Below are 55596 nucleotides of genomic sequence, written 5' to 3'. Positions count from 1 at the left end.
ATTTTTTTTGAATAACAAGCCAAAATAATCTGCAAATAAATTGACTTACATTTGCAGATAAAAATATAGTATGTTACATAATTCTAAAAACCATATCCTAATACTGTATATATTAAGAAATAAAGACACATTGAGCAAAATATTTCAGCATCAAGCCTTCGTTGTAAAATTTAAAAACTTTAAAAATTGTAAAATTTAAACCCTCTACTTCTATTTTATGCATAAACAGTATTGGCTCGCAAGTTTTACTATACTATACAATATAATTTTCAACATTTATAATTTTTATCAACGTCTCCACAGATTTACATACTATGTAATTCAATTCTCCTTTTATTATCTGCCTTCTTTGTTTCTTGTTTGCCTTATATGCATTGCTTCTGCCCATGAAATAAGGTGTCGTTTCTTTTCGCTTGCTGTTGTTATTTTTAAGTTTTTCACGAAGCAACTTTTCCATTTTGCTAGCAGGATAATTCTTTGTTGAGATCCACTCTAGATCTTTTTCATGAAGCAAGAAGATATATTCAGATGATAGAATATATCTTACCTACTTTAATCATAGAAACTTTGCAAGATTGAATTGAATTGAATAAGAATTTCGAAAAGTGAAATTAAATTTCATGAGATAAATTTTTGCCATGGCACCATTGTGTGATTGTTTCATGAAAAGTACATACACATTTTCAATGTGTTTATTGAAATTTCAACACGTTCTTTTTCAATTATTCCTTTTGAAATTTACTATATTGACCAGGAAGGAACCATTTGTACTTTGAAATATACTTGTTCTGCACTTCACTCACAAGTTACCTAGTGTACCTAGTGTAGATATACAACCACCTTCAATCGACATTCGCTCAGCGTTCATTTTTTTAAATAATGGAACAATATTCAGCAACCTTTCTCAACAAACTATCTCATGTTGATTACTTATGTCTCAAATGATCTTCCATTATAGAACACTTCATAGAATGTTATTAAACAATTCATATTTTATACTCTTAGCCTTTTACTTTGTACAATTTTAGTACTACACTGTGAGTTCCTGTGTTATGGTAGTTATCCTTTTTAGGCAATTTAGCAATTTAATTTTGCGGTTGTCTATACCATGGCAAACAACTGTTTGTGAGTGACCACGGTAAAATACACAGTATGGATTGGTGGCCCGCTAACTCACCGCTGGAGGAAAGAAAGAAGGTAAGATAACTCTTGTGCGCGCCTAACTGGCTGGCCATCTCCAAAACGCATCCCCACCCCTTCCTCTCCTAGCTAATGACGGCAGTTTATTATTTTCTACTTTCATATTAGAATCTTGATTACGTGTAAATAAACATTAGCTACTTCCCCTAAACGACTATCGTGCAGATAAACGCACAGTTCTGTGAAAAAACGAGTCTGTCTAGTTATAAATTTAGCCAGGAGACCCAGCGTTGTCCCTTCAAACCGCCTTTATGATTAATTCTTTCTTTCTCTATCAAAGAAAGCTTAAATAACTAGGCTAGCCATAAAGTATGATATGAAATATTATGGAAGGTTGAGCTGGGTATCCTGGCTACAGCCTCAGCCTAGTGTAAGTGGTGGCTTCTTAAGCTTGTAGATACCTGATAATGACGTAAATAAATTTCATTGTCTGAAAACAGGGAAGAGGGTGGGGAACAAGTATGTAGTAGTCCGTAAACCGCGGAATGCCCTGCAGTGCAGCGGATAGACGCAGCAACGATGCGCTCCGTCCTGACACGTTCACCAGGTCTCTATATTATATGGATTCTCGGATCTCCTGAAAAAATCATTATTATATCCATTTTTCATACATATGGTCAATATATTAGTTTTTAGAAGCCCGTTCATTCCAGTGCATATGGACATAATATCTATTCTATATTATCGATATATTGTCCGTTTTTTATAGTGAGTATGTTGTAAAACAAAGCCCTTAGAAGTCAAAAAAGTCATAAGGAGAACATTTTAAACCTTGTCAAAACCCAACAACTTTACTATTCAAATCTGACTGCTCAAACCTTCGTTGTCGAACCATTAAACAGCAATGTAAAGAGCCTTAACTTTTGATTAATCACGGTAGAAAAATTCGAAAGAGCTTAAATTTCTGATTTGTTTCCATTCTCAAAAAGCAGCAAAAGATAAATAAGAATCTCCTCCGTATCGTTACTTATCGGTACTGGCTTGGATAGAACTTGATGATGTGGTTAGAAAAGACTGGGTAACAAAGCGTACGGCGGCTCTTATTATCAATGGCAATTAAAAATAATTAAAATACCGCGGATATCGAATTGAATCTTCTATTTTTTTGTACATTTTGGGCGAGATTATTCTAATATACCGCAATTTTGCACACAAAAAGACAGAATAAGGGTATTACTGTATGAATTATAAATTTCGAATTGATTTGGATTATTGTTTGTTGCAGTATGAAACTAATTACTGCACACCATGTTGTTCTTCAATTTGAACTACCACCTTTCAAAGATAAATTGAATTCGAACCAATAACTTTCATTTTACAACAATAGACATAATTTACGTGGAATTCACAAACTTCAATGTCACTTCAAATAAAAACACATCATAAAGCTTGTTGTTACAAAATTAAATGTGAGTTAAAAACCCTAGCTAAGTATTATAGGTTTATTGAAACTGTTGTCTCCTTGAATTAACAAACTTTAGACTTTCGCCAAAGTTTTTATTAAAGTAAAGGGTGTAGCCACCTATTTGAAAACTTTGTTGCAGCCAAACTGGCTGTGTCTCTTTTATTACTTGCAGAGTAATGAATTACCCAATGGGTTATGGCATATGCTTGTCATTCATAAAACAACGCATTCATCCATACCGTACGCATTTAAATTTTTGCGACGTAAAATTCATCCTTCTGGTTAAATACCGAGAATTAAAACGCAAAGGCCTACTAAATATCTCGATTAACATTTGAGGTCTTTTTTTGATCACATGAAACGTGTACAACTGTTCTAAATTTTAACGAGATTGTTCGGAAATGCATGCTGTACAAAAAAGCAAGGGGAAACTTTATTCTAGTCAGTACACAAGCAAGCGAATTGAATTAAGTAATTGGGAAAGATGTCCTATTAGGGTAAATATTTAGGCAAGTAGCCAGGCCCATACATACCTACACATACAATACTGAAAACAAAATTTAAGAAACCATTCCCGCAATAAATACAATATTAAATGTCTTGAGAAGCTAAAAAAGGCAAAGCTTATTCTGATTAAAAAACAATTAGACAAGTAGCGAAACCTGTCAATTCATCATTAACAAAGTATTTTGGGGAATAACCTTACGCAATATAAAAAAAAGATCAGATCATCACTTTTTTCTACTCAAAAATCGAAAGGGCGAGTAGCACACGCGTGCGTATATCATTACATGTGCATACATCAAAGATTTTGGTAAAGCTCTCGCACCTTGTAGGAAGAAGCTCGCACCAAATGAAATGTTCAATGTTCTAGCAAGCGAATAAAAAAACCTTTCTTCTACTTTGTAAACAGGCAAGGGAGCAAAAGATCCTGACATACAACCTAAAAGATATCTGATAAAAACGCTATCGCGAAAGGTGAAGTATTAAATCTCTTGGTCGGCCAATTCGAGAAAAGACTTTATTCTACTCAGAAAACAGGCACGAGAGTGTGAGACCCATCCATACATCATTTGAAATGAGAATTTTGAAAGTTGCCTTTCACGCTGAATAAAATGTTAGATATCCATCCATACACTACTAAAAAGAAGATTTAGCTAGTAAGCGAATCAAAAGCGAAACTTTATTCTACACCACAAAGAAGCAATCAAGAAAAAGACCCTACCAAATATGTCTAAAAACACTTCATTCCACTCAGATAACAAGCACCGCGATAATATAAGATGTCCTAGCATGTGAATTCACGGGAAGACTCTATTCCACTCAGTAAGAAGCAGGAACAACGGAGACCGATCCATACCACCATACAATATTAAAAGGATGTTTTGCGAAATACCTTCAGGCGGAAAAACATACAGCATGTCCTAGCAGACCTGTGTCTACAAAATTAGTTCTACTCAGTAAACAACCAAGCAAATGAGAGATCCATCCATACCTTACAAAAAAGAGATTTTATCAATATACATGCATCATTTGAAAAACGCATTTTTTGAACTTACCCTTCGCGCGAATTAAAATATTTAGCACGCCAACCTTAGATGTTCTAACAGCTCAATTCACAGAATACTTTTTTCAACGCAGTAAGAATGAAGGAATATGGGACACCTATCCATGTATCTATGAAAAGAGATATATTGAAACAAGCAGTAGATTTGAATAACTATCCATACACAAATAAAACGATATTTTAGAAAAATACTTATGTGTGTCATATGTTTTTTTTTGCTGTTTATAGGAAGCACTGTAATGTTATTTGGAACTTTCAATTTTAAAACTAAAACCTCATGACAAAAATGATAAAAATGTATATGGAATTTTTTGTTCGTAGGTGTTAGAAAAACTATTCGAAGAAACATAGTTATTAATATAGTGTAACTAGCTAAATAAAATTGAGTTATGACTGCATCTTTCACGTTTTACCGACAATGTTACTTGTCTAATTTGTAGCGACGGTATGGTTGCTACGAAGTTAAGGTATATTGTGCTGTACAAGGCCCGTTCTTAAGGCTCTCTAGCCATTGAACGCTACGACTTTCTCATAATAGCCGGTTGAAAATAGCTATTAGTTAATAATAGTATGAATAGAATTTGATTTAGCTAATATTGGGTGTATTTCGACTCCTAAAAAAAATAGTACTCTAGCATTTTTTGCAAAACAGTAAAATTTGTTGAGTTATTTCTAAAGCGTATTGCTCGGAATAGACCCGTCATCATGCTCCATCCATACTACACGAAGGTAGCATAGAAGCACACAGTATGTTACAAAAAAAAATTATGGTCATTTCCTTTTTTGAACATTATATTTAATTAAAGCGTATATACAGCTGCCTCTCTCTAATCCGAATCTCTATTATCCGAATCTTTTTATAATCCGAACAATTAAAAGTCACCGTCAATTTTCCTTAAGAAACCCTCATAATTTACTTTCTACTATCCGAATCTCTGTAATCCGAAAAAAAATTATCCCCCTTGAGATTCGGATTAGAGAGAGTCAACTGTACATACATTGCAATAAAATAATTTGTTGGTCTGTTTCTATACCGAAATATCGCCGATGATGTTGACATAAGTATGATATATAAAGGTAGAAGAACTAGGATAGGATCCACTGACAAAGATGCGACAAGGTTAGATGAAAAGACTGAACAACTACCTCGAACACATATGCATAAAGACTTAATAAGCGCAAAACAAATGTTACGTCTTATCCATGCTGAAATTTTTGAAAAATGATGTTTACGCTTTTCAGAAATCATTTCGGAAAGCCGAGTATAGAACTTTCGACACACGCAACCCATTCCGCCACACACGGATATCGCTAGTGGAGTTAAAGTTTCATGCTCTACTTGCAAATTAAGTTTATTGTAATTTTTCTTTTTTTTCCTTTCTATTTACATCATATGCTTTTGGTAGCACACTTTAGCATCTAAAAATGCCATTTGACCAGTGTTCCAAAAACCTCTTGTGCATACATAACTCTCGATTCCTGAGAAACATTCGCTGTCCACTCGTTGAATGGCTCACCAGGTAACTGTTGTAGACACGGTTCAATGCGTACATCATGACAAACCTCTTTTAGTTACATCCCCGTGACATTACGGATTTCATTGTCTAAGCGAAACAAAGCCACATTTTTTGCATGACAAAGCATGATCAATTGTGAACTTGAAATTCGAATCAAAGCCCAGAAGCATAGCTTTTTAATTGTGTATCCCTCGTTCCTTGAAGGTAGTCAGTCAACTAGATACACTGCTTCCTGGCTGATATCGTTCAGTCTGATTTCCTGCTTACACATTTCACTTCTGGCATGATCAAGAATGACACTAATCTTAGCAATTTATTTTGTTTGATTGGTTTTTCTTTTGTTTCAGTTCTGGATCTTCTTCACATTGTCGAGTCTGTTGTTTTATTTGTTTACCAAGATATTCAGTTATTTGTGATAAGTTTTAGAATATTGGTATCTCAAGACCACCAAGTTTAATCGGGAGTGACAGCAGTTGTCTCTTGTTTTTGTTTACTTTAATACCTCCTGTCAGTGCTAGTATTAATTCGAATTCAATAACTACGAGTGTGGTATGTTCGCATACAGTACGTTAATTTATGCTTGGAGCCAGCCACTGATAAAACAACTTTATTCCCCTTGCGACTCTGTTTTAGCAATTTTACTCAGCATCTTTAATTCATTAATCCAATCTTCTACCTTATCCAAAACATATCCACCTTTGAAGCTTCTAGAACCAATTACATTATTACATTATTACCAATTACATGTTACAAACTGCGGTGTGATAAATTAGTTTCCTCAAAAAATTATTTTTTAACTAAATTTTCCTTATTGGATTTGATTTTCACATGGCAACTAGTTACTATAGCTCAGCAAAACCTGAATAACTGAACGTATATCCCGAGTAAATTAAAAAAATTCCTCTTTTCTTTTCTTTTCTTGTAGTTACCTCTTTTCTTGAAACTTTTGTTTGTAAAATTTTTTGAATTAATTTGCATTATTGTTTGTTGCAGTATGAAACTAATTACTGCACACCATGTTGTTCTTCCATTTGAACTACCACCTTTTAAAGATGGATGAAATTTGAATCATTAACTTTCATGGTTTTAAAACAATGGAAATATTTTTTAAATAACATAACATAGAAATACAAAAGGTCACACATAGTATCAGCATTTACACAAAACTAATTTTGTTACCAGAAAACTTCCTTATCCCACTCTTCCAAGAATCATTATCACCAAGTTATTTTGGGTTTACAAAAAAAGGTAAAGAAGCAAAAATACAAAACACAGTGCCATTACCACCAGATTGATTAACATAAAAAGCAAAGTATAAATTAGAACAGAAAAATCCAAAAAAGAGTTGTGAACAAAAAAACATTGTGCATCATCAATAAATTAAAACAACAGAAATTTATCTAGTTTTTACAATCATTACACTGTAAAACTAATTCCACCACTCCACATTTTGTTTTAATATGAGAGATGGTAGTAAATTGAAACAGGGCGTAAAATTTTCAGAAATTGGGTGTTGCTTGTTCAATTTTTCAGCATAAGTCGCAATAAAGCCATGAGGTAGGAAATTAGCTGACTGAAGAGACACTTCAACTTAGGGGTATTCGAACTGGCAATATTACCTGTACATATATTATGTCCCTCCTGAAAGTCAATATTCGGAATAAGAATTTGACTACTTATTTGAATAATTATGGTATCAAGTTAGCAGTATCCCACCACTGTCTCAATTTAACAAGGATTGTCCAGATTTCAGACATGTCTAGCCTAGTTAACTAAGTTTTTTTTGAGATATTAAAATTGAGTTTTTTATATAATACTTTTTCAGTGCAAACCAGCATGGCCACATCTAACATTAATGAAGAAAAGATTTCCCAATAATGATCACGTGAGCAAAGAACAATAGAATTTCTTGCCTTAAAGTATTCACAAATTTCTTTCAAACAAGACAAAAAATATCTTCTGATTTTATTTAATAAAGCATGTTAACATAGATGTCAAAGATAAATGTATCATAAAAGTAAAAAATAACTTTTTAAGACAAAGTATTCTTACTAATAAAGTGAGCACGCAGCACTATTCGTCTTGCTTTAAAAAATAAGCTTACTTAAAATAATTAGTTAACAATATTCAATCTAGCTCAGGCTACAGAAAGTTAATTATATGCTTAACTCAGATATCTTTGAATAGATGACGTACACTGTCTCTTTTTTTCAAAAATAAATACAAATGTGCCAGCTCTTTCAGAACATGTATTCAGTATGGAATTAGCTACATTTCATGTTGGTGGAAGTTATATTTAAAAAAATATTCTCTTTATATAAAAAATCAACCCTGGCCTACTTTTCCACCACATCACATTTTAAAAACTAACGTTTTCCTCAAAAAATGTTTTTTTAATTTTTTTATAAAATTGTTATTCAGCAGATAACTGAAAAAAACATCAATTTATACTTTTTAATAGCAAATTTCCACAGTTAATGTATACTATTAATAGCATGGCTTTCCAATGCATGGCTGTATTAAGTATTATGACGTTCAACAGTGTAAGTTATTGTTGCCAGAAATTGTATCCTGGAAGGAATCAATTTTTATATGTAAATTATACCTATTATCATCATTTTCCTCAAAAAGTTATTTTTTGGTCTTATAACAGCAGATCACTGAGAATTTACAGAACTAAAAATCTTGTGGTAACATTTTTAAAATTAAAAATCTTGATTTTGTAAACATTATATGCACAAATCCTAACAAATTATAAAAATTTTTAAAATAAATTGGAATGATCATCTGTTTTAAAACATCAATGCACATACATCTTGCCCAGGAAAAAAAGAATTGTATGGAGCAAAAGATCGAAGTGGAACTGAAGTTTATAAAAATGTTTTTTAGTAAAAAACACAATCGTTACGAGAAAATATAACCTGCCGTGAAAAGATAGTCTGCGGCCATGTTGAGGGGCGGATTGACACGACAAACAAAATAGTAGATGATTGCAGTGAATACAACATGGTACGACATAGCCCTCTCTTTGTCATGTATTTCTGCAGTATATATTTGCTATAGGTTACTTCTAACGACAAAGCAATGTTTTGTTAATATATTTAACACTTTTACTCCATATTTAACACTTTTACTCCATAAGTGAATACAAAAAATTAAAAAAATTGCACGCGTTGTAGACAGCAAAAAAAAACATATTGATTGGCAAACTAAGTTACAAAGTCTGGTATGTAATCATTTCCTGGCAAAGATGCAGAAAAAAGACTACACACATCTTTGGTAACTGCTCAATGCTAAGGACCAGGACTTAATCCTTCATGTCTGACTTATTTGTGGTCATTTTTATAAGGGAGACAGACATCGGGACTACTGCCACTGTTTCTACATTCAGGTCATGCTCACCAATATAATCCATCGAAATAGACGAGTCTAAGAGAGCATTAAGCATGGGAGGAGAAGAAGCAGGTCAAAGTTAACATACTCGCACTTCTTAATTATTTCCACGTCCCTTTTGGGCACAGGAGGGGTAGGCGCAATAAAAGAAAAAATAAGTGCGCAAAGCATCAACATTGCCATTATAGCAAGACACAGGAGGAAAATGGTTGCAGAAGTTGTGTGTCAGTAAAGGTTAAGGGCTCTTTTTGTGTTCTTGTGGTCGAAATACAACCAGAGTTTCCGAATTGAGCCCTAATTTTGTCTTTAAGGAATTGCACTGGATTGCTTTTAAATCCAACTGCATCGAAATTTAAGGTTACAGACTTAGCTTTGCTTTTTCTTGTACCCAAAGTTTAGTTTTAAACAAACGTTTTTTAAACTTTTTTGTTGTAGGTGTCGAGGGAATTTTCTCCTCCTGGAGGTCACCGTTATTGCACATGCTCCAACCAAAAACCAGATTGTCCACTGAGTTATTAAAGTTTTCTATTCCTAGATGATGTTGGACGACTGCAGAAACAGGCTGTTGAACAGCAAAATCAGGCTTATTAGCAATGCCATTTCCTTAATGTGTGGCTGAAGCTAAAGCTCTAGCAATATAATTTGTTGATCTACACTTACCGTATTTTCCGGTATATAACCGGCGGGTTATAAGTTGATTTTTACGACTTCCATCGTTGGTGCGGGTTATATTGTGGTGCGGGTTATGTGATAAGTTGTATATTTTCTGTTATTTATTGTGAAAGTTAAAGTTTATACATTCAATGAAGCAAATAGTACCAACGAGATAAAATGCGTACATTAATATAACTGCATGCGCAATCCTATATCTACGTAATCTTACTTCAACTACGTGATTTAATTTTTTTTACACGGTGAAATTGCTTTCTTTAACTTTCTATCGCTTGCCATTGTTAATATTACGAGCTGTCTCTGAAACACAATTCTGGAGATCATTTTTTTGTGTGTTGAATGTAATTCTAATCTATTTATATCTTTGCAATCACATTGAGCACATTGAAATGATTTGCTTCTGGTAATAGAGCAATATAGCACGTATCATTTTTAGGTTAAATTGACACGTAAATCACAACCTAGTGCCCAGGACTTAATTATTAATTCCTGTTAAAAATTTTGAAAAATGTTAAAATTAAAGTATAGATAATAATTTTCTTTTTATCTGTGCTACCTTCAAGCAACAGGTGGCCACTAAAAATATGAAAAATAAATATAAAATACAATTAATTAGACACGCGCAACTATCTCCTCCTTATTGCCGCCATTCATTTATCATGCACACTGTGATTGCTGAGATATAAATAGATAACAAAATTCTATAAACATTAGAAAAGAATGTTCCGTACATCGCTGTTACAGACAATCCGTGATAATTATTATGTTGTTTATTTTTATGCCAAGAAAACTTAAATATACATAAAAAACAGAGATTTTACTTTAGGTTGATAACCTGATATAATGGTTTTTTATTTGTTTGTTTGTTCAATCGCAGGAAGAGTTATTATTGGCTGAAACTAATGTTTACAAATTAAAAGAAAACAGCATTTTCCGATTTGGTACTGCCGGCATTAGCAGAAGATCGATTTGTCAAATTAATTTTAATTCATTATTATTTCGCCAATCGGAGACAAGGAAGTTAAGAACAAGAGAGTCGCTAGTTCAGACAATTGGTTCTCGTGTTTGGGGTTCACGAGTTTAAACGTCCCCCACTTGTCTCCAGCATGAAAAAACAGAACACACGCACATGATTATAAAATGATTAGGGTAAGTAAAAATACGCTGAATTTTTTTCTTAACATGATGCGGTTTATGCAAAGGTGCGGGTTAGTAAAACATTGATTGAAATTTTATGCGGGTTATACGAAGGTGCGGGCTATCTAATAGTATCTAGTTCATAAGTCCCTGAAAAAGCTGAGCTGCGGGTTATACGATGTGCGGGTTATATACCGGAAAATACGGTAGATTCTTCCACGGGCCTTATCAACTAGTATGTAGTAATTCAAAATGTTGTGTATTGTAATAATTGAGATTTATTTTTAAAATTTCAGAATATAGGTCTATACTTCAAATTTAAGGATTTTCGAGGTTATTTGAAACCCTGGTTTGTGTAAAGGAGGAAATCTTGAGGTTACTTGTGGTGCCGTAGATTAGTGGTTATAGCTCTCGTACTCTGTGCGGGAGCCCCGGGCTCGATTCCTCTTGACGGCGATTCAACATGGGCGAGTGAATGTTATCATAGCCCAGGTTAACCCAAGCCATGTGAGGGATGTTCCTTTTATAAGTGCCAAGTAATATTTTTTGAGTAATAAGTTGGCCTGTCGTCATTATGTTGCCCTTATGTATTTTCTGCCCTGTTCTTAACAGGGGCAAGCTGCCGTACTTAATCAGGGCAGCGTTTATTATCCGGGCAGAACGTATTCTCATCTTTGAAACAACAATTAAATTTTGCACATGATTAGATGGAATACCAATGGCAAATTTTCCTTCACAACTACTTAAATTAGAATGTACAGTTCAAATTTCGAAGGAAGAAGAAAATGTTCGAAATTACGTTAAAAACGAATCAACCAAAAAGGGTATTTGTTTCAGTTATTTTAAACCGACTTTTACCCTTCCAAACATTCCAAGTCAGCTCTTCGTCTGAATCAAATGTCTTTTCGCATGTTACGCAGAAGCAAATTGTATATTCAGCAGTGGCTTTTACTTCTACTTTTTGCTCATGAGCAATCAGAGCTCTTACAGCCAACGTTCCATGTGATCCAGTTGTTGGAAGCCCACGCTAGAAAAAGGAAAAATTGAAGTTCAGCCATAGAAAGTTCTAAAAATTATGCAAACATTCAATATCTTCAGCCGAAGCCATTACCCTCGCTTGATTTAACTTTTTAGCTTTTTTAATTATCGTTTTTTGTGCAAAATATATAAGAATTGATTTACCTTGTATAAACAGGAAACCACACCACCACATAAACTTCGCATCGCTGCTAGCTGCGCTGTTGTATTTTGTCATAGTGATTACCCAGAATGCTTTGCGCAACCGTAAATGATCGATTAAGCCCCCCGGGGGCTTATTTGTCAAAATGGGTTTTGGGGGAGGGGGATTATTCGGGAGGAGGGGGGGGGGGGGGTAAATGGGAGGGTGGCTTATAAAATTATGCAAAAATCTAGCGGGCTAAAAAATAAAAACAACGATTTTAATAAACACAGAGATAGTAAAATGTTCGTTCCGGGACAGTCGACGACGACGACAAGGGAAACTCCCCGAAATGCGAAATCCCAATTGCGACAAATCCGAAAACAAATCCGATTCCGATAAAATCCTACGCATGCGCAATAGCGACTAACAGGAATAATGCTGACATCAACAAAATCCAGAGCATGCGCAATCGAATAGGGGATTTCCCTTATTCGAAGCCCGATCGCGCCAAATGATCCAGGATAGGGTTTGACTTAAAGAAAAGTGAGTTAGTTTAAAAATATCCCCGATCATCTCAAGACCCAGAAAATGTGCAATTCAATAGTTGAAGAAATCCCCAGATGCTTGAATATGTCCCTGATCACTTCAAGACTCAGGATATGTGTGACAGAGTCGTTGATAAGTACCCCCATATGTACGATTATGTGCTGGATCGATTAAGGACGAGTGTAATGAATGACATAGCCACAGAGGGAGATACTACCACATTTGTGAATATCCCGGATCATATCAAGACCCAGGAAATGTGCAACTGGATAGCTGAAGAAATGCCCCACATGTTTGAGTTTGTTCCGGACCATATTAAGACACAGGAAACGTGCGACATGGCGGTTGGTGAGAAACCCTGGCTGTTCAAGAGTGTTTCCGACCGTTTCAAGACACCTAAAATGTGCCTTGAGGCCGTTGAAGAAGACCCCCACCGGCTCGATGATTTTCCGGACTATATAAAGATACAGGAAATGTGTACCATGGCCACCGAAAGGGAGCCCTGGCTATTTGTGTATGTTCCAGCTTAGTTCATGACACAGGAAATGTGTACCAAGGCTGTTGAACAAGGACCATGGATGTTCAAGCATGTTCCGGACTGGTTTGTTAGCAGGGAAATGTGCACCCTGGTGGCTGTAGAGGAACCTGAGCTACTCAAGGCTTATTGCTTGCAAAAAGCGTGCAAGTATGGGCTTAAGAGGGAGATGCTTCCATTGGCCTGTGATTTATGTATCTAACCCACGTATCATGCGTTTTGAACTTTTTGGTGAGCTTGTCACGCTCTTTAATCTCGACTCGTAGGTATTGTTCCACTTCTTCGATCTTCCTCAGTCTGTAGACTTGTGAACTGTCCTCCTCCATTCCATCCGCAGGTGCAGAAGGTACGCTCGGGTAAAGCTTAGCAATATCTGTCATTTATTCTATGAGCAAATGCATAGTAAATCCAACGAACGAAACATTCTTATCGTGGTGATGCTCATCCGTGAGCATAAACTCCAGCCTGTCTGTTGAACCTTAAAGAGGGAGGTATACAGGGTTATCCAAACTCCACGTCAACATGTCTCCCCAGGCACCCAGTTCTTTGGTGAGAAGCATGGCAAGAATCTTGGATTTTTTACCATCCAGCAGGCAGTCATCTTCATCTAACTGAGGGCAAACATGTCTCCCTTCTTATAGTATTTTTTACTGGGATCGTAGGGTAGACCCAAGAGCTCTTGCAGTTGTCGATGAATCACCACCGTGTATCCGCCATTGACACGGAGCCTGCAGAGTCCATTCCTGAGTACGAAGAGTTCGATCTTGCCTTCCGCCCGCTGGTTGACGATACTTGCTAAACCCTCGATCTTGTACAACCCATTCATGAGTTCATCCGCTTGTAGTATTTTTATGCAGCATCTAGTAACTTCTTTGCCGCTTGTTCGCAGTGTCTACAGATTCCACGTGTACTTTCAGATTCGTAAAATCCTTCAAGATGTTGAAGTGTCTCTACCGGGTTCCGATAGGTTTCGATGCCTCAACAACTCATTCAATGTGCAGAAGTTCTAGCAATTAGCACGTGAATTTGTGGTAAGCGGCAGCGAGCAAGAGTAGAGGAACGAGACTCTCTTCAGTAGCTGGCAAGCTATTCGTAAAGACTATCACGGCAGCGGGTCTAGTTATTTCGATGAAGATTCATGGAGTCGATGGATTCTCGAAACTTCTCAAGGTCTCATTCGTATTGGTATTTAACTGTTATCGCAAAGCGTAAGATTTTACGCTTACCTCATACTTCAGAGCCAAGCTAACGTGAGGTCCAACATCATGGGTAATCAAGGTAGTTCGATTGATGCGCTGCGTCAATACTTGACAAAATTTGAGGACTTGATCACAAGGCCTAGTGACACGGGTGAAGAAATAAGGCGATTCCAAAATGTGCTCAAGCACGCGCACAGCAAGGTTGACTTCTCGGTTGCTCATGCAGTCTACATGATTCCTAGTGTCATGAATTGCACGAACAAGATACTCATCAGGACGGAGTACTTCTCGATTGGTGTTAACCCCCAGATCAACGCTGGCAGACCACAGAGTTCCAAACATCATCCATCAAGGCAAGAAATTAAAGGGGAGGGTACCATGCGTCAGACGCATGCCCCCGACAGACACGAGGATACCAAGGCTACCGTTATCACGGTTGGAGTAGGGCTAATCCTCGCTTTCATCTGGATGAAGAAATAGGTCTAATGTGTTTATCAACATACTAGACCCTCATCGATCCTTACCACTCCTCTTGCTCCTGTTACCCACATAAGCAACCACTATATCCACAGCAGCCGCCATGGCCATGTATAAATGATTTGCCGCGAATTCAACAACTCTAGCTGCAACTCTGAAAAAGAACGAGACCACGCTGCCAATGATGCCTGGAAGAGCTGCACTTGCTTTGCCTGCCAGGTACTTCAAAAATCTACCGAGTCTTTCAAGCTGTTTCCGTAAAAAACCTTTCCCACCTGTACTCCCTCCAGCAGCTCCTCCAGCAGTGCCTCCACCTCCAGTAACAGCAAGCACGATGGTTGATACGAGCAAGCCAACAGCAGAAACGATGCTCGCTATAGTGAGACCTTGCTCCCGGAAAAGGGCTTTAAACTTTTTAAGCAGGGTTTTATCGTCCCCAGCAATCTTTATCAGCTCGGACTTAATGGACCTCAGTTGTTTAAAAACCTCTGAGGCTGTGCTTTACTACCATTGTTGGGCTTAGAGACATACTTGGTGAAGCTCATATCTCGAATATCTTGAGCCGTAAGGCCCTTTTGTCTTAGTGTACTTAATGCTAGGAACCCGGTCCCATTTTCCTTCGTAACCCTTATACCTTTGAAAAAAGCTGTTTCCCTTCACTTCTAAAGCTACCCCTGGTGATATTGATATCTATCTGGATTTTATCCAGAGGTCCCAAGTCTTGATTATTTAGATGTGTGTAGAAAGCATTTATCTCTTCCTCTAGTATAGATTTCGTTATTCTATCAACTGTATCTCCCTGCTGCTCCGTCGTGGTATCTCCTGATGTGCTGGATCCCTGCACTTCTTCGAGCCCACGGAACTCCTGCGGTACAAGGAGTTCACTAGGGACATTCTCGGGCCCGAGATAATCCATCTGAATACCTTCAAAGTCTCCTTCATATCCCGGATTATCAGCCATTTATTCAACAAAAAGTCCCTACTAATAAAGCAATGTTCGGTACTCTATTAGACCCTCACATGGAACTAAAGACTATGCTTGCAATGAAGGGCTTGAAGCAGCGAGTAAAAGTGTCGCACATCCGGCCAACGATTAGCCAGAATACAGAGCTATGTGTTGACATGCTCCAACTTGTACCAAATGATGTCATATTTCCAGGCAGTATCAAACTCCTTTTCGATCTGGAGCTAACGGGTACTAACACGAAACGCACGATTGTTTCGAATATCGGGAAGGCCTTAGTACAGAACCTTCGTATAACACTCAACGGGAATGAAATCCAGAACATTGCCGACTACAATATCTTCGCGACATACAAAGACCTATGGCTTCCAAAGAATGATCGGGAAAATAACCTGATCCTCGAAGGGATCAATGGCAACGACAAAGCTATCGAACAACTTCAAGCTGCTCAAGCCCAATGGTTACGTGACAGACAGGCAAAGATCGACTGGTACAATCAGCAACGGGAGCTTAAGCGTCAAGCTGGCGAAAGTCTGAAGAAGTTTATTTAGGGTATGAGAGACTATTACATCGCAACGATCGAGAACGCTTCAAAGCTCTCGGACTATTGTGTACCTTCGACGCAACAGCAGGACGGCGAGCTGACGTTCATCGTAGGGCAACGATGGGAAAATTCGCGCTCTACAAGTTAAAGCGAGTGATGTAACCGGTAACAAAGAAGAGGAAGAGATAGCTGAGGCCTATGGCAACACTTTTGCTATACCTTTTGGCAAGATGCTCGAATTGACAAGCGCATTGCCATTCTATCCAGCAGGTATACACGATAGGCTCCAATTTGCTATACGGTTTGCGTGTTATGACCAAGTTATCATATATAAAATCTCAAACATAGAGCAAATGTTCGATCAGATAACCAATGAAGAGCTCGCGAGTGCCATGATGTCTAGGTACACCAGGTTTACTTTGCCATAAGAACGCGTACTCCGCAGCAAGATAGTAACGATGAAGAAAAGTGATACCAGCTACAACTTGAAAGTGGATACCCCGCCAAGAGCCTCAAGGGTATACTCCTACTCTTTGTAGACCCTTCGAAGCAGAAACCTTACGTTGGGATGAATGAAGTGTTCTACAATCCAAAGATAAAGAAAGTCTTAATCACTGTCGAAAGTAAGCCCGTTCAGCTATATTCACATGCAATGTTGCCCAACGATGAAACGATCGTGAACCTGTTTGGTGGTCATGATAAGCACCAAGTGACAGTAGGACATTTTTTCACCACCAGATATGCGTTATTCATTGATTTCCGCAGCAGCCCCGATAATAACCTGCACGGTTCTGGCAAACCCCTCCATGGTGTTAATGATGGCATTACACTACACATAAATAAAAAGGCAGATGGTACAAGCGGTGAAATTGAGTGCTATGTGTACTTGCTTCAGGATGCCCAATTGAACATCCTTAATGGCAGCTTTCACTCGATCGATCACTAAATAAACATGGCTACAATCGGCGTACTCGTAGCAGGTGCTGCTATAAATGCACTGCCACTTAGTGGCTCAAATTTTCTGTTCAGCAAACTCGGTGGGTACGGGGAAGACGAAAGAAAAAGACATGATAAAGCTATCGAACAACTTCAAGCTGCTCAAGCCTAATGGGTACGTGACAGACAGGCAAAGATCGACTGGTACAATCAGCAACGGGAGCTTAAGCGTTAAGCTGGCGAAAGTCCGAAGAAGTTTAATTAGGGTATGAGAGACTATTACATCGCAACGATCGAGAACGCTCCAAAGCTCTCGGACTATTATGCACCTTCGAAGCAACAGCAGGACGGCACTTCTTGGTTTGCAGCGTATAAGTGGGCCTAAATGCCACGCAGAACGTTTTCGATATGTAATAAACATGTCGAAAGCAACAGCACATATCGTTACCCCCGAAGAGGAGGAAAAACTAAGCAGTATCTATTACTCTCCAGAACATCTCTGGACCGGTCGAACAGTGATTAAATTACTCGCTGAACACTCTGGCCTTTCTAAAAAGAGAGTTATTCACTGGTTGTCTTGCCAACTGCTCTGACTCAGGCATATTCGAGGGCCCAAGCATATCAATTACCCTCATTTCACAATTACAAAGCCGAATGAAATGCACCAATTTGACTTGCTCTACATGCCCCATGACAAAGTCTATGGAAACACCTATAAATACATCCTCACAGGCATTGACGTGGCCTTGAGGTATAAGGTAGCGAGACCTTTGAGGACCAAGAAAGCCGGCGAAGTCGCTGACATGCTTAAGGATATATACAAAGCGGGACGTCTGCGTTATTCGAAGACCTTCCAGTGCGATAATGGTTCAGAGTTCAAGTCAGACGCGAGAAAGCTGCTAGAAAGTAAAGGGGTCGAGATAAAGCGTGCAACGACCAAATACCACCACACTTTCACGGCATTCGTCGAATCGTATAACAAGGTGCTCGCCGAGATGCTCTTTAAACCTCAAGATGCGCAAGAGTTAGTCGGTGATGAACAGAGTACCACTTGGGTTAAACACTTGAACACTATCGTGAAAAGTTTGAACAACACCAAGACCGCGACGATTGGTATGAAACCTTCGAAATCGATCAAGCTGGATGAAGTCCCGCTTACGAAAAGCAAAGGTCATCCTGAAGAAAAGCCTCCACCCGATGATGTTCTATACTTGTATTTGCTGCAACCGGGGGAGGAGCATGGTAATGTTAAAAGACGTGCAATGGACGCTTGGTGGAGCAAGAAAACGTATAGACTTGACCGTATTGTGACAGGTACACGTTACCTGTACTATTTGGCTGATGGGCCTGATCGAAGCTTCGTGTCAGAGGAGCTGATGCTAGTACCTGAGGATGTTGAAGTACCTCCGGAACATGTTGAAAAGTGATAAATTTCTCGATTAAGAGGACCATTTCACTGGTTCCCCCGCTACGGGGGAACCGCTCAGTTGATATTCATAGACGTAATTTTTGTGGCTTTGATAACCCACAAAAAAACATATGCGGGCTTATGCCCCTAGTGCTGGAACACCTTGGTTGTACAAGTCATCTCGAGTAAGATCGATCAGTTTGAAGTGGCCTCTGTATCGCTCGACGAGTCCTACCTCCTCAAATCTGTTGAAGGCGTGTACAAGGCTGGGCTTCTCAATGACGACAATCTCTTCCGACTTTGAAAATTTCTCTGAACCAACTCCTTATGCTGCGGATATCGCGTCTTTAAACACGCTGTAGGATATATGGGAGACGATGATACTCGTCATCGTCAGGTGTGGTATTTTTACAGTAAATTACAATCACATTTCCCTGGCCAGGTTCCTGCTCGCGGCACATCTTTCGAAGTGTCTCAATTTTCCGGGATTTGTCCTCGAGATCTTCGTTCAGGAACCGGAGATCCTCATTTATATAGTCAACACATTCCTGTCGTTTTATCAGGTCATATTTAAGAGCCTCAATTTGCTGTTTCTGTGCTCTAATCCCCCTCTGTAATTTTGCAAGACAAGACATTTTTATCTTAAAAGTTCTTAATCAGGGATCGTGTATGCATGGACTGTGCTCTATGTTTTTGTGACTTTGATAAACCACAAAACTGCGACTTAATATTCTGGCGCCGTAACACCCGGGTTTTAATATTTCATCATATAGTGGATCATGGTAAGAGCCAGCGACGAGACGCAAACGATTAAAGCGATCCTATTGTTGTATTTTTCTCTCAGAATCATCCTATTCAACTCCCAATCTCCTTCATCGAGATCTGTTTCCAAGTCCTCGATTTTTTCCTCCAATTTATGGATCTCTCCCTCTCGTAATTTTTCGATACAAGACATATTTATTTATTTGAAAGTCAAGGCAAAAAAATGCTCAAATTTCAGTTGTACCCGGCGGGTACAACTGATGTCCGTGTCACTCCAAAATTTTCCAGGTCCTTGGATGCTCAAGTCTCACGTACAAGCACACGTGTTTGAACTTTTTCAACTGTGTCTAGATGCTCTCCCAGTCGTTGATCATGTTCGTTTCTTCGTCGATAAGCTTCATTTCGCTCCTTTCGTGGGGGTACCACATAAACAATTGCTTCTTTTGGCGTCTTAGGTTCCTTGGGAGAGCCGTGTAGTTAAGAGCCATAGACTATGCTTTCAATGCCTCCCGCTGATGGCAAGCTGGAGTAGGGGTTGACGCTTTTTGTCGAGATTCTCATCAGCGATCATATCATCGACGATAAACAGAGTCTTCTTCCCTGCTAGGAGCTTCGATAGTTGCTCGATCCAGTCGAACAACTGGTCTCGTGGCTCGATTAGGAACACATAGTCATCCTTCCAAAGCAATGCTCTATCGAGATAAGTCTTGTCCCAGCGAATTGTTGGGTTGAGGATGACAATGTTGTGATAGTGGTGTCTGTATTCATTCTCAGGTCGAGCAAGCGCTGGGTCTTTCCGCAGCTTGTGGGGCCTGTAAATATTGCCGTATGTGGGTCTTTGACTTTTATTTCTGCCTGCCACGGGATAGAACCTTATAGCTGCTTACTTCGGTTTCGGTACCAGAGAGGCGGGCAACCAACCCTTGCTGACAGCCATTTCGCGCGAACCTCGACCCGCCGTGAAATAGGCCACCATCTTCATCACATCGTTGGTGTCCAACTTGGTGTTGGGGATCGAGATCCCGAGGAACTTTTTACCCGGCATGGCATAGGCGAATGTGAACCCAAGGTCTACGACTGTTTCATAGATCATATCAATAATCTCCTTTTGCTGCGGTGTCACGTTTGAAGACATTGTTCATTTAGAGGGAAGCTTTCAGGCTAAAAGGGTCTAAATCAGGTTTTCGATGAGGCACACGTACCTCTCCGGATCCGTCAGGCAATGGCTCTGGTGCACGTGTTTCGGCAGGCTGCTGAGCCGCAGCGGGCTGATTGCGCGTAATGTAGTAGATACCAACAGCCACACACGCAAGTATGACAAGGCCTCCACCAATGTATACACTGCCTGACTGTGCAGAACTCACCCCAGAAGAGGTTTTGACTGTAGATTCTACAGCGCCCTGTTGTTGCTTCAGTTTATTCTTTTCCTTCTTCAGTGCCGCTAACTTGTGACCCCACGCAGCTCTCCCTGGGTGATTTTCTGGCTTTGTGATGACTGTTACTTTTTGTGTTTGAACTTCGTCCATTTCTTTAAGTCATGAGACTTGAAAAGATCTTCAAGGAATTTTTTCTTGCTCTTCATCAACCTTCTCTTCAACTGCCTTGGACATGGAGAGTTGGGTGTGATTAATCGTATGCGCAGCAATAAGCAAAGGTGTGAGAAACTTTCCGAAAGCTGAGTACACTAGAACCCCTAAGTCAGCCATACTATCCTTGATATTAGGATCCTCCTCGATATCTTGCCTCAAGCCTTCGGGGCTATCGAGGGGAACTACACGTCCTACAATTTTGGCTTACATGCTTATGGCTTGTGATGATAGGGCTTTGGCCGTTTTCTCCCCCTTCTCCTGGAGTTCACACTGGATGAACTCGTTGTGGATTTTCTCTATGGCTTCTGGTGACGCTTTATCTAAGGAGGCATCCGTGCATTTTTTCGGTAGCAGGTGCTGTTTACCTTGACGTATTGTATCTTTCAAGGCCCGGCGCTTGTATATAGGTTTTTCACGTTGCTCAAGCGCTTCTGCTGGTGTATCAACATCATCGAGAATTTCAGTTAATTCAGACATCTTTATTATTAGTTGTCTTTATCTCAAGTAACCAAAGATTATCAAGACGTACAGGAGGAGTATAGCTATCAGTAGCGGGGCTTCCATCATTTATTTTCCATTAAACGATAATAACCCCTGGCGAGCGTTGTGATCTGGTCTGGTTGCACGATCCGCTTATCGTCTGCCCTATGAGTGCCACCTTGTTTACTTCTTGCGTATATATTTGATGCCCTTTGTTCTGGATGCAGACCCAGGTTTTGTATATATCGACACCATGCTCTAGGCAGCGCCGATAGTCCTCAAAGCTGATGGATTCTTTGGTTACACACTTCTTCACACCTTTCGCTTTGCGATCGCCGCCCTCTTTCGTGATACTCTTGTAAGCATACAGCAGCAGAATGCATACAGCTTTGCTCTCAGGGTAATGAATTCTGTCATGATTTTGCCGCTTAGTTCATCCTTCATCAAGCTCACGACTTTCTTGTTTTTGCCAATGGGGAGAGGTCTCCCATCATCTTTGCTACAGGCACTTGTGTCGAAACGTGCTTCTACATCATCGGCAATGTCGCGATAAAAATCCTCTGTTCTGATGTGGTACACGAATGAGTCGGTATCCATATAGCAGATCCGCAGCTTGCTACCGTACTTGGGCTGCATGTAGTCGTAGTGGAAGTTGTCATCACGATTTTTGAGTTGTCTAAAATGGCTTGGCCAATATACACGGGCTTGTTCATCTTTACCTCTGTTTTACACCATTCCACACCCATGAGGTGGCTGCTGAAGTAGTTCCCGCCCTTGAAATTGGGCTTCATGACGAGCTTCGTGTACTTCTCTTCGTTGGTAACCAACTGGATGATGTGATGTCTTCTGAAATTCTCCATAGTTTTACCAAACACCGAGAGGTTCATAAGCTTGTAAAAGTCCTTCTCGAACTCGTTTTTGGCGGCCGTTCTAAGCCCCGTGTTGTGGTCGATATAACCCCTCAGCCAAGGCTTCTGGTTAAATTGGATGACTCTATACACCTTCTTGAGCTCGAGGCAATGCTTTAAAGCTCGATGAAGGGCTCTGATGTGCACCACGTACTTCCACTTGTGCTCAAGATTTGGTATGAGTTTCTCGATCCTGTGAAACATCTTGCCCTCCGGCAGGAAAGGCAGCTCATTGTGCTTGTCGTGCAGACTCTTTGGATAATCAATTTCAACCTCCAAGATGTATCCATGCTTCTTCTCTATCCTCTTCTCTGTAAAGGTCTCAACGTTCGACAGCCATTTTAATCCATGCGTTGGCAGATGTTGACGCATGGCCCAGCCATACAAATTGTTGGCATCGAGGTACTGCAAGTATGATGACTCAGCCTCCGGATTGTATTGATCCCCCATGTACTTGTTGTTGGCTTTGGCATATCTGTGCACAGCTTGAGTTATACCTCCACGGATACCTCTTTCAAACATCAGGAGCATGTTAGGATCCGTAAGGAACTCCGGCTTGATCTCGGTGCACTTCAACGCTGCTTTCCATGCCAGGCCTGGTGCGCTGTAGAAATGGGCAAGATCGAGCTTGTAGTTCTCCTGGCATACACTTCGAAAGCTCTGGAAGATGTCAGTCAATAGCAGGACGTCCGCGGCGAGGTATATATTATGGTAGTCACCCATGTTAACCTCAGCACCCTTTCGATTGATGAAATTCCAGACTTTTTGAGCGTGTTTGTAGTCTTCGTCGCTGATCCCCTTCATGTTCAACTTGCTATAGAAGGCCTCCTTGGAGGTAGCTCAGTCTCTTTGAATCGTCGCCGGCCATCCATGTACTCTTAGGGATACACACCTTTTCTGCGCATGAGTTTAAAGGTGTTATCCTCAGCGAAATACCAACGGAGATTTTTGCACTGTTCATCATCGAGGTTGCATGCCAATTTCTCCAAGCTTGATGCCATGAATCGACAGCTGTCTATAAACCTGATCTCGATCTTCTTGTGCGTTTCACCATCACCGTACCCCATGCCTGCAATGGATACGGTGATTTTTACGTTGAGGGAGATATACTTTTCAGTGTTTTCAGCGATGCAACCAATATTCTGAGTATCATATTTCTCCCCCAATTCTCGAATGAACAAGTGGGCGTCGTACCCTGAAAGCCGTGAGCCGTGAGAGATTTTTGATGGCTATATAATGATTCTTTTTATTGTCCGTGAGAAGTAGCAGATTAACCTGTTTCTCGCGTCCGTTGTGTGTAGATCGACGCAGGATATTGATCGTCTTCCCAGTCACGTACAAGACGTTCACAGCGATTTCGGGGCTGTTCTTTTCGAACTTGGAGATGTCCTTGATGCTTGTGGGAAACTCGATGCACTGCCAGTTATAGTGCTGTATGTAAGGTCTCAGCTTGGTCACGCGTTTTGGATGATCACCGATATCTCCATGATGTAGAGCGGCGATTATGCTCCATTTGAAGCACTCCTCGTCCTTGTTCGCGGGGTTAATGATAGCCTTTTTGGTGGCTATCCACTTGGGTGGTTTGATATATGAGGAACCCCTTGTTAGTTGTAGCTTATGGAAGTCCATGTCGAGATGCATGATGCGATTGATCGTGAAGCCACTTTTGGGTAGCGCTGGTTTCTCCACATGCGTTGTGACTTGGGAAAACATCGTATCTAGCAGCTCGTCTACAACGATACCCTGAAAGACCGGTGTCATGTTGCTATGGAAGACCTTATCAACTTCGATAAACTCGTTAGTACCCTCCACTGGCTTCTTCCATAAAATCCAGAGGGAACACTGCACCTTGGCAGATCCCATGTCTTTAACCTGCTTCTCGACCAAGGTTTTCACGTGTGATCGCACCATCCCCAGGTATCCATCGACATCCGTACCATCTATGCCGGGGATGCAGAAACTTCGGAAGGTTCTATGATGAGCATGCTTATGTTCTTGGGGCGTGAAATCTTGGTTCGGTTGCTGCTCGTCTTCAGCATAATCCTCCCTTGCCTCTTCTTCGACTTCACCCATCAGAGTCTTTCTTGCCCCATCATAAAGAGCAAGGATGCCATTTTTTACTGATGCATATATACCTTGCACCGACTTTCGACTCTGGTACATAGTTCGCAAGCCAGTCAGACCACTCTCGCAGCTTACTTTTGACATTCATGGCTTCGGGTGTGGGGAGTCGAGGTTCAATCTTGCTCTTAATAGGACGGGTTTTTGCCATCTCTTGACGCTCGAATATATTCAAAACATCTGGTGTAAATGCTCCTGGAGGAGCAGGTTGTTGAGATGCCTCCAGGAGTGCAACAAGATCGGCTTTACGTAGCTTGGAATAGCGCGTAAGTCCACGGGTTCTCGCAATAGCGTGTAATTCTTTTACGGTGTGTGTATTCATCTCTATTGTATATAGATTCCAACTAAAAGTTCTGGGGCAGTATTCAATTGCGCAATCTCTATTTTTGTTTATGTCAGCATTATTCCCGTTAGTCACTATTGCACATGCATTGGATTTTATCGGAATCGGATTTGTTTTCGGATTTGTCGTAATTGGGATTTCGTATTTTGAGATTTCGGGCAATTTTTCTTGTCGTCGTCGTCGACTGTCCCAGAACGAACATTTTACTATCTCTAACACAACATATCTTTCTAAAAGTATAAACAAACACTAATCGATCTCAATATCACTATTGCGTTCTTCGTCCTCGTCTACGATCGTCTCTAAGGGAGCCGCATCAATCATTTCCTCGGCATGTGGGATAAATGGGTTGTCTTCCGTCTCGTTTATCAGTTGTATTTGTTCATTGAGCATTGCAAGACCAACCTGACAGGGTATTTCGAACTCGTTGGGTGAGCGCAGAAGAACACAAGATGTGAAATTGAGAAGGAATATTTAGGCGGGTGTGCTAAATTTGCTTATTTGTATGTGATATTTTAATGAACACTGGCGAATCGCCCTTTATGCCTTGTTTATCTACCAACTACACTTGATTTACTGATAAAGCTCTTTGTAGGATGTAAACATATCCAGATTTAGTTTCGTTTCACACAGAGTAAGACTACCAAGCTTTGCGTTTGGACATTTAAACCACATTGAACAGGCTTCATTTAATTTTTCTATGACGTCCGTTGTAGTGTTTTTGAAAATGTCACACACGGTAGAGTAATTTAGAGTCTCAATTTCTGCACTAGCAAATTATGAAGTATGGATGACATTACAGACCGATTGTTCAAGTTCCAGCTTAAAAGTACTGAAATTTCAACTGTTCTTCCGTAAAACCACAACTAGACATTCAACAATCAAGAGCAAAATTAATATGCCCAAAGTAACTTGTGAGGAATTAACGATTGATGTATAAATACTAGTGTAATAGCGACCACTCGGATTCACTCATGGTATTCAGGACATACATTGCTTGTAATGTATTCTGTAAGGCTCTAACAAACGGATCATGTCTCGTTGGGTGAGCTCAGTAAACACAAGATGTGTAATTGAAAAGGAACATTTAGGCGTGTCTGCTAAATTTGTTTCTTTGTTTCTGATATAATGATGAACACTGGCAAATCGGCCTTCGTGCCTTGTTTATCTACCAACTACAATTGATGTAATGATAAGAATCTCTTTGCGGGAAGATGTCCAGATATTTTTTCGTTTGTATATAGTGCAAGACCATTATGGCGATGGTAGTCATTTGAACGCCGTTCTCGCCAGTTCACTTTGACTGAAAAGTTAGAATATTTTTTGAAACTATTTGTCTGAAGCTTAACTGCTGTAAGCCCTTGCGTTTGTTAACCATAGTTTTGGCTCTGTGAATAATTATTTTTCTTGTAAATAGAGTTTGTATGAGAGTTTGTGATGAATTGTAATTGGCTTTTTAGTCACATTCTAAATGTGTATGCCCATATTGCACAGCAGTAGAAAAAAAAGACGCCGTACCACACTCTACTACAGGCTACTACGCTCTACTTCAGCGTACTACACTCTATTACAGAGTAATACGCTCTACTACTACGCTCCACTACCGGCTACTACACTCTACTATAGAGAAATACGCTCTACTACAGAGAAATACGCTCTACTACAGGCTACTACACTCTTCTACAAGCTACTACAGAGAAATACGCTCTACTACAGAGAAATACGTTCTACTACAAGCCATTACACTCTACTACAGGCTACTACACTCTACTACAGGGAAATACGTTTTACTACGGAGAAATACACTCTACTACAGGCTATTACACTCTACTACAAGCTACTACACTCTACTACAGGCTACTACCTTCTACTACAGCGAAATACGTTCTACTACGCTCTACTACAGGCTACTACACTCTACTACAAGCTACTACACTCTACTACAGGCTACTACACTCTACTACAGGCTACTACACTCTACTACAGAGAAATACGCTCTACTACTCTCTACTACAGGCCACTACACTCTACTACAGGCTACTACACGCTACTACACTCTACTACAAGGACAAACGCGGCCTGCTACACAAAACAACGTACTGTTACACATCGCTACGAAAAATTACGCTTTACTACATTGTACTACAAGGAAAGAAAGGGCTTGCTACACTCGATAACAGACATTGATGAGCCTCACTACAGTGTGCTACATGAAAATACGCTCCATGCTACACTGTTGTTTAGAGTCTAGGCTATTGTGTGCTAAAGCGGGGCATATGGAGAATAGGAAATCATTATTTCCACAAGTCTTGGGTACGTACATAGGTCTAACGCATTTTTAATACGTTATCTCCTTAACATCCAGGAAGTAATACGTGGACAAGTTATCGTTTTTTCGGACCAAACTAAAGCAATCAATGACTTTTCGGACCAAATGAAAGCAGTCAAGAGCTTTTCGGACCAAACGAAAGCATGCAAGACTAATAAGTAACCAGGCATGGTGACTCACGACATGTGTGCTGCAATGAGATGCAATAATTTTTTATATGTGCAAGAAAGATACGTAAAGTTATTACATTAAATCAAGTCCTTATGTCAAAAATTTAATTAGAGTTGCGTAGCTATAGATATTGAAACATATGTAGTTAGCTAGCTAGCTAGATAGAAATTTCAATGCAGATTGGACTATTTTTAGAGTTGTTGTTGTTGACCAAAAACTTGAGAGTTCTGCAATTGTTTTATGTTAAGAAGATAATGCTTTATTATTCTTGTTATCTTAAACACTTGTAATATATAGCTAATAAAAGCATGCACCACCTAACTTTCATATGAAAAATCCTTTTTATACTTAATTTTTAATTTTCACGAAATAGGCCCAGAGCACACGCAGACTGATAATAACTTCCTGCAGATGTTAATAGCTTACTACTAGAATATATCATCTGAAGAATTTTGATATTAGTACAAGTCTGTGAATTTTTTTTAAAAAAACCAATCGTTTCAGAATTTTTTCTAATCGTTTCAAAATAGTTTCACAATCGTTTCATAAAATATAAAACATTTAATTCGTTTCATGATACGATTATGAAACGATGTGAAAAAAATATTGAAACGATTTCCATACGATGAAAATCGTTTCAATTCGTATCAAAACTGAAACAATCTTGGAGACGATCCCATGATGATGACGCTTTGTATAATTAAACTGGTGTAACACAATAGAATTTGTTGGAAATGAAGCTGTTTTTACTTGTACTGTCAGGCTTGGTTTAGTTTGTTTTGGTAGACTAGATGCGGTAGCATGGTTAGTACTCTGAACACAGAAAATTTTTGCCACCTTTCGCCAAATACTTTAATTTCCCAGTGGTAAGAAAAGTTATGCTGTGCCTCCAGACTGTAGAGATACATCAAAAACCAAAAACCAAATTTCCTCTTCTCTTAACTGTGGTGCAAAGTGCAAAGTTGAACCTGTATTTACATTATTAAATGCTAAAAATACTTATGCTCAAGCTCATATTTTGTTTTGTCTGCAAGGTGTTGATGAAGGATGTGATGATAATTTTAAAGCCAACCATTTTTGTAATTCTGGTTAAAACAATTCAGCTTCCCCTAGTTAAGCCTACTTTAACATATAGCAGACTGTCCATGTCTGGAATAGCTAACATTATGTTATTAGCCATTTCCTAGACATGCTGACGAGCCCTGATATTGGGCGAAACAGTCTTAAAATATTTGAATTTAAACTCTTGTTTTTAATTTTAATACACGTTTTTGCAACCCTTTAAAAGATGGTTTGTTATTTTCTTGTCCATTCAAAACTTTAGAGGAAAAAACGTCTCTACCAAAGCTAATAATTTGGACATTATTTAGGCCGTTTATAATGCATAGAGGCTTAAAATAGTTCTAGGTGCAGCAAATTGCTGCGCTTTTTTTTGCTTCGCAAAAAATGTGACTGACATGTTAAAAATGTTGGATCCGCCCCTGCTATTGACACTTAATAGAGAAAGCCAACATGAGTCAATCTGAAGACTCACAAACTGAAGTTAAACCTTGTAAAATGGGCAACACACTGGCCCATCTGTGTTTATAGAAGAGAACTAAAGAGAACAAAAAATGTATGGAGGAGAATAAATCATAAATTCTTTAAATATAATCTATTACAAGTATAGCTAAAGTAAGCAATAGATACCATTTCATAAATTCTGCTTTTCTTAAAACTTGAACAAACACAGACATAAATTGACAAATAAATTTTTTAAATGGGAAATAGTAGCACAGTTGGTAGAGCGTTCGACTCAAGTCGTTGTAGGTTTTATCCCCACATAAGGCTGTAGATAATTTCAAACAAGGTTTCTGTAGCTAGCTCAAATGGGAGCTTTAAAGACTGTAGAACTGCCTTTGTGGAGCACTCCTGAAAATAATTGAAAGGGTGTATTGCTTGAAACAGGTGAGACTGATTACATAAAATAATAATTAAGACATAATATTTCTCTAAATCATAGTAATAAGTCTCTTGCTCCAGCCAAAGCGATTCTGCCTACAAATTCCGTAATAGGTCACGATGCAATAATTCCATCGAATATTATGTTAAAAAGTAGCTAAATATAAATAGCTTAAAAAATAGCTACCTAGCTAGCTGTATATACATATATAACATTACATTATACACTGAGTTGAATGTTACATTGATATCTGAGTTATAATTATTTAGCTGGTCATTATGCACAAAACAATCCAGGTAAAAACATCTCCAATCATTCAACAAGGAAGTCTTTATACTTTAAAAAATGAATTCGCTGCACCAAGACTTGCCAAGTAGTGTTGTTTTTGCTACCAACAACAAACTTGAAATGCATAACTCGATTTAATCTCAGCTAGCTATATACCACAATACGCCAGAAAAAAGTTGCAGCAGTTTAGTTTTTTTATTTTATTGGATTTATACGCTAGATACAAGGTTTTGATGTATGCAAACACCTTCTAACGCCATGTCGCAAGTTGGTCCTGGCCCGTCAATGACAGGACAGCATATCAAAATATGGGCTGCCTTGTCAAAAGATAGGCCACGGTATCTAAAGATGGTCGTCCCGTCTTTAGACGGGCCATGTTTTAGTTGGGTCAGAATAGTGACATTCCCATTTAAGCATTATACTTACAAGAATTTATTGAAGTCCCGATAATCGTGAAGATTGGGACAGGTAATAACCGGCGACTACAAGATATCTTCGCGATACCATCTTCGCTTGGCCCATTACTTTAGGCTGGTGTTGTTTTTCTACATTTATTTACTGGAAACGATTATACCACTGCCTTCCATGGTATTGGTAAAGTCAAAGCATTTACCACTTTAAAGAAATCTAAAGAGTATCAAGTCATGTTCTCCAAATTCAGTGATACGTTCACATTTGATTCGAATCTTTTTTCAATGATAAAGCGGTTTGTGTGCGACCTATACAATGCCAAATCATGTGTAAGCTGTGATGAAGCACGTTATTTTAAGTTATTCAGCAGAAAAGACACTGTCCAACAAATGATGCTTTGCTTTGTCATAGTAAACGCGTGCCTGACGTCACTTCAATAATAAAAAAGGCTTTCGAGCGCAATATTTCGGTATTTGAAATATGTTTTAGCCAATCTAGGGGGCCGAAAGGTAAAAATTTTTCTTAGCATGTCGGCTCCAACCATGGTCGGGCCTCCTTCGATGCTCAAAAATTTATCCCCCCACTTTCAAATTTGCTCCGCTGGGCCTGTTGTAATTTTGTCTGTAGCTAGCTACCATGGCTGGCTAGTGACAAATTTTACTAGAGTACTATAAGCTTGCTACAGACAGATTTCTTTGTTTATATTTTAACTAAGGGCTCTTTTAACATGTGTCCGGCATGTAAAAAAGATGCTAGCGAGCTACAACTTTCTACAAATGCCTTTTCCCACTTTCCAACATGGGCGAGTGAATGTTACCATAGCCCCGGGTTAACCCAAGCCATGTGAGGGAAATTGGGAAGATGGCTCACTGTGTGGGCCGTTGGATGTTGCCGGGAGTTGTCCAGTAGAACGCGGTCCCTATTGGGTCTGTGTAGCTCAAAATGAGCATTAAATACTCCAGGACTCTCCATCTAACCCATGGCCCCTCCTGGAAATAATAGACAGGGTATATCCCTCGATATTTGTGAGGCTAGCCATGTGAAATATGCACAATAATATCTATCTATCTATCTATCTATGGTACAACTTACAGCTGAGGGAAAAAGCGAGAGCTTTGATTAAACAAGAACTACAAGTATCTGAATTAAAGTAAAGTTAAACTAGCAAAAACTCACCTAAAACTACAAAATATGACATGTGTGAAGTTAAAAAACAAAGGTTCTATGAAAAATACATCCCCCATTTATAAAAAGGTGACTGCGTAAACAGCGTGTTTTCCCTCAAATCATAATGCTTTTTTAAATAATGTCTAGCCCAAAACGATCCGCCCAAAGGAAAATCAGAAGTAAGACATAATCCCAAATATTTTGAGCCTTAAATGTTTTTTAACTTTCCTTGGTTAAGTTTAACAGGTTTTATATATTTATATAAAAATTTCAAAAATGGTTGCAACAGAACTTGTCCATAATGTCAAGATGTATTAGCTATATGTACCTAAAGACAAAAAAACTCTGGATACTTTAGTGCCCATCTGGTTTGTACACAATAAAAATTATTTCCGATGTACACATAGAAAGAACTTCACTGTCATGAATTATCGAACACCGGCCTGCATTAAATTCTTTCTTTTAGACGGAATAAGGTTAAAAGAATATTTTAAAGTCTTTTATTCATCTTTTACTTATGTTTTAGTATACAAATAATAAGAAAGAAATTGTTTCAGAACTAGCAGAGCAATTATTGCAGATTTTTTTTCTGATAATATAATATATAATATAATATATTTAAAAAAAATATCATATTTTACTCCTCACAAATGTCACAGAGGAATTCCATATCCTCTAGATCTTCATCTACAAGTTCGTCGTCGTTCAAATGTGTGCACTTGACGTGAAACCATGCGTTACACCCTTCACCTTTGCACTCAATCCAACGAGGCTCGTCTGAACCACCAACATATCTTCCACCACATTCTTCGCATTCGTTGTTTGCTTTTTTCTTTTTCTTTGACAGATCTTTTCGGCAGTTTTTTCTTCGAAGCTGTGGCGGTTTTTTCCTTTTCCTTTTCATTGGCTTTCTCCATTCTTTCTCTCTGCAGAGAGCTTTCTCAATCTTTTTTCTTCGTCCTTTGCTTCTTTTGCGAGTACTTTTTCTTCCAATAATTTCAACGATTCGTTGGAATTGATGTGGTGTGAAGACGGAGGATTTTTTTTCGCTGGGAGTTTCCTCTTTTGTGCTAACGGTAGAACCAGGAGTTCTTTTCTGGCAGCACTGGTCGTCTTCTTTTGCTGGCAAAGAGACGTTATTTTCTCCAACCGCTCACTTTCCTCTATCTCCAGGGCTTTCCATGCGTTGAAAATAACATCATCACGAACATCGTATCCTTCTATTCGCTTGCGAAATAAAATCAAATGTTCCTTCGATAAACTCCTCTCCATTGATTTTAATGCTTCGGCGGTATTACTGCCTTTCTTGACGGAAGCAGCAATTGGTGTCGAAGTGATAAAATCCACGTCCTTCGAAGATCCTGGTAACGTTCCTGCTGGAGGTACAACTATTGTCACGTTTGACGTCAATTTTGTTGAATAAGGAAGATGCAAAGTTGACGACGATGGATCTGATAAAACACTTAAGACTTCTTCAGCTCCAATCATACTGTTGGTTCCAAATGATAACGGTGCTGCGTTGTTAAAAGAAACAGCAGAGACCACATCGAATGGCTCTGTTGCATCAGAAGTGACAATTTCTGCTGGCAGTATTGGAAATGTTTTTGCTGCCTCCATCTTGCTGAAATCCACCGCTTCCACATTGATTTTCCACATACCAGTTGATTTGAAGGAGTGGATAACATTCTCCATTCCGCACGCCTTCATGTAGCTACTTAAAAATATTCTTTCAAATGTAAATTTATCAACTGTGGTTCCAGGATTTGTCTGCTTGAACTAGCTGCATGCTTTCCTCCACTCTTTCTTGAAAGGTGCGAAGATACCTATCAAACGATGAAATATATAAGAAGGTTATATGAATAAACGAAAATTAATAGTTTTTACGGCAAGATACAAGGGGTGCTGGAAATGGGGTTTGTGTATTCTTCTTTTATGTAGAAATTAAAGATAGGAATTTAAAGAATACCGTACCTTTATCTAAAGGTTGTGTGACATGTGATGTGTGTGGTGGAAGGCATATCAGCTCCACTCCATTTTCTTTGCAAAACTTTCCAATTACGCAGTCAATGTGGCTCGAATGTCCATCCAGTAACAAAAAATGATTAAAAATCAAGAGGTGCCCACAAACAAAACGCCCATCAGTCCACCCCTCACATACAAAAGTAATACTCACGTTACAACAGGATTCGACGTAACGTTATTGCACAATGATTATCACGCATGCATTCATTTATTATTTATATCATTCGGGCATGTTCAGGCCATTCCACGCAGTAAAGCGTCCGTTCGAATTTGAACACGATCTTTTTACAATGGTTACGTCCCAGTCATGTGACTTGCCGATAAAGTCCTACGCAAAACATGTTAGAGGAGCATAACTATTGGGTAATTACTTATAAAAGTCAAATCGACAACTAATTATAATATTTATATGATTTATATTAGATTCACAATGGAATACAAACAATGGTAAAAAAAATTTTTTCCGTGTCCGCAGATTGGTTCATCTCGGATTTCTCGGAGTGTCCATTTCTCGTTGCCACAACTCTTTTTCGCGATTATCGGACATCATTCCGATTGATTTGGCAAATGTCGGAAGGCTTTCTCGTTTTCCGAAGCGTTTCCACAACAATCACTTAACGGCTGACGACCAAAATTTGAATTTTTCTTGCATGAATGATTTTCCGTCACACGGATTAAATCTGCCATTTTTGATTATCGGAAACTAAAAACAAACGACACAGAAATAGAGTATGGCTGCAAAGATGAAACCAACTATTTTTTAAAAGTAAATCTTATATTTTTAATATATAAAAAACTTGATTTCATATCTTTAGCACGTTTAAAGATAAAAAGAAAAAAAAATTGTCCGTGGAGTGGTACTGTCCGTACAGTACCCTGACAGTTTACAGGGCGGCAAAAATGGTCTACAAACGATGTCGAGTGGCGCTATACTGTCTTGGCCCTGGGAACGAATTTGCTTGCTCCGATCTGAAAATTCCGGGGAAAAATACGCCAGACCGCCCGCCCGACTCATTTTTGCGGGGTCATCAGGACGCGAACACAACATATTTTTTATGGTGGCCTGACCATGTTTCTGCTTGTTATTTTTAAGCTTTCTGTTGCTTATCAGTGTAAAGTTAAAAAAGTGCAAAATGCAGTCACTATAGGACAACCTTTATTGCTGATCCAATTTGACCAAATCCTTTTCTGGTCACTATAGGACAACCTTTATTGCTGACTCAAGTTGACTAAATCCTTTCTGGTCACTATGAGGTAACATTTATTGCTGACCCAAGTTGATCAAACACCCTGTAGTCAGCTTATTCAGCAAAAAAAAATTTCTAGAGTGTTTGGTCAACTTGGGTCAGCAATAAATGTAGTGCCCAAAGGGTGTTTGGTCAATTTGAACATAGTTAATAGAAAAAAGCACAGCAGCCTAGCTTGTTAGTCCTACTTTTTCAATCAAAGCAGCACAAACAAAACAAAACATTACTTATGTCTTCACATAGATCGTTTTAGAATTCATTTATATATTCATCTTCGTTTAAAACTTTAATAATATCTTCAAAGTCATCCTCAAAAATATCTATGGATACCAAAACACTATCATTTCCTCCTACATTAGAAGCCATTTTGAAATGATCGTGCATTATCAAGGTCACGTGACGTACTTATAAACACCGTTTGAGAATCTTTTTGAAGTTTGCCGATCTTCCGAACCAGTGCTTTTTCTATTTACTATGACTAGTCGATAAATCCCGTGGAAATATCCACTGAGGCAGGATAAAAATTTTGATGACGTCAGCAACTTATCCATTAAAAAAATTTAGAATTTTGTTTTCACGTTGCATCTATTGTGTAGAGATAAAAGCGCTGATCAGGAAAATGTATATGATCATGTGCTTTTAATATGAGCGGTTAATGAGATATAAGGAAGGGTTTAAAAATTTTGCTGACGTCAGCAATGGCCCCATCAAGACCGAAAAAATCTTTTTATAAATTTGTATACCTGTTGCCTTCATCGCATAGATCTTCAAACGCTGATCAAGAAAATGTATAGGATCATGTACTTTTGACAAACGGTTGCAGAGATATTAGGGTTTGAAGGTTTTTTGATGACGTCATCAACCCGTTCATTCCGAAACGGATTCTGGTCCCAGGTGGTCCCTAGTTACCCACGTGGTGAAAAATCAATGACGTCACCACCTTGTTTCCAAGTTATTTGGCCTCAAAGTTTTAGGTGCATTGCGATGGCTTCATTAATTTAATATAAGATATTGACGTTAAAGTAGTATTATTGCCGTCGCGGCGTAACGTCATAAAATTTAACATATCGGATATGCATTTTTCGGCAACATCAAAAGAAATTTCGGCGACATCAAAGGAATATTACGATATTCACTATGACCGTCACATACACTTCGTATTATTATATTACATTTGAATCAGCAATGAATGTTGCCCCATACTGACTAGAGGGTGTTTGGTCAACTTGGGTCTTTATTTACTGCTGAAATTTTATGAAATGTAGTTTATTTGCATTTTAAAGTTAGTTTTTATCGTGTTTTGTATAACGTCTGCAAAAAATGTTAGTTTGCTCGCTCTGTCAATACGGGTCATCTCCCGTCAAAACGGGTCGGGTCCAAAATTCTGTTAATACCGGGGCAAGAGGTCAACAGGGGTCGGAACACTGCCATCCAGGCTAGAGTTTAATTTTGGTACACAGCTTCGATCAGAATGTGGTATGAATGTTTGCCAGCTTTTGGGGTAATTTGTGGTGCAATGTGGTTGGCAGGGAGGGGCGTTGGAGCTATACAACGTTATCAGAATGGAGGAAGGGTGAGTTAGTTATGGGTGTTAAAAAATAAAAATTTGAATTTTTTGTGCTTACAGGACTCTGTTATAGCTAGCTAGCTATAGCTGTATTAAACTTCAAAAAAGTGGTCATCTTAGGCAGGTGGTCGTATTATGTAAGACAGACGGCCTCTGGTATAAAACGTTGCTGTCCTAGACAGTTTATTCCTTTTAGTCTCCCCCACAACTTGTGGAATGCAACTATTTAAAGTTATGCAACTGCTTTAATCTTCCACCAAACTGTAATGTAAATGTAGTTATATATTCACTTTGCTGTAGAAACTGGGGGCAGTTTGTTTTCTGTTTTTAAAAACAACATGTTCATCTTACACAGGCATGTGTTGGTTGCATTAGGCATGTGCTCTTAGGTGAGGCGACACCTGCGTCTCTCTCTGGAAACAACTGCATCTTTCTTGGAAACACGATCCTCCCGGCAAATCTGATGGAAATGCCTACATCTCAGCAACACTTGTGAAACCATAACATCTCAGGAAGTCTCGTGGAAATGCCTACATCTCAGTGACTCTCATAAAATTGCCTACATATCATCAAATCTAATGGTCTAATGGTGATCTGCTATGGCGTATCTCATTAAAGCAACTCATTTGGCGTACACGTACACACACATAAAATATCATAATAATTTTTTTTATTTTAGACAACTAATGTTAGAAAAAGGATTTTGAACTCTAAATACATATATATCAGGGATTAATATTCTCTTTCTCAGAATTATGCAATCTCCGAATTTTCTTTTTGCTCTTAATAACAACAGGCACCTGCTTGTTAGGAAATGAAGTAACAACACAGCATATAAAAATAACCTCGTGTTCTTTTTAAACAGTAAAGTTGCCACCAGTTATTGTCTCCCAAAGGATACGAGAACTTGATGTTCATTCTTTCAACGTGTTCGATTTCATTCAAAATTCATCTTCGGTTGCACCAGTTAAATCTCTTAGTAGTGTTGTAGTATTTTTGTTTGTGATAATATTAGTATTGTTGATGACCTTCCTCCTCGGATACGGAGAGTGATAAGAGTGACAGTGATGTAACTCTAATTTCTGTTGAATGTTTTGGTGATGTTGAATGTTTATCTGTTTAAAAAAAGTTATTAAAGATGCTACTAGCATTTTTTAGTGTTTTCTTCCTCCCCATTCTCTTCAGTATTTTTCACCAAATTATAAATAAATAAAAACTTTCCTCTTTTTCCCAAGCTTTTCTCCAGGCAAACTCCTCCACAGCACTCTAAAACCTAAAGAGCGCTTAGTGTTTCTCCAAGTTGTCCTGATATTTTCCCACTAGTTTTCGTTATCAAGTACGATGTGTCAACTTTGGTGTGATACTATGAAATAAATGTTGATAGTTGGTGCAAAGTGTAAGGTATCTAAAAGAAAGTGCTATGGAAATATTATCCATGTATCATGTATAGAACAGCAATAGTAGGGCAATTTCCAAGATATTACCTTGTCTTCAATATTAGCAGTTGTGTGCCAGTCCTCCATTGGATTAAACATCCAGTTTACACCAATGTGTGCATATGTATAATCGAGTTTTAATCAGCCCGTCTTAACGTGGTGTATCCTACCAGTTTGTGGTTCATCTGGTATCTGGAATAGATATTTATCAAGGCTGTTTTTAAAGAGGTCCAGTGTGCAACCAGACATATTACGGATAGATATGGATAAATAATTTTTTTTAAAGAAGGATAAAGGCAGGATAAGAGCTTTATGCCATGGATTGAACTCTGCCACCCTACTGTATGAACCACACAGAAATTTTGCTTTCCGCCCATGCCGAGGATGATGATAGCTTTGGATTTTCAGAACTGTTTCATGATTTTCCAAATATAAATTATTCGGAACCTTTCCCTTCTACGCTCCAATAAATACAATTTCAATTCCTTCAATGCTTTTCAATAGTTGTGATTGGTCAAATTTCGGATTTTTCGTATACAAGACCATTGCAATGCCTCTATTATCTGTATCTCTCCAACTTTATGTGGACTCCATAGGACTGAACAATACTCTACAGTAACGCCTGAATGTAACTTTACATGTATTCAAGTTTTACGACCTCATGTAACGATCTCATGCCTACATAAAGAACCTTCACATATCTTTTGTTTACACACAAACTTAATTGCTTTTTATTGTTATCGTCATGTGCGAGTCATAACAATAAGATTTGATGAATCCTTTTGTTGTCACATGTAACATGCATGTTATTCTTTAAAAGTGTTTAAAAGATCACTATTGAAATATGTTATTTTAGAAAAATGAACGAACATAACATGTTAAAATTAAATCGTTAAATTGATTTTATGTTTTTGAAATCCAATGGTCTTTATATTTAAAAAAAAACTAATGCTGCTACTTTTTAAAATTTAGGTAATATTTCTTTATCATCGAAACATATTTTTTAACACGCAAAACTTTTAAAAGTTTTTCTTGTAAAAAGCAACGTTTAATAACGCAAACGGAAAACCCTACATTGAGGACTTTTCCCTTCATGATAAGATTTTTTCTTAAACTTTTAAAATGCAATCCAAAAAAGCTTTTCTATCGCCACTTTTCGTTCTTAAACTTTTTAAACATGATTTAACGAAGCTTTTCTATCGCCGCTTCACGATCTAGCGAAGATTTTCTATCGCCTTTCTTCGTTCTTAAATTTTTAAAACGCGATCTAGCGAAGCTTTTCTATCGCTGCTTTTCGTTATTAAACTTTTAAAATGTGTTCTAAAAAAGCATTTACGTCGCCGCTTTTCGTTCTTAAACTTTTAAAATGCGATCTAAAATAGCTTTTCTATCGCCGTTCTTTGTTCTTAAATTTTTAAAATGCGATCTAACGAAGCTTTTCTATAGTCGTTTTTCGTTCTTAAATTTGTAAAACGCGACCTAAAAAAAGCATTTCTATTCCGTTTTAAAAATTTATAAACGAATGGTTTAACATTGCTGTTCGTGAGTACAAACAATAGATACTTAGATCTTGGTTAAATTTTATATTCTTTCGTTTGATCTCTTGATGACTATAGCAATTAAATACAACGAACAAGAATTGTGATGATGATGATGAATGGGACACACGCAGTTCACATGAGCTAATTAAATTTTGCGAACAAGACACGAACTCTATTGTTTTCAACATGCAAAAATAGCTCATGTATTTAACAATGACAACAAAAGTTCTGACGCTACCAAAAGCTCATGTGAAGGTGATAACTATCGCGTACATGTAAAGTTACATTTGGGCAGTACTGTGATAGAGGAAAAACCAGAGATTTCCACATGGTCATAAGGTGATCCTTTGTTTTAGTGTGAAAAGTTCTTAAAATCCAAGACATCATGTCTTTACTGTCATTTGCTACTTTCAGTATGTGGGAATGAAAGGAGCAGTTGGTGGATAATATGACACCAAGATCTTTCAGTTCCTTACACTCTGTGATGATGGATCCAGAGGGGGAAAGATACAATGTGCAATTTTTCAGGGTGTCGCTCGTGCCATAACGCGTGACCTCAAACTTTAGATCATTAAATTTCATGTTTGCATCTTCTACCCATTCATAAATTTTCTGAAGGTCACTTTGCAATTTGCCCATGAGAGAGTCTATGCTCTTGGTAACCCTTGTATCATCAGCAAATAACTGTACAATACTGTCACTGACATTTGAGTCTATATCCCCAAGGAGGATGATGAAAGTAAGTGGTCCAAGCACACTACCTTGGGATACGCCTGAAGTAACAGCAACAGGATGTGATTCCATTCCATTGACAATGACTAATTAGGTGCGGTTTGTCAGGAAAGCTTCAACAAAGTTAAATAATTTTCCTTTGATTCCAAGTTTTTCAAGTTTTTTTAAGACAATGGTATAATCCATTTTTTTGCTTTTGCAAAGTCAAGGTATACAATGTCACAATTTAGTTTTCCATCAACAAAGTGTATCACATTTTCAAAGTGGTCTAAGAGTTGGCTTAGGCATGACTGACCAGAACGAAAACCATGTTGATTTTTGTTTAGTAGCTTGTTTTCTTCAAGGTAGCAGGTGATATGATTTTGGACGAATTTTCGAAAATTTTAATAATATGAGATGTCAAGGCTAATGGGCGGTAATTGGATGCATCAGATTTCTTTCCCCCTTTGAAATGAGGGGTGATTAGTGAGTGAGTACGAATCTTACAATTATAACATTTCACATGAGCGATTTGCCTAGCATGTGAACGTTCGCGTAAGCTATCTCATACGTGTTAAACTCACAATATGTGTATGACTAGCCTGTAGGTTATCTTCACAGTTCTCCTAATAACACAACACCAAATATACCCAATTGATTTACACACAACACAATATATACCACTATTATAAACACAATGATTTCACCAGCAAGATTGGTTCAACACAAGTAAACCCCACCACCAATTGATTCTTATTAGTAATTGCCTAGAATGGAAGATTAACAATACGAGCAATTCACTGCTCCTGAATGCATATTTTTCGGACCGGGTCTGCCAGTGCTTCTACCTCTAGATAGAGAAATCTTGACAATCGCGACTAGCCAAAATTGTATCATCAAGAAAACCTTGAGGCAAAGGCACTGGTATTAGTACGGCTGCATCTTTGATGCCAATTGATCCATCCATCTTGTTTTGTAGATCGTCATGTTGTTTCATATGGGCTCATCTTGTGTGAATAATGATCCGATTATCGAGTTGAGACATAGCTTACGGTTAATTGTAGGATTAGTTGGTCTCCTAACAGTTATAGACATCAACGCCACTGCATGAAAAGATTGATGTATAGTCAATGCAACCAATGCTTGCGCACTTTTACTAAATCTTCAATTAAAAATCTATTTTTATAAGTGTGCAATTAAATGCGACGATTTGTGATAAATATCACCTTTGCATTGTTACATATGCTTTTTTACGCTCCTGATGTAATCTTCAAAGCGAAGAATGGCGCGCAATGATTTTTGTCCAAAATAGAATTTTATTGCGCATTTTCAAAAAATTGTTGTGCATCTGTGCAAGAATTTATGACCAGCCTTGCAATTGATTGCGATCTGTGCGCAATATAATATATACAGCAAACAGTCTTTTATCGTTGTGGTTTTTACACTCATCTGTTTTATGGAGAAGGGTTATTAAAGTCACTATTTCAATGTATCCGTAAAATCCAAGTTCCTATGCCTAAATGGTTTGTTTTTTCTGCAGCTCAGGTTTTGGTTTGCCTGCTTTATCATGGGCAGCACGCCAGTGTTTCTAAAATTAGTTATTGATTTTCACAGCTTTCCTTCAAGATATTAAATGCATCATCAAAATCCCTAGATGCTTCAATTGTGTGCTCTTGTTGTATTGGACTTTCATCCTAACTTTCTCCATCGTCAATCACTTCCTTGCTGTCTTCCTTCTCTTCGCTTCCAACTCAATCATCATGTTCAACTTCTTCAGCTACTAAATTACCTTTTCTTAACTTTTTTAATTCATTGCTCGTTCCTTTTAATACTTTTCTTTCTTTTTTCTTTTCCTTCAGTTTAAATATTGTTCAGTGTCGCTGACCACAGTGGCAGACAAGTTTACTTTGCTGTGTTTCTTGAATTGTGACTTATTTATAGGCTTAATTTTGTTGAGAAACATCTCCTGAAATAAGTGATTGGCACAAGTGATTTGTGTGGAGTTTTCTGGCTCCAATTGCCATCTGTTTGGCACCCACTTAAACCCTGCTGGTGTGTCATATGGTAATTGACTCAAATATAGGACAGAAATTATTTTTTGTAAGACACCACTATTTACATACAAAAAATTATTCCTGCAAATTAATGGTTGTATTGACTTTATTTTATAATTCTGAAATAAGTATAACTATTTTACTGAATTTTAGCGAGTGAATTTATTTTATTTCCTGCTAGCTAAAGTTATTTCCTCATGTTAAAAAAATACTATTGGTGCCGTCTAACAGTGAAAACGATTGTTACCTTAAAGGGAAAGTTTCCCCCCCTACTTTTTTGATGTTTCATGTAAACAACTTCAAAATTTGTAATTTAGTTTAAACTTAACAGGAAAGGTTATATAACTCATGCTTTCTCATTGAGAATTCAGATCAAAATCTAAATTCCTTGGAAAGGAAAAAAGCTGGATCGAGTACAGTGTACCACGTCTGTGTATTCACACAGTTGTTTCTGTAAGGAAAATCTGCAAGGCTCAGTCTGTATAAACACAATTTTTAGATTGAAGATATTGTTTCGTATATCTAAGTGAATAAAACGACAATGGCTAATTTTTTTAATATATATTTCGGCTTTAAGCGCCATCTTCAGTTCAATAAAAGTTGTTAAAATCGTAAAAGTTAAATAAATATGTTAAAAACAGTATTCACTAATTAAAACTCTCGTGATAATATTTACATAATATACATGATTACAACTTCATTGTTAATTCACGGCTCCTGAACTCATTCTTAGTGTTTAATGAAGGTTTGATTTCTCTGATGAATATGGCTTCCAATGTTAAAAGATGTTGACTACCACGGTTAGTACTGGCAAGGATTCTGAGGTCAGTAACATCAACAGCTTGGTGTACACAATAATGAATGGGAATCTACCATCTTTTTTAACCTCTAGTGTGAACTTTAAATTAGGATGAACCCTGTTTATTTCAGCTGGTTTTTCTTCGATGCTATTTGCGTTGATAGATCTTAGTATGTCATCCATATACCGTTAGAAAATTAGCATCATCTCGAATAATACGTTCGTACTTTGATAGCCAAATATTAGCAAGAGGAGGTGCAGGTGGTGACCCCATTGCTAAACCATCAATTTCACGATAATGATCATCGTGGGTTAACATTATAACATTAGTAGTAGCTAACTCTGTTAATGTGATAAACGTTTTTTTATCAACTGGTGGTTTTTTATATTCTCCAGAATAAAGGATGTCCGAAGCTTCTATAATAGCTTCCTTCACTGAAACATTTGTATAATGATGTTACATCGAATAAAAGGATCACTTCCTCCTTGTCAAGAATTACTTCTTTTGATTTTAGGCTCTAGGTTTTAAAATGTGTAATAACTTGGTCTTGTGAGTTTCACTCTTCATTACACATATTCCGGTACCTTGTCAAATGGAACAGCTAACAAGTTGTGTCATGATTAAATTTCTCAGAATTTTTTTATTAGTGCAACTTTTTATGTATTTCACTGTGGCAATGTTTATATCATTTATGATGTCATTTGATATTTCCTGTTTCTGGAAGTTATTTAATAGCTGATCAACTTCCGCTAACATTTCTTTGGCGTCAAACTTGTCAAGAACTGGGTTCCTTGGGACAAGTGCAAGCGTATCCATGACATACCTTGGCGAAATGTTTGAGTTTAGTTGTTATTAAACAGACATGTTTTTGTCAACATAAGTTCCAATAAACACTGGAAATCCAGTGCTGGAATCTTCATCTTTCCACCAAATACTATATCGTTCTTGATAAGATACTTAATGATGTCCAGGGTTTCCTTTATTGAAAACATTTGTGTAGAGTGATGTAACATCAACTGATACTATACATTCTTTGTCTGTATGTCTATTTCTCTAATGTATTCCAAGAATTTTGAGTTCTTGCTATGGTGAATGACTGTAAATTTGTGGATAGCTTATATAGTTGTATACGCATATAAGCAGCGAATGGTCCAATTGGATTTCCCTGTTTGTGAATATTCAGTAGTCCATAAATCAAGGTGGTGGTCCGTCAGGGGATTTAAATCAGGTACTGTTTTCCCTTGATGTATTCTATTCTCTTTAACTCCATTAAGATGTTTCTAGCTTTTCTTTAAACAACACTTAGGATTTTTCTTTAAAAGTTTATGAGGCTCGTTGTTGTTGTTTTCATTACTTTCTCCGATGTATTCAGTTTTATTCAAGATGACAATGTTTTTGTTCAACGACAGTCTTTCCTAGCTATGTAGATTATCCTTTGTTTTTTTCCTATTTTATACTGTGAGGCTTACTTTAGCTCTTGCTGTGCCCGTCTCTTCTTTCGATGGATCTTTACTTGCCTTGTCTATGTTTTCAAGTATTTATTTTGTAGGGATTGAAGCTGGTTGTCGTACAGAAATTCCGATAGTTTTATGAACTAATCAAAAAACAATGGTGGAGGCTGTCCCTTAGATAACAAACTTGTCTTTAAGAACCTTTTCAGTCTTAATGCAATGAAGGTTGAGACGCTTTTATCATGCTAAAGAACTTCGTCTTGATTTAACTACCTGCTAACCTCTAAAATTAGTTTCTCAGTAACTGTTTACAAAGAATTCGGCCTTAAAGATACACTCAATATGTTATCTGGTGCGTGTACATGAAAATCAAGTTTGAATTATAGAGCCACCTATTGCAACATTGTGTTTGTAAGGATATGAATAAAGCTGCAAAGTAACCAAATTTAATGAAATTTGGGTCCTTTGTTGTTAAAATCGCTGATTATTTTCCAAAAAAGCACTTTTAAGGGATCACCAGATCATTTATGTTTCATAGCAACATTTGTGTTCTTCCTCTGAGTCACTTTAATATTCGTTTCTACTTCCTTTAAGGACAATTTTGTCATCATATTTGGCTGTGGTACTGTTTGTGTTCTTACCATTTGGCATCCGCGAAAAACATGAATCTCTTTTATGGGGCTACAAAACGGCTTAAGTAGGTTCTCCATCATTGATGTTACTCTCCATCCTCGCACAGTCTGATTGACATTGTGTAATAACCAGATCGCTCAGAAGGTCAAGTTACAAAAAATTACCCACTTCATTGCAAGAATATAAACAACCTGTTACTGAATAATCACTTTTTTCTGATTTGCTATTTTTAAGGGTATTTCCAAAATTACGTATAATTTTATCTTTCATAATTATTTTGCGTCAAAATAAGACAGTCTCCAAAATATAATAAATAAGAGTAAAATCAAAATTTGTTTTTAACAAGGAAGTAAGACAACATGAGGGACTGTATTTGTTAAAAATACTAAACTAAATAACCTTATAAAGGTGATTAATACCTCTAAAAAGATTTTAAAGCCATTGTTGTTGCCTCACTGGCTTATTATGCAATAATTTTTACAACAAAATAGCTAGCTAGGTAGGTCAGAAGAGTTTATTTTGCCAAAAGACTTGATTTTGAAGCAAGGTAATTGATTATGTAAAATAAATCATGGATATTGAGTATTTGTAGGGTACTTTTCCAAGATGATTTAAGATGTTGTTTTGTCCTTATTTCTCATAAACTTTTCCCCCGCTGCACGCCCGTCTATCGCGCAAGTCACTAAAGTAAAAAATCAACAGCTCGATTTGTAGCCGCTTTCATTAAACAGTACATTTTCAGTTTAATTAGGTTCTTAATTGGTTACCTAAATACTACGTTTTAATTAGGCTGTTTCTCCTAATTAAATGGCTACTGTTTGATACTGGCTATCCCAGACTGTTTCAACATTCTATATGTTGTATTTTATTGTAAAGTTAGTGGACCATCTTGTTTATATATGACTATATTCCGTACCAAGTTGAATTTGAATAATTTCACCAGCTTTTTTCTTTCTTATCTGTTTCTGAAAACATGACGTTGTTCAAATTTGTATATGATTAAATTACGAAAAAAGGATATATCTTTTTTAGCCCCGCCGAGTTGGAATGGACAATTTTGATTTACGATTGATGGAGCGTGATAAGTTTCTTACTGGTAATACCTACACACAAAAGGTAAGTTTGTTTTATTTTTTCTGCCATTTTTTTAATCCGTCTTGTAAGCTGCTTCTAAAGAACCAGTATGTTGGGTCATGCTGCATAAAAGAATGCGTAGAGATTAACAGTGCTACACAGAATGTAGATCAGGAAATAACTTACCGTTGCACCACTTTTAAAACAATTACCATTATGATTTTAAATTAGCGAAATGTGTAGTATGCAGGAATTCATGGGGACAGGCCAAAAAAATGGCGTTCATCATTTCCAAAGGTGGTCGTTCGTTCTAAAACCTCAATATTATTTTGTACCGAACAGCCATAGCCATAAAAAACTCTATGTAAGTATTAACGTGAGAATACTTCAGAGCTTTTGAATGTCGTTAATGAAAAAAATAAAAGTTGGAAGCATTCGGTGGATACAAATCAAGATCCTTTTGCGCAACAAGAAAATAAAAAAGTTAACCTCCTAGTCTAACGATGGATTTCTTGTAAGCATTTGAATTTATGGCAAAACTTCAAATTAGCAGAAATTACAAAAGTTATGCGACAAAAAGGTGATGATGTCTTCATTGAGCTGTTGAACAATGTAAGAACTGCATGCCTTACCGCGGAGAAAGAAAACCTGTTGAAATCAAGCTTTATCAACAGCAATGATCAAAACTATGCGCAATATTTATTTGCTGAAAATCAGCCAGTTCAGAACCATAACGAAGACATGTTGAAGCGAGTCAATGGAACTTTGTGTATGATAAATGCTACCACATGTGATTGATGGAACCTTAAATAGAAAACAAGCTAACTTGCAAAACAATTAGTTGTGAAGGTTGGAGTCAGAGTTATGCTAACAACAAATCCAGATATTGATGATGGATTAATGGCTGTATTGGAACAGTTTTCCATATTTTTTATTTCGGTAATATGACGGTCCCATGGAACAATTTGAAGAATGATGAAATACCTTGCGCATTCTGCTAATTAAAAACCAAGACATAAAAAGAATCTCCGGAAATTTATCACCGAATTGAAACCTAACTGAGCAGTGTTGAATCCTTTATTAGTTCAACATAATATTCGAACAGCTACACAATACAACTATGGCAATAACCTTAAACTCCATAACAAACAGGCAAAATAAGTTTTCTGCTATTGTTGACTCATTTAATGTCAATACATAGTCTATGGCGCGAAACTTAACATCAATAAAAATCGACAGAGCCGAGCAAAACAAGTGTTCGCTGTATACGCCAGTATGTATCAAACATTAGTCGAATATCAGTTGTATTAAATATGATTTGCTGTATATACTGTCTTGTATCTTGGATTTTGTTTCATGTATATTGCGAAAAATATTCGGATAAATAATGGCTCTGCTTGGTTGTACGCTATCGTATTGTTGATGACACTGGAAAAAAATGAATTGTAATGGAACAACCACTATAAGCTCTCATTAAATGTTTAATTAATAAAAAATTTATAAATAAATTGTTTCTTTGTCGCATGAAATTTGGATCGAGAAAGGTTTGTTAACAAGTTCTGTACAATGAGGACACTTGAAGCCGAGTTGAACGGCTTATCTGGGGGTGGAACAAACAGTTGTTTCGAAGTGATTGGACACAGCAACGCATTTGTTATAGTCGAGATGCACATTCCATCATCTGTTTGGCGAATAATCACATCCTTCATGTCGCAGAATCCATCTTGTGCACAGGATTTAACGAAGTTATCCCAAAGAACTAACATTATCGTCTTAAAAAACATTTCTTTCTAGTGACACTTTTTTGAAATCCAACACTGTTGATGGGTATTTTGGGATAAAAACATGCCCCTTCACAGAGATCAATTTTCTGTCATAACCTTTTTTTTATTTCAAATGTTCACATAAAAAAAGAGGAGAGGGAAAAAATAATTTGACCAGCCGAAAAAGTGGGGTGGTTTATTTAAAAAAAATACACCTTTACACGTATTTCAAGTGGGAAGGTAAAAGTGACTAAAAATATTTCCACTAACAGGGTAGAGAATGTGTGTACAGATATAAAAACATTTTCTACCTTTATTTTTGCTTGTCTTCATCGAATCATCTATGTTTTTTTGTATATTACTACCAAGCTGGGGTGCACCACAAAGCAACAGCAGCTCGAAAAACCTTACTTGAACCTTTTTTGCGACGTTTGGAGAAAGAGTTGCAAATCTGAAATATTTTAGCTTGCGAGTACCTTAGCAGCCAAGTCTTGTGTGCTCTCAAACTTCTTACAGCCTCTACAGTTTTCCAATTTTTCAATATATTTGTTGCTTAGTAAAGAAGGGATACTGGGTCTCCTAGCTTCCCTGACTTTTTTAAAAATATTGTCTTTTTTCAGGTTTTCCCCGACCACTATGAACCCTGATAAATTCTCGATAACTGTAAACATATTGTTAGTTTTCCTAAACTTACACGTTTCGCACCTACAGCATCCATCTTGTTAGAAAAAGAAAAACACGAACATAAAGCAAAACTTTAATTTCCAATTTAGGAGCTGGTCTTGAGATACATGACTAGGGGTTCTTTTTAACAAAAAATATCTTGAGTGAGTAATTCTTGTTTTAGTACTTTTAAGTCGTACTTAAACTCATTTTTTCGATGTAGGTATTTGCTGTATCATTAAACTTTTTCAGCCACCCGAGAGTTGCTAGTTTCCCAATATTTCCCAAAATGCTTCTTACAGCATGTTTGATTGCACAGAGCAGAGGAGTCCCTTGCGTCCCTCACAGAACACGCAAAAGTTCTTCGGTTTAAAAAGGCTGACAACACCAGACGACACTTCTAGCGTGATCGATTATGACCAATGATCAGTCGTTATTTCGACTTCTAACGTATGGGATAGTGATTGTTTTTAAATTTTTAATTGTCAACCGACTGATCAATTCTATTTTATGTCCCAAATGACTCTAACACGACACATATTTGTGACGTCTGCCGTACCTCCTATAACCTAAAAAAGAAACGATGAATTAGTTGGCCACCCTCCTCATTCACGTAGTTTCGACAATTGACATACAATCAATACTAAGGGCTTTTACTATGCCATTCATTATGTTTTTATAGTGAATCACTCTTGAATATTAGGCAGGGCTGTTCACCTGTTCCTTTTCAGTCAGTATAGAAACTGTAAACTTTTCCAGCATACCATTACCCTTGTGATGTTACAATTCAAAAGTATTATACAATTCCTAAATTTTTGAAAGAAGGATTAGGGTATTGCTAGCATAAATTCAGAAGGGCAAAAATATTTCGGAACATCGACATCTGGTTCTTTCATCAAGTTCAAAGTGAAATCGCGAGCTGGAAGAGTAAAACTAAGTGAACAAACCTTCCGGTTCAACCCAACAAAAACAGATTCTGTATAACACATTGCTTTTTTTTCTTTTTAAAGCACTTTCTTAAATGAGCAGACGGACTTCCCGAATACGTCCGACCCTGTAATGTCTCTATGTTGGGTAATGTCCTCTTCTTTCATAGAATGATCAAACATATGTTCATCATTTACATGCACTGCATTGTAGATTATTGAATTAATTTGATATGTAAATGATTAACTTTGATCGATCAAATTTTCTTCAGTGGGCGCGTAACTTGCAGCTTTATTGACATTTTTACGGTTCCGCACGGAAGGGGCTTATGGTCACAAATCGTGGGCCGGAAAACTCCAATTCCTTGTCGAAGAAGAAGAAAATCTGTCGGTTTTAACAAGAATTCGGATGCGATTTGAAATTTCGGAAATCGGGCCTTTGCTAATGTTAAGTGTCATTAAATTCACCTTTATTGTCAAACGCCGGTTAGCTTTTTTGGTCATCCGCGAAATTAACTTCTGTTCATCGCCGGATATTTTTACCGCAAATTTAGTCTGTTTTTCCGGAAATTTAAATATCTGTTTTTCCTAAAATATTGATGTTCGTGTCATGAAACTTGGTACAAGTTTAGAATATGGCATTTTAGATGTTCGAGGTAAGGAAAACAATATTATGACGCCATTTCGGTGGAACGGTATTTTCTTCAAGTCTGGTTTGTATTTTTGTCCTATGACCTTAGTAACCTAACGGAAATACGTAATAAATAATTGTGTAACTAATACAACATGTTACAACACTCATTAATTGTTATTTAAATGTTTGTGAAACGTTATTTGCGTTATATAGGATAAACTAAAATCATTTTTTGCTATTCACTGTCACATTCACTAATTATGAACCTAACTGTGGATTGGACTCAACGTTTTATTGGAAATTTAACATCCGAGCATATACAAAAATTATTAGATACTTTTTTGAAATTAACGGCATTTTTTCGTAAAAATATGTAGATTCTGGTCTGTAAAATACCAACTTAATCGATATTAGCTAAACAGTTGTAATGATATTGAGGTTATCATCCTATTATAGCCTATCCCAGGCAAAAAAATCCATTTACAAAAAAGCCTGTTATCGTTATTTGTTTTAGGACAACCCCCGGGAAATGACAAACGCTACTTCTTTTGCCTGTAAACCCCGTGCATCCATGAATAGTAAATATTTAGTGAACTTAAAGGAGAGGCGAACAAGAAACTATTTTGTGGCAGCCAGAAAATAAATTTTAAGCGAGAGAAAAATATATATAGATTTCTAAATCCTATAATCTGCTAAGATAACTACTATAATACCAAATAAAAAACAATATTTCACGACTAACTACCTAAATATCTTTCTAACAACATTTTTACAGAAATTCCATGGCTGTATGGGGTGAAAATAAGTAGGTTTTAAATGTACTTTTTAGTGAACATCACTAAAAACATCTTTTACTTGAGATGACCAAGAATATTTTACGTACTATAGTAGTAACAGCTTTTTATAACCTTCGTTTAAACTTCTTTGAACTAAAGAATTATCTGTCATAACCAACAACAAAATTGTGTTCATGTTTTGAGTTCCTGTTCCACAACATACTTCAAACTTCGAACGATAAAGTTTGTTATCATGAGATGGCGCCAAATTTAAATTAATATACAGACCGTAAACCTTCAATAACAAATCGAACGTGGAATATGGTGGCTTCATCTTTCTTCCTTGGTTTTTTACTTTCTTTATCTTTACTCGCTATTTTATTGGCAAGTTAAGTAGTACAAAATAATAAAAATATGTTCTTTACATGTTGTTCAACATTTTTGCCATTTTGATCTTTAACTTTTCTTATTAAATCACTTTGTGTACATTGACCCCGTGACCATCAAAAAAGAGAATTATATCCCATTTTTCTAATTTAGGCACCCGTTTGACAAATACGTAAAAATACTCAATAAATAATTCAGCACTCACAAAAATGTAAACAAAATGATGTATGGTTTATAGTTATAGTTTATGAAGCAAGCGAGCAAGCCAATCAGTCTGGTCTTTAAAATCAACACTTATCATAAACTTTTATTCAGCAGCCTCTCCTTTAAAATCATAATGGCAATTGTTCTAGTTGCGTGGCGTAATGTGAGATGTCAAACTTGGATTTTTTCGGACCATTTTAACTACATTAATCGCAATAATTTTTTGGCGCGACTAATTTTCGAACAAAAGAGAGAGAGACTGAAAATTTATCCCCCGAAATTTTGTCCGGATGTTGTCACGCCTAGACTTCAATGAGAAATAGACAATTTTGATAGTAGGTACGAAAAGCAATAGTTTGCATCGATTTTCATAGGCGTTTTTTTTAATAAAATGCTGAAAATGGATTAATGCAAATTATATTTTCATCATCCGACTGACTGTTGTGATCTGGTCTTTCGATAAAATTAATAGCTCCAAGTAATATACTTCTGTAGTTTCATTCAAGTTTTCATTTTCATTGTCCATGGTCTTTTATAATACAAAGAAAGAGAGAGGAAAAGCTCGGTCTGTAAAGTGTGGTACTTCACATCCATTACAAGACATTTTTTCGAAATAAGTGGTCGATATGTTACATATCTTGTTGTCATTATACATGTTTCTTAACATGTATAAAGAGCTTTTATTTGTCATGTCGCGTTTTGTTATTGCCTTCTTGCGTTCTAAACTTTAACGAACATTCTTTTTTGGACGTGGATTTAATTATTGTATTTTTTGTTTTTTATCCTTTCTATTCACGAACAATACGCGATCATTGTTATTTCTTTATAGGTTTCCTGAAGCGATGTTAACATCAAAGTTCGAAAAGTCTTGTACATAATTTGATTGTTTAAAAGGAAGGCGATTCGACGAAATTAAAAATTGTTATTATTTTAGATACAAGAAACCTATAAAAGTTATGAATATTGGAAGAATATAAATATGCTTCTGTCAATAACTTGTTAAAAATCAAGAAAATTTAAGAATTAAATTTATAAAATGACAGGACTCTTCTTGAAAAGAATGTTACAGGTATGAGGGTTAGGTGTTATCGACTTTTATAAAATCACCTCGAAAATTAAGAAACAAACCGCCTGGCGTTTCACGTTTCTGATATAAAAAAGTAGTAGTTCGAAAAAATAGATTTGCAAAACGTTTTCCGAACATAAATAAATTTTCGCAAGGATTAAATTTCACAATTTCGCAGATATTCACGGAATTAGCGAAATGCTTAAATATCAATATTACCATTCGCTAACTTTAGTTCTCGCGAATTTCCATCATTTTTGTAATTTGCGAAATTAGGTTCTTCTAAAATGAAACTTTTATATTATGTTTTTACGAATTTTCTGCATGAACAATTCTTGTCAAATCTAACAAAAAGCATATCTTTCATTGGCGAAATCGCGAACAATAATTCTCGCGAAAATGTATTCTTTAAAGGGATGAAGATTGTAGATAAAGCATATAGAAATTTTCGCATCTGGCTAACTTCCAAAAAATATTTAGAGCAGATTCGCGCTAATGGCGGCAAAGTAAGTAGTGTCAAACGAATACAAGACGTATGGTAAACGTAAACAACCTCGTGAAAAAAAATTAATAAAGCTGTCTATTAAATTGTGATTACTCTTATTTTGCTATTCAGATAGGCAATAATATTTGTTACGCACTACGCAGTTACTTTTTACGAAGAACGCTCTATTTGTCACTCGTCGTCGTCGTCGTTAATTCAACTTTTGATGTAAACCGAGTACAAACCGCGCTTTCTGAGAAGAGGCAGGGATGATGACAGTATAACAGTCTCCGGGAAAAAGACGCATAATGCGCAGCTTCGCAGTGTCCTGATTTGTGATGTCTTGGACGGAAAATTCATCGAAAGTAAAGCGCAGAAAGTTGATGGTCGATCACCCTTGTCCCCTTTTTTTTTTGTTGTCTTTTGATATGATAGAAGGCGACGAAAAATACCCTGGTTCGTTGAGTGATTTTTGGCCAATATATGGCAAATTATGCAAACGCGTCATAAGGAATACATTAATTTATGCGATCAAAAAATGGCGGATCTTTAGCGGTTAGAAAAAAAATGTTTCAGCAACAGAAAACGTACTGACAATTGTATTGTCCCACGAGTAAAAAGTACAGGAAAAATTATCTTAGTAACTGCAATAAACGTCTTTAAAGGTTGGGAAAAAAGTTGTGCTGTTTTTGTGCAAGTTACATAATACTTGAATAAAGTTAAGCTAGCTAGCAACTACTTCCTGAATAAAAATTTTGTTTGCTGAACTTAGTTCATTATTGATTTCCGCCAGCGAAGCCGGAATCTTTAAAATTGCCTGAGGAGATAGAGAGATAGATAGAGACAGCGCTGCTAGGCTGGACGCCCGGAACTTATCCAGGCTAAAGATTTTTTTCTGAGAACGAGGATAAAATGAGTTTTAAGCCAATAAGAATCCTAACAGTGCAACAGATTGTTTTATTATCCAATGAACAATACTTTATTTTAAAGTGGATATGCTATCGAAAGTTAAAGCTCGTGCAGTGTAGCATAATGAAGATCGTCTTATAATGTGCCATATTTGATGTTACATCATTTCTTTCTGTACAATTTTTCAAGCACGTAGACTAAAGCTATATTCAGCAGAACTAATTAATTATTCATGAATTTTATTTTTTTATTTATTGAGTAGTATTTTAACATTGCAGGTTAGTTAATAACTAGGCGTTAGCCCGTGTAAAATCCACGGGTTCGCCTGTCCTTTTTATACCGCATTGCGTGCTTCTCGCTATTGCGCAGCTAAGCTACCATTTTGCGTGACAGACAGACAGAGACAGACGTATACGGGCATTATAATATAGATGATTGAGATACTCAATGATTTGTTTACCCCATAATTCTCCGTTTTCAAGATCAACTTCAAATTTTAAAATCTTTTAGGCTAATGGCGGAAATCTTCAAGCCCCTGGGCTTCTTGTTTAAATTTCAATTCCAGTTAATGCAAAATGTTTTTATTTTTGTGGCGTTCAGAATCCTATGGAAAAAACATGGGAGTGAAGAGAAGGGTAGAATAATTTTTGGATATATGTGGACAGCTTCAGATTATATTATAACAGCCTGCCTTAAATACATATTTGGGATGGAAACGAAGTTTATACTTCTCTGTTATCAAGATCAATCTTTAGTGGAGTATGGTTCATAAATTAATTAGAAATGAAGTTTGTAGTATAGATCAAAAGCTTTTATGATTGGTATATTTGTTGAAGTCTTACTTCATGAATATTCAGTAATCTTTAAATTTGTGACGAACTAACAATTTGTTTAAAAAGAAATTGTTTACAAAGGTTTCAGAAAGTTTACAAAAGTTTCGGTACATTCTGTTATGTAAAGAACTATTAAGCGATACTTTAGGAGAATTATTTTTTGTGAAAACTAATTTTTGAAACACTTGAATTTTTTCGAGAACTATTTTTTTGCAAAGTTAGCAAGTTCAAAATATCTTTTTTTAAAGATAATTAATTCTGATATATATCACAACCAAATCTCGGTAGAGGTTAGGGGAAATAGCAAAGCACGTTTTTTGTTATGTGGTGTCATTCGTAAAGAGTGAGCCAATGACATAATTTTTTAGGATTTACGTACAGGGCACTTTGGTTACACTCATAAGCGCAAGAAATGTACACATATATAGATTGGTACTTATTACAAAAATACCACTGGTTTTGTTTACAAATAAGAACAGCCTCGACTTTGTTTGATGTTGTTCTTACAGGTAGCTTAGCTACCCTATTCGGCGATTCGGTTTGAAGTCATAACAATTTTTTTGGAGGTGAAAAGTTTCTGTCTTTTAGGTGAAGAGAGTGCAGAGCTAGACACATTTTGGAGTTTTAAGAAAAATATTAGAAGGTTTGAGCAAAGATAATTTTTTTAGCATTCTTCCCCCTGCGAACTAGGTTTGTTTTCACCCTGCAAAATTTTAAAAATGGCGGATGTAGCACAAATGTGATTCGTCAATTAAGCAAGCTGAACCGAATCGCCGAATAGCTAGATTAAGGATTAAACTAGCATTTATTACTTAATACTCAGTAAAATAAGTCAAGTTTAAATATTAAACTCATTCGCTATAGCTAGCTGGACTAAGTATGAAAGGACAAGGCTGAGATTTTTAGCTGGGTTAAAAGACAAAACTTAAGAGGAAAATTACATCACAGTTTTTAAAATTATATTACACACACTACAGAACACCTGCAGGAAAATTCATTGTTCATCAAGTTACTCCATATGGGTAATATGGAAGATTTCTTCATAAAAAACCTCAGAAACCTTCTCAAGTGGATTACTTTCACATTAACAAAAATTAAAAATTTTTAAGATAAACTTTTGCGATTTTGTCATATATTAGTTTTTAAATTTCTGGCTGGAAATTTTTAAGGTTTAAAACCCATGTCGCACAGTAACTTTCCTGAAAATCCACAAACATTTATTTATGAAAAATAGGTTTCTGT

General features: G+C 37.1%; 1 protein-coding gene and 1 long non-coding RNA gene across 2 annotated transcripts; one reads left to right on the top strand and one right to left on the bottom strand.

Moving 5' to 3' along the window:
- Positions 1-21576: 21576 nt before the first annotated feature.
- Positions 21577-23205, bottom strand: LOC130636939 (uncharacterized). Its single transcript, XM_057446789.1, has 3 exons — positions 22213-23205; positions 21810-22123; positions 21577-21751 (listed from the first exon to the last, which is right to left on the bottom strand). The coding sequence occupies exons 1-3, from the start codon at positions 23203-23205 to the stop codon at positions 21577-21579; spliced, it is 1482 nt and encodes a 493-aa protein (XP_057302772.1).
- A 12633-nt stretch (positions 23206-35838) lies between these two features.
- LOC130636190 (uncharacterized) lies at positions 35839-51981 on the top strand. Its single transcript, XR_008982236.1, has 3 exons — positions 35839-36015; positions 45668-45751; positions 51892-51981. It is a non-coding gene; the product is annotated as an uncharacterized LOC130636190 (long non-coding RNA).
- The last annotated feature ends 3615 nt before the right edge of the window (positions 51982-55596 follow it).

Source organism: Hydractinia symbiolongicarpus, chromosome 3, assembly GCF_029227915.1.
Source record: "Hydractinia symbiolongicarpus strain clone_291-10 chromosome 3, HSymV2.1, whole genome shotgun sequence".
NCBI classification, from domain to species: Eukaryota; Metazoa; Cnidaria; class Hydrozoa; order Anthoathecata; family Hydractiniidae; genus Hydractinia; species Hydractinia symbiolongicarpus.
Note: the sequence above shows the minus strand (reverse complement) of the source record. Positions and strands in the feature narration are given on the sequence as shown.

Coding starts and splice junctions, on each gene's coding strand:
- LOC130636939 (XM_057446789.1), bottom strand. CDS start 23,205: ATGAAGGGGATCAGCGACGAAGACTACAAACACGCTCAAAAAGTCTGG. Junction 22,124..22,212: donor TGGAATGGTGTAAAACAGAG/GTAAAGATGAAC, acceptor GACTACATGCAG/CCCAAGTACGGTAGCAAGCT. Junction 21,752..21,809: donor GCGATCGCAAAGCGAAAGGT/GTGAAGAAGTGT, acceptor GGCGCTGCCTAG/AGCATGGTGTCGATATATAC.